This window comes from Mobula birostris, chromosome 20 (genome assembly GCF_030028105.1).
Source record: "Mobula birostris isolate sMobBir1 chromosome 20, sMobBir1.hap1, whole genome shotgun sequence".
Classification (NCBI taxonomy): Eukaryota; Metazoa; Chordata; class Chondrichthyes; order Myliobatiformes; family Myliobatidae; genus Mobula; species Mobula birostris.
The window spans coordinates 56,978,784-57,050,872 of record NC_092389.1 but is presented as its reverse complement, the minus strand read 5'-3'; the positions used below and the strand labels follow the sequence as shown (position 1 = coordinate 57,050,872).

At 46.4% G+C, this 72,089-nt stretch overlaps 2 protein-coding genes and 1 pseudogene across 2 annotated transcripts; 1 reads left to right on the top strand and 2 right to left on the bottom strand.

Annotated features, from left to right (window-relative positions):
* The first annotated feature begins 19,771 nt into the window (after positions 1 to 19,771).
* On the top strand, positions 19,772 to 22,269 carry LOC140185241 (probable G-protein coupled receptor 139; annotated as a pseudogene).
* A 9,557-nt stretch (positions 22,270 to 31,826) lies between these two features.
* On the bottom strand, positions 31,827 to 36,593 carry LOC140184998 (uncharacterized). Its single transcript, XM_072238228.1, has 3 exons — positions 36,517 to 36,593; positions 36,255 to 36,369; positions 31,827 to 32,990 (listed from the first exon to the last, which is right to left on the bottom strand). Exons 1-3 carry the CDS (start codon positions 36,591 to 36,593, stop codon positions 31,827 to 31,829), a joined length of 1,356 nt encoding a protein of 451 aa, XP_072094329.1.
* A 6,526-nt stretch (positions 36,594 to 43,119) lies between these two features.
* Positions 43,120 to 61,822, bottom strand: LOC140184997 (uncharacterized). The gene is given in 3 exon segments (XM_072238227.1): positions 43,120 to 48,477; positions 51,977 to 52,078; positions 61,195 to 61,822. Coding segments are annotated over 3 exon segments (2,232 nt in total). The 5' UTR covers positions 61,777 to 61,822; the 3' UTR covers positions 43,120 to 46,929.
* Positions 61,823 to 72,089: the final 10,267 nt, after the last annotated feature.

The window sequence follows — 72,089 nt, the reverse complement described above, 5'->3', positions numbered from 1 at the left end:
CTCTTTCATCAAATTTCCTTTTTTATTAGCCTCTCGTTCGGCTATTTCCGCTTTAAATCTTCCAAACTTCATCTGTTCAAGATGTAGCTCAATTTCCAGATTGTTCATTGGAAACCTATCTAACACATCATCATCACACGTTTTCAAACTAATATAATGCTCAGCGATTTTTCTGTGAATTAAAGCCTTTGTGGTATTCTTCGTAATTCCCTTAATATCCAACTCCCTCGCCATTTCCAGTACAACAGGTTTTCTCGCAATCTCTAAAAACACCGGGTAAGGCGTCTCCATAATGTCGTCAACATTCATTGCTGCTGAATACCACTCACATACCGATCAAACTTAAAAAAAAACCGGATATTTCCCTTTTCCAAATCAGAATGGCAATTAACAGCACTTAAACTCAAAAATTTTGGAACAAGATCCCGGACGAGCCCCCACAAATTATGTTACGTAACCGGCAACAATGAATATCAATCGAGTCAGGTTATATAAAAACAGCTAAACATTTATTAAAAACGGATAAACAATAAAATACAAACGAAAACCTTAACCGGAAGTTAACCATTATGCGGCCGTTCAACGACTCATCACTCGGAACTGATTCTTAAAAAGATAAATGCAAAAGCAGTTCTTAAAGCGGTAAAGTCAAATACAATTCTTAGAATGGTAAATTCGGAGGTCTAACAGATTTATACATTCATTTGGGAGAGACTTCTCTGGAGAAGGATTTCTTCATAGACGCGACTTCCCTGCTGGTTCTGTCCAAAGGATTCACGATGAAGGAAAAAGAAAAAACGGCTTTTAACAACTGACCCTCATTTCTAGAGAGCACCTTCCATGAACTTCCTTTCTCTTTTGGCAAGAGTTAAATTCGATACAGGTCGCTACTTCTTCAAGGAAGACTCAAGAATGTCGATTCTTTATTAAGCTGCCAAATATCCCCGACTTCTCTTAATCCTTCATATCCTGTACTTCGATGAAGTCTTCACTCTCCAATGTTACTGAAAAGATACATTAACAAACCTAGCAGCGATTGTCAAACTGCTGGTTCAGACTTCTATTTCTTATGTTAGAACATAAAACTCCGTTTTAAATCAACACTGCGTCGTACTGCAAATACACAGCTGAGCCGAGTATCTCATTGACGTTCTAACTGGAAAACTAAAAAAAAATAATAACTAACTGCGTCATCTGAGGTCTTCTCTTTTATACCCGTGGTGAACATGTCATCACGTGACCTCACATCGGCGGGAAAATTACATCAGGTGATCTCCAAAAGACCATTACATCATTCTCACAAGAAAGTCACAAGATCTCCTTGAGCTATGTAACACAACATAGCAGATACTCCCTCTGTCCAGTGATCTGTCCTCCTGTGGTACAGGAAATCTCTATGAATAAAATGTCGAGGTACACATGCCTGGGGTTTTAATACCATTTAGCAACTCCACAGGGACAGATTTCAACAGATTTAAAAATAGAAGTGTTTAAATTATTTACCAATTGATTACATCAGACAGGTGGCATGCAAAGGTTTGGGCACCCCAAGAGATTTGAGCTCTCAGATAACGTTTAACAAGGTCTCAGACCTTAACTGCCTTGCTAGGGCTACGGTTGTTCACAATAATCGTTAGGAAAAGCCAAGTTATACAAATTTCAAAGCTTTACAAATACCCTGACTCCTCAAACCTTGTCCCAACTATCAGCAGCCATGGGTTCCTCTAAGCAGCTGCCCGGCAGTCTGAAAATTAAAATATTGATGCCCACAAAGCAGGAGAAAGCTAAAAGAAGATAGCAAAGCGTTTTCAGGTAGCCGTTCCTCAGTTCATAATGTAATTAAGAAATGGGAGTTAACAGGGACGGTGGAGGTCAAGTTGAGGATTCGAAGACCAAGAAAACTTTCCGAGAGAACTGCTCGTAGAATTGCTGGAATGGCAGATCAAAACCTCCGTTTGACTGCAAAAGACCTTCAGGAAGATTTAGCAGACTCTGGAGTGGTGGTGCACTGTTCTGCTGTACAACGACACCTGCACAATTATGACCTTCATGGAAGAGTCATCAGAAGAAAACCTCTTCTGCGTCCTCATCACAAAATTCAGCGTCAGAAGCTTGCAAATAAACATCTAAACAAGCCTAATGCATTTTGGAAACAACTCCTGTGGACTGATGAAGTTAAAATAGAACTTTTTGGCCGCAATGAGCAAAGGTATGTTTGGATAAATAGGGTGCACAAATTTCACGAAAAGAACACCTCTCCAACTGTTAAACACGCGGATGGATTGATCATGCTTTGGGCTTGTGCTGCAGCCAGTGGCATGGGGAATACTTCACTGGTAGAGGGAATAATACATTCAATTAAATACCAGAAAATTCTGGAGGCAAATATCACACCGTCTGTAAAACAGCTGAAGATGAAAAGGGGATGGATTCTACAATAGGATAATAATCCCAAATACACCTAAAAATCATAGAATTCGAAGTCTTTTGCAAGGAAGAAGGGACGAAAATCCCCCAAACAAGAATTGAAAGACTATTAGCTGACTTAGCAAAAACGTTTACAAGCTGTGATATTTGCCAAAGTGGGGGTTACTAAGTACTGACCACGCGGGATGTCCAAACTTTTGCTTCGGGTCCAATTTCCTTTTTTTTTGTTATTTTGAAAATGTGAATGATCGAAATATAATAAGTAATCTTGCTGAAAATATTAAATAAACATGTCATTTTAACTTTATGCTGTTGGAAATCAGGTCATCCTTTACTCACTTAGATATTCACAGTTACAGAAATTTTGACCAGAGTTGCCAAAACTTTTGCGTGCCTCTGTTACTATCCGTCCTGGTCCTCTTACACTTGTAGATTCTTAACTCAACCCGTAAGGATTCAACATCTTCTGCTCGCTTTCTAACGACTTGATGTCATTGTTTACCAGGAGAATCAATAAATGAAAACAACCTTGAGATCTGACACACCTCCAAATTGGCAGAAGCCCTCAAGTCCCTGTATACGTCGGTGTAAAAACCCAAATTCGCGTACATACCACAAGCTCTGTGCACATCCCTCAGTCCGTGCACACCCCAAAACCACTAACCCTCTCATGCACATCACATTATCCCAGACCAAGAATTATTCCAAACAATTCACCAAGTAGCTGCCTCCACTTTAGAAAATTAGTAAGAATAAAGTTCCCTGAGAGTGCATGTATTATCAAAGTATCTATAAATGAAATAACTTTGAAATTTGACACTACTGCAAATCCACCGACACCCCCAAATATGTGTGCACCCAACGATACGCACCCCATATTCGACAACGCACTGCCACATTCCAAAAGGCCTTGCGTACCTCCAAATCGCCGCGCAAAAACAGATGTGGACTAAACCAAGATCATTTCAAACTTGACAAAAGGGTTTCCGCCTTCTTAAGAAAATGCCGTATTGAAAGTAGAGCAGTAGATGTAGCCAATACGGATTTCAGCTGGGCATTTGACAAGGTACCTCATGCAGGGCTTATTGAGAAAATAAGGGGATATGGGATCCAAGGGGACCTTCCCTTGTGAATCCAGAACTGGCTTGCCCACAGACGGCAAAGACTGCTTGTCGATGGATCAGATTCGCATGGAGGTCGGTCACCAGTGGGGTGTCTCAGGGGTCTGTTCTGGGATCCCTGCTCTTCGTGATTTTTATATATGACCTGGATGAAGAAATCGAGGAATGGGTTAGTAAATTTACTAATGACACTAAGGTTGGGGGTGTTGTGGATTGTGTGGAGGGCTGTCAGAGTTTACAACGGGACATTGATAGGATGCAAAACTAGGCTGAGAGGTGGCAGATGGAGTTCAACACAGATAAGTGTGAGGTGGTTCGTTTTGGAAGGTCACATATGATGGCAGAATATAGGATTAATGGTAAAACTCTTGGCAGTGTGGAGGATCAGAGAGATCTTTGGGTCCGAGTCCATAGGACACTCAAAGCTGCTGCGCAGGTTGTCTCTGTGGTTAAGAAAGCATACACTGTATTGGCCTTGATCAATCCTGGCATTGGTTTGAGCAGCCATGAGGTACTTTTGTAACTATATCGGACCCTGGTCAGACCCCACTTGGAGTTCTGCGTTCAGTTCTGGTCACCTCACTATTGGGGAGCATGCCTTATGAGAATAGATTGACTGAACTTGGCCTTTTCATAGTCATAGCCTTGGAGCGAAGAGGATGAGAGGTGACCTGGTAGATGTGTTTAAGATGATGAGAGGCATTGAGCGTGTGCATAGACAGAGGCTTTTTTTTCCCCAAGGGCTGAAATGGCTAGCACAACAGGGCATAGTTTTAGGTGCTCAGAAATAGGTACAGAGGAGATGTCAGGAGAATTTTCTTTTTACGCAGAGAGTGGTTAGTGCGTGAAATGGGCTGCGGGAACAGTGATGGAGGCTGATACGATTGGGCCTTTTAAGAAAATCCTGGACAGGTACACGGAGCTGAGAAAAATGAAGGGCTATGGGTAACCCTAGGTAATTTCTAATGTGAGGACATGTTCGGCACAATTTTGTGGGCCGAAGGGCCTGTATGTGCTGTAGGTTTTCTGTGTTTCTATGTTTCGAGTGCCGATTAGATATATTTTTCGAGCAGCTCGTGGTTAAGCTCACTGGGCGATCTGATATTCTGGATTGAGTTTATTGCAGTGAACCCGATTTGATTAGCGAGGTTAAGGGAAAGGAACTCTAAGTTAAAAGGTCGTGGCTCAGGGGTCCTTCGGATTCAGTCCATTTGAGCTCGTGTGTGGTCACGCTGTGAGAGGGTCTTTGAAACGAATGGGAGAGAAATATCTGGGTGACGAACCTTCTCCTGCTAACCTTTTAGATTATCTGTCCACGTACGCTTTAAGCGTAGTGGGGCATATAAACTGGCAAGGGAAAGTTTGAAGGCAGCTCAGGTAAAGATAATATACTAGGTGTGATCGGAATGCTAACCGCAGAGTGCTTTCTCCAGGAGGCCAAATGCTTGTCCTGCCTCCATTATTGGTTCCGTGTGGTGCAGTAATGCAACTTAGTAAAGACTCCAAATCATAACTGTAAGACCCGTCATTGTCATATTAACCTTTTGATACTTTAAAATTGGTTATAAACGCTCTGTGCCGCACAGTGGAGCTCCATCTGCCGCCTCTCAGCCCAGTGTTGAGGTCTCCATCTGCTGGTGATGAGAGAAATGTGCTTCCATTTCTAAACTGATTATTCGTGGTATATTATGAAATTCCAAAATACCTGCTGATTTGGTCACTCAGCTCTCTTAACTGAACCCTCAAAAGCGCTCTGGCGTCTTAAAGGGAATCATCAGAATTCGGCCCTCTTCCCTGATATTCCATCCTGTACTAATGTGCTTCAGCATAATATTGCTGTGGGTAACATCTGCACAGGGTAAACCACATTAAGCGCCACTGGGTGAACCCTATTAAGCGCCATCTCCCATGAAAGGAAGTAAGATGAATGCAAAAACTAAGCTTGACTCCTGTCATAGTCCTCGTCTAGACGATTGTATTGACTAGGCAACCCAAGTGCCATTAACACAGCGGCCATGAGATTTCTGCTTTTCCGAATCCTGGTGATTTTTGCCAGAACAAAGTCATGGCTTTTGGAATGAATCCCAGCTGGAAGAGGTGTTCAGTTGGTGAACGGTGCGGAATTAATACTGATGCTCTCCAAGTGTGAATTTGAGCAGACTACAGTTACCTACCTGGGTAAAGTTGCACATCATGTCAAGTTTGCTTTATCGGGGCTGAGGTGGAAGTCGTTGCCAGCATCATAGAGAAGGCATTGTTGAGTTTTGCTCCCTCTGTAGCAACTCCTGATTTCAGCCGGTCCTTTGTTGCTTATGCTAGGGATGTTTGTGCTCCTCTCAGTTGATTTAATAGGGGTGGAGCATCCTGTGTGCTATTTCTATAAGAAACTTGAGGTCTGTATGAAACACTACTACGCAAAAGAGAGGGAGGCGTTAGCCCTTATTCTTGCCCTGAATCATTTGATGTCTATATTTCTTCCAATTCTCCACTCATTGAGTATGCACTCATTAACCTCTGGTCTCTCTCTGCAGAAACAGGAATACGAATCAGCGGTTAATGCGGTGGAGTTTATTCCTGCAGGGTTGTGATCCACCTTTTTGCCAAATTTGTGGAAGGAACAATGTGCTTGCAGAAGCTCTTCCGAGGACGAAGGTGTACCTGGCGTTCTATGTTTTTTATTCAACATATTGCATGCATTATTGGGGTAGCTTTAGGTTGCCGCAGAACAAACTTTCTGATGGGGGGTGTTATGACCTGCAAAATTCCTGGTATGTGTTTTATCTTTAACCCGTCTGGCAGTTCCCTGGGACACCTGCAATTCCCGTTCCATTGTTGGAACATGCCGGAAACTGCTTAAAAACAAAGCCATACCCATCATATTCCCCCTCCCCCCGCCAAATATCACCTATTCTTCAGCCAGCACTACCACACTAAACACCACAATTTTTCCCATTACCCTTATCTTAGTAAGTACCATTTGTTTGTAATTCCTGTTGTGGTACTTCCTGAGAGCGGAGATTTTAACAACGATTTTGGCCATAAATAGAAGGATCAGGTGTTAGAGTAAGCATTACTCCAGTCATCTTCCATAAGGAATTAAGAGTGGCCTAAACTCTAAATATGATTCAAAATGTTAATATTTTACAAGGAGTGTTGTCATATGTCTAATCATACAGAAAAAGACGGGCGCGCGCACACACACACACACACACACACACGCACACACACACATACATATAAAGACTTACACACACACACACACACAAAGACACACACACACAGACGCACACACACTTACATATAAAGACTTACACACACACACACACACACACACACACACACACACATGAAGAAATAGCAAGCAGGGTAGACAATGGAGAAGCGGTAGTGCTCTTAGATTATAGCATGCCTTTTTCAAGGTGCCACGCATAAAGCCAGGAACTCGTGGTATTACAGGAAATATCTTTGCATGGATAAAGCAGTGACTGATTTGTAGGAGGTAAAGAGTGCGAATGAGGGGAGCCTTTTCTGGTTGACTTCCGGTGAGTAGTGGAGTTCCACAAGGGTCTGTGTTGCGACCGATCATTTTTATTTTATTTGTCCATAACTTGAATGATGGAATTCATGGTTTTGTTGCAATGCTTGCCGACGATATGAAGATAAGTGGAGGGGCAGGTAGTTTTGCGGAAATGTAGAGGCTACCCAAGGACACAGGTTCATTGAATTGGCAAATAAATGGCAGATGGACCTCCGTGCCGGAATGTGAACGGTCTTGCACTTCGATGGAGGACATTAAAGTGTTGTCTAGTTTATGAATGGAGAGAAGACAAACAAAAAACAAAAAACGAGGAACAAGGGGACTTAAGGGGACTTGAGAGTCCTTGTGCAGGATTGCATAATAACTCATTTAAATGTCGAGTCTGTGGTGAGAAGGCAAATGCAATATTGGCATTCATTTCAGGAGGACTAGAGTATAAAACGAAAGGGTGAAATACTGAAAATGTATAAAGCACGTGTGCGGCCTCACTTGGAGTACTGTGAGCAGTTTGGGCCTTTATCTTTGGGAGGAGATAGTGAAACTGGAGAAGATTGAAAGTGGGTTCAGGAAAATGAGACCAGGATTGAATGGCTGGTCACATCAGAAACATAAATTATAAAGTATAAACATATGTTGGCTCTGGGCCTGTATTCACTGGAATTCAGAGGAATGAGGCGTACCTCATTGAAATTTATCGAATAGTAGATGGCTTCGATAGAGTGAATGTGGAGAGGATATTTTATATGCCTAAGCGTCCCAATTTTGCTGCTTTATGGGATGGTCTTCTGAGCTTATGGTCTTATTTACAACCACAAACAGGCATTTTGTTGAAGACCCTCTCAGTAGGGTCCCCTAAACTACAACGACATATTTTACTTCAATCAGTTGTGTTCGACTACTGGTTTATTTGAAGTGCATATTTGCATTGGACGCACATATAATTTATGTGACACTTCTGAAGGTACACAGAGCTTTGTAGGACAAGTTAACTATCACAAATGGTCTAAGATCTTCTGAAATCTGAGAACTCTAATTACCGTTGTGAGGGTTGACACATGGACTGCAAGGAGTGCAGGACGACGCATCTTGTGTCGGTTCCATTGAATGTGGTGTCATGGTTGGCTCGGACACTGTGGGCTGGAGGGTCTGTTCCTGCGCTTTACCTTTCCCTGTTCTATGTGGCTGACAGACAAACAGAGGGCAGCGAATTTTATTTTCTGAGACCATATGTGTATCTCAATGGACGTTGACATATTTTTGACCCAGTGACAAGTTTGGTACGTCTTACACGAACAAGCTGATGATAGTTGCTGGTAATCAGACGTGAGAGATAAGGTTGCAGTGAGATGAGCTGCGATCACAATTGGTGCAGCATAAGATTGGAGCACCGTTTAACACTCAGATGATCGCATAAACCGATGGATGAAAGCTGTACCGACAGAAGATGAAGTGGAGAGCTGGGTCAAATGGCGATTGAAGCAATGTCCTCTATGCTGGATGAATGCTACTCATAATTTACAGCCATCAGTCACATCACAATGTTCATTGTCCGTAGTTTCACAAATAATTCGCTAAATTAGTCATAAGCTGTCACACTGGGACCTGTTTGACATACTGTAATCGGTTTGTAAATAATTTAAAAATCTTTATTCTTAACTGTGTTGAAATCAGTCCCTGTGGAGTCGTTAAATGGTATTAAAAACCCCAGACATGTGCTGCCTCAACATTTTATTCCGAGAGATCGCCTATAGTACAGGGGACAAATAACTAGACAGAGAAAATGTCTCCAATGTTTGATAGGTACCTGAGTGTGCAACGATCATTGTACGTGTTCATTGCCGTCGTTGGAGTTCTCGGTGAGTGACCAGAGAATTTATGTTTTGTATTCTGTGTGTTAACTTGGGTGAACATGTGTGAGATTATTTTATCAGCTTCCAACTTGATGCTCATTGGACCAATATACTTCAGTGATAACGATCCCGTCAATTGAACATCTTTATTTTTCACATTAATGTTAAATGAAGCTATATTTATACCTCAGCTCTCACACTATAAGACCGTAACTCAAGGGATCGACTCCGACGTTGTTCTTTCCTGAAACGACGCGTTGCATGGAGTGGTACCAGTGCTGCGGCGTGCAACCCTCCGGCAATGTGTGACTGGGAGAGTTTTACATCGTGTGTTTGACTGTTTCTGAGTTATTGATCAGAGTAAACACGTGACCTTTAATCTGCCCTTTTCCAGAGTTTACCTGTACCGGGAAAGGGTAGCTCTTTGGGACGGTGTGCCTGGGGTGGGGGTGGGGGTGTGGAATTCAGTGGGACTTTGCCCGGAGTTGTATCAGTGTTTGGGACAGGCGGTGCTCTGGGAAGGCCTGATGGGGAGGATTTTAATAGCATCTTGTCCAAATTTGTACCAGTGCTAGGGATAGGTGGCTGTCCGGGAGCGTGTTACTGGGAGAGTTTCACATTGTGCCACTAGTTCTGAGTTGTTGATCGGTGTGAACCTGCTCCTGCTTCTGTACTAACGTCTCCCTGTAGGGTCTCAGAGTCAATAATTGTGTCCGATCAACTGAAATAGGGTCAATGGATTGAACTGTGTCATCGATTGTACTGAGCTGTAGAGTTAATCCATTAAATATACCTTTTGTTACTAAGATGTCTCAACATTCACTATGAGACTCGTCGTAAACGGAGCCACCACTTCACCCTGAAGAAGGGTTTCGGCTCGAAAAGCTGAGTGTGTTAAAGTTTACGAATGCTGCCTGACCCGCTGAGGTCCGACAGCATTTTGTGAGCTTTGCTCCCCTCTGTATCCCTTCTCGGCCAACTCAGATGCTGACTTTCCAGAGGCCTGGCCAGTCACTGTTAAATCAATGAAACCGGCCCCATCAGCGACTGGAATTGGGTTAGAAACAATTGTTGGTGCTCATGTAGTAATCTCCGATGATTCGGCACAATTCGTCTATTCCTAACACTGAAGAAGACTACAGCGTGACCAGTGATTTTAGAGCGGAAGCCGTTCAGCGACTCTAGCACTACCGACATTTATCTGAAACCCGAACCTGTGTTAATTCCCGGAGAACGTGTTCACTAATGCCGTATGTCTTCTCTCTCTCTCTCTCTCTCTCTGTCTGTCTGTCTCTCTCTCTCTCTCTCTCTCTCTCTCTCTCTGTCTATCTGTCTGTCTCTCTCTCTCTCTCTCTCTCTCTTCAGTGAATTCAGCGGCGATTGTGATCCTGTCCCGGGGAAAGTGCGGCCTCTCTACCTGCACCACTCGCTACTTGGTGGCGATGGCAGCGGCCGATCTCCTGACCATTGTCACCGAGGTCATTTTTCTTCAAATCAAACTGTATTACTTGATGTGGAGTTTTCTGAATATTACCCCTGTCTGCACGGTTATCGAAGTCCTGAGGTTCACAGCCGCAGACTGTTCTGTCTGGTTCACCGTCACTTTCACCTTTGATCGGTTTGCCGCCATTTGCTGTCAGAAGCTGAAAACAAAATATTGCACCGGGAAAACTGCGGCTGTGGTTCTGACAACAACCGGCGTAGTGTTCTGTCTGAAAAACGTGCCACGGTACTTCACGTTAGAATCCAGAGAGATCATCGACAATGTACCGTGGTTCTGTGCATACAGGGACCGTGTCTTCACTGACCCAGGGTGGGTGGGATACGATCGGCTAGATACGGTTTTAACTCCATTCCTCCCTTTCGGCATAATTCTGCTGTTGAACGCTCTGACAGTCAGACACATTTTAGTGGCCAGTCGGGTCCGTAAGGGGCTGAAGGGTCAGAGCAAGGGGGAGAACCGCAGTGACCCGGAGATGGAGAGCAGGAGGAGGTCTGTGGTTTTACTCTTCACCCTCTCCGGCACCTTCATCTTCCTGTGGATGACGTACGTTGTAAATGTCATATATTATCAGCTCTCAGGAAGAGGATTCGATTTTACTGATTCTGAATGGATCTTTCACTACGTGGGGTTTTTGCTGAGGAATTTCAGCTGCTGCACAAACACGTTTATTTACGCGGTGACGCAGTCGAAATTCAGGGAGCAGGTGATCAGCGCAGTAAAATATCCGGTCACTTATGTGCTTTATTTAATTAATAAAGTCGCGTCCTGAGCACAAGCCATTTCTGCCTCCAGCTACTCTCATTCACCGCAGAATCTCCCAGGTGCTTTTCCCGCGCGTTTTGTTCCAGCGGCTGGCAGCTCTGCGACATTAGGAGCAGCCAAGATATGGACAAGCTGGGAGTTTGTGCTGTATGTGTGTGTGCGTGGCGGGGTGGGGGGGCGCAGAAGTGTGCGTGTATGTATTTGTTTGTCTGTGTTTGTGGTTGTTTGTGTGAAGGAGAGAGACACGTGTTTAAACTGGAAAGAGTTTTGACAGGATGTTGCCAAGACAAGTGGCCTGGGTTACGCAAAAAGTCTGGCCTGGCAGGGACTTTACTGCTTGCAACTTTTGTAGAATGAGAGGCACCCAAATCGAAACGATTAAGATTCGGAGAAGTTGCGATAAACTGGACGGTAACATTTCGTTCACGGGGACAACTGGAGTATTTCATATAGTTCCATGGAGCGATTCACCGCATGGTCTCCCAGTAGTCATTCCCGCTGACTATTGGAGCATATAGTAGAGTACCTTTGAGTGCCCTGCTTCTACGTTCTGCCCATATGGCCTCACAGGACGTTATCGCCAAAATGTCATTTCTAAATGCTGATATTACACCTCTCTCGCTCGGCTGAACCTCTATCCTAGTGACACAACTGTAGTACCTATATCGCTGAATAGTCATCTCTCGGTCCTGCCCTTCGCTCAGTCGTGTTTCTGTCACGGCGGTAACATCCCAGTCCTCACAGCTATTCCAGGTGAGTTCATCCGCCTGATCTGTTCAACACCGACCATGAAATGTGCTTTGTAAATGAGTATACCCGATATGATTTTTTTTTTTAGATTATGAGAACACTCAGTCCTCTTTTATTGTCATTTAGAAATCCATACATAGATTAAGAAATGATATAATGTTTCTCTGGAGTGATCTCACAGAAAACAGGACAGACCAAGACTAACACTAACAGAACCACATAATTATAACATATAGTTACAGCAGTGCAAAGCAATACCATAATTTGATGAAAAAAGTCCATGGGCACAGTAAAAAAAAAGTCTCAAAGTCCCGAGTCGATCGACTCCCTAGTCCCCGATAACAGGAGGCAAAAGGGAGAAACTCCCTGCCATAAACCTCCAGGCACCGTCAACTTGCCGATACTTTGGAAGCAGCCGACCACAGCCGACACTGAGTTCATCCGTCCGAAAACTCCGAGCTTCCGACCAGACTCTCCGATACAGCCTCCCGAGCGCGATCCTCTGCCGACGCCTTCAACCTCACCCCGGCTGCTGAAACACACAAAGCCGAGGATTTCGGGGCCTTCAGCTCCGGAGATTCCGGTTACCACACATTAGCAGCGGCAGCGAAGCGGGCATTTCAGAAGTTTTCCAGATGTTCCTCCGTACGCTCACGTCTGTCTCCATCAAATCAGGATTGTGCACCATCCCCTACTTGTCAGATAACAGGCATCATCACCACAGTGGCCACGCGCGCTGCTGTGGCGCTGCCATCCTCTCCCCTTTCCGGGAGGATTTATATTAAGCTTTTCGGTACAACAGAGACAAAACACCTCAGAAGGATATTGATACTCTGCAACGGCAATATTGGAATTAACTCTCAGATTATAACATAGTCCTCGCCTTTATATTTCGCAAGTATGTGGATAACCCCACGCTCTATTTTATCAACCCTGTACCATAGCCAGAACAACCAGATCCACAAATCCCTCTCATCGTCTCCATTACTAATCCACTCAGTTCGCCTCTGCAACCTCTCCAATGCAATCTCATCCTCAAACGTCCCTGCACTATCTCCAGTACAATCATATCCCACATCCGCTCTGCACTATCTCAAATACAATCACATCCAATCCCCTCTGAACTCTCTGAAATACAATCACAGACAATCCCCTCTGCACTATCTCAAATACAATCACAGACAATCACCTTTGCATTCTTTAAAATACAGACACACCTCAATACCTTCGGCACCCTCCAATATAATCACATCCAAAATCCCCTCAACAACCTCTCTACAATACTGACACTCCCGATACGATACCCTCTGCACTTTGTCCTGGACAATCACATTCCAATTCTTTCTCCAACTTCTCCAGTACAATCACATCCCCATCCATTCTACCCTCTCCCATAGAACCACTTCATTAATGCCCTCTTTATCGTCTGCAGTGCAATCACACCCACAATCCCCTCGGCGTCCTCTCCAACGTAATCTCACGATCAGTCCCCTTTTGCGCTTTGTGCAATACAATCACATCCCAAACACCGCTGCATCCACTCCATTACAACAACACCCTATCTCTTCCATACCCTCTCCAATATTATCACATCCCAATAACCTGAGCATGCTCTTCAATTAAATTACTCTCCTAATCACCTCTGCCCTCTCTCCAATGTCGTCACACCCGCAATCCTCTCTGCATTCTCTCCAAACCAAGGGGTGATTGATAAGATGGTGGCCTATGGTAGAAGAAGACGTCATTAACGTCCTTTCTGCATTTTTACTCATAGAGTTGAACTGCAGGTGCATGTAAGGAGAGCCGCACCTTAGGCCACGAACCTGTCCATCAGCCCTGCTGCGGACCACTCGTGCAAAGAAGAGACCCGTGTGCTGCACGACAGCAGGACTATGTGAGTACATGTAGGAGGGGACTATGTTAAACACAAATGTGCTTGGTTTCCTAAAATTTACTCCTTCTACCTTAGACCACAAACTTATCAATCACAACCTCAGTATCCTCTGGACCCTAACCCATACAACGACAACCAAATTCTCCTCGGCACCTTCTGCAACATAATCACGCACTCAATGCGCTCTACACTGTTTACCATGCAACAACACCCCAATCGCCTCTGTACTTTGTCCTATGCAATTACATTCCAATATCCCTATGTACTCTCTGCTGTACAATCACAAACAATCCCTCATGCACCCTCGCCAGTACAATCACAAACCCCATCCCTTCTGGAACCTAACTGATAAACCCACACTCCTAATACCCCCGTCTCTACTCTCTGCGAAAGGCTGAGAAAAATCCATCTCTCTCTCCCCATCCTCGCCACATTCTGTAGAGGTTGTATTGAGAGCATCGTGGGCAGCTGCATCACTGCCTGGTTGTGAAATTGCACCATCTCTGGTCGGAAGACCCTGCAACGGATAGAGATGTCAGCTGAGAAGATCTCTTCCCACCATTAGAGACATTTACACCACACGCTGCATCCGTAAAGCAAACAGTATTATGAAGGACCCCACGCACCCCTCATATAAACTCTTTTCCCTTCTGCCATCTGGAAAAAGGCACCGAAGTATTCGGGCTCTCACGACCAGACTATGTAACTGTTTCTTCCCCCAAGCCATCAGACTCCTCAGTACCCAGAGCCTGGACTGACGCCAGCCTACCGCCCTCTACTGTACCCACTGTCCTGTTTATTATTTATTATTATTTACTGTAGTGCCTGCACTGTTTTGTGCACTTAATGCGGTCCTTGAGAGGTCTGTAGCCTAGTGTAGTTTTTGTGTTTCTTCTTACGTAGATCTGTGTAATTTGTGTATTGTTTCATGTAGCACCATGGTCCTGGAAAATGTGGTCTCGTTTTTACTATGCCCTGTTCCAGCAGTTATGGTTGAAATGAGAATAAAAAGTGAACTGACTTGACTTGACAAATCACGCAGGATCAACCCAAACAGGGGGTCTCGGGTGAGCTCACACCTCAATCTCACACGTTTGTGGGGCCAGAGATGGTCTTCCCCAGACTTAGGTAGCCGAACAGAAACTGGGTATTTCACCGTTATCTACCTATTGCAGCGAGCTCACTCTGACCGGGATGATGGTGGTGGCATTCTGGGAATCACATTTTTTTAAAAAAATTCTCCAGTGCTTTCAATTCAATCCAGCCACGTCATCTGCGCAAGACGCTGCAAAGGATGGGCGCAGACAAATTCACTATCTCCTGGATTACTGGCTTCCTGACTGATATACCCCAGTTTGTACCGCTGGGTGGTTCTCTGCCTGAGGTGAAGGTGAGTGACACTGGAGCCCCACAAGGGACTGTCCTGTCTCCCTTTCTGTTCACACTGAACACCTCAGACTTTCAGTGCGACTCTGAGTCTGGCCACTCGCAGAAGTTCTCTGATGACTCTGCGGTAGCTGGATGCATCAGAGATGGACAGATCGTTAAGAGCACCAAATTTCTTAGTGTTCATCTGGCAGAGAATCTCACCCGGTCCCTCAACACCAGCTCCATAGCAAAGAAAACCCAGCAGCGTCTTTACTTTCTGTGAAGGCTGAGAAAAGTCCATCTCCCAACCCCGATCCTCACCACATTCTACAGAGGTTGTATTGAGAGCATCCTGAGCAGCTGCATCACTGCCTGGTTCGGAAATTGAACCATCTCGGATCGCAAGACCCTGCAGCGGATAGTGAAGTCAGCTGAGAAGATCATCGGGGTCTCTCTTCCCGCTATTACAGACATTTACACCACACGCTGCATCCGTAAAGCAAACAGCATTATGAAGGACCCCTCACACCCCTCATACAAACTCTTCTCCCTCCTGCCATCTGGAGAAAGGCACCAAAGCATTCAGGCTGTCACGACTAGACTATGTAACAGTTTCTTCCCCCAAGCCATCAGACTCCTCAATAACCAGAGCCTGGACTGACACCCACGTACTGCCCTCTACTGTGCATATAGTCTTGTTTATTATTTACTGTAATGCCTGCACCGTTTTGTGCACTTTATGCGGTCCTGGGCAGGTCTGTAGTCAAGTGTAGTTTTGTGTTTTTTTTTGTAGTTCAGTGTAATTTTTGTATTGTTCATGTAGCACCATGGTCCTGAAAAACATTGTCTCGTTTTTACTGTGTACTGTACCAGCAGTTATGGTCTAAATGACAATAAAACGTGACTTGACTTGACTTGATGTTCTCCAGTATAATCACACGCCTGATCCCCTCTGCACTGTGTACAAGACAATCGCATCCCAATCACTTTGTCCTATACAATCACATTCCAATTCCCTCTGCACCTTCTCCAGTACAATCACATCCAAAACCATTCTGCAGCCTCTCCCATACAACCACCTCCCTAATCTCCACTGCATCCTCTCCAAGTTCCTTTAATTAATTAAATTAACTTAGGAGTAGGTAATGGTGACAGCAGTTAGGACAATCGAGTGCTCCATATGCAGTATGTGGGAAGTCAGTGACAGCCCAAAATTCCCTGATGACTACACCTGTAAAAAATGCACCCAGCTGCAGCTCCTGACAATCCGAATCAGGGAATTGGAACTGGAGCTGGATGAACTTCGGGTCATTCGTGAGGTAGAGGAAGAAATAGACAGGAATTTAAGGGAAATAAACACCCCTAAAAGTCAGGAGGCAGGACGCTGGGTGACTGTCAGGAAAGGGAAGAGGAGTAGACAGAATGAGCAGAGCACCCCTGTGACCGTTCCCATCAATAATAAGTATGCAGTTTGGATACTGTTGGTGGGGATGACCCACCAGGGACATGTAGTGGTCAAGTCTCTGGCACCGAGACTGGACCCTCAGCTCAGAAAGGAAGGAGGGAAAAGAGGAGAGCAGTAGTGATAGGGGATTCCATAGTTAGGGGGACAGATAAGCGGTTCTGTGGGAGAGATCGAGAATCCCGGATGGTCTGTTGCATCCCTGGTGCCAGGGTCCGCGATATTTCGTATCGCGATCTCAGTACCCTCAGGAGGGAGGGTGAGCAGCCAGATGTCGTGGTCCATGTAGTGAGCAATGACGTGGATAGGCAGGAGGATGAGGTCTTGCAAAGAGAGTACAGTGTAGGGAGCTAGGTGCAAAGTTGAAGGTTAGGACCTCCAGGGTTGCAAACTCATGATTGCTACCCGTGCCACGTGCTAGTGAGGTTAGAAATAGGAAGATAATGCAGCTAAATACGTGGCTAAGGAGATGGTGCAGGAGGGAGAGCTTCATGTTTGCAGACAATTGGACTTTGTCCCAGGGATGGTGAGACCTGTTACGACGGGACGGTTTGCACCTGAACTGGAGGGGGCCAAACATCCTTGCGGGTAGGTTTGCTAGTTCTGCTCAGAGGGGTTTAAACTAGATTTGTAGGGGAAGGGTGTTGGAGCAGATAGTGTTAGAGCAGATAGTGAGGTGGAGGAGGATAAAGGTCATGCGAGGACTGCATATATAGACAGTATTCAAAGGTTTGTACATGATAGAAGTGCTCTCAGGAGCATCTATTTTAATGTAAGGAGTATTGTAGGTAAAGCAGATTAGTTTAGGGCGTGGATTGACACGTGGGATTACGACATTATTGCCATTAGTGAGACATGGTCGCAAGAGGGGCAGGACTAATAGCTTAATGCTCCGGGGTTCCGTTGTTTCAGAGGTGACAGAGGGGGAGGGATGAAAGGGGGAGGAGTGGCATTACTAGTCAGGGAGAATATCACAGCTGTGCATATACAGGACAGCCCGGAGGGCTTGTCTACAGAGGCCATATGGGTGGAGCTGAGGAACGGAAAAGGTGTGACCACACTAATAGGGTTGTATTATAGACCGCCCAATAGTCAGAGAGAATTGGAGGAGCAAATCTGTAGAGAGATAGCAGACCGATGTAAGAAACAGAAGGTTGTAATAGTAGGGGATTTTAACTTTCCACATATTGACTGGGATTCCCATACTGCGAAAGGGTTAGATGGCGTGGTGTTTGTCAAATGTGTTCAGGAAAGTTTTCTAAATCAATATATAGAGTTACCAACAAGAGAGGATGCAATGCTTGATCTCCTATTAGGGAACTAGACAGGTCAGAAGTATGTGTAGGCAAAAATTTTGGGTCTAGTGACCATAATGTCATTAGTTTCAAGTTAATTATGATAAGGATAAGCCTGGTTCACGAGTTAAGGTTCTAAACTGGAAAGGGGCTAAATTTGAGGAGTTGAGAACAGATCTAGGAAGAGTGGATTGGGATAAAGCTGTTTTATGGCAAGGATGTGTTTAGTATTTATTCTAGGCATTCAAAGGCGAAATTTTGGGATTGCAGAGTTTGCATGTTCCTGCCAGGATTAAAGACAAAGTTAACAGACATAGGGAATCTTAGTTTTCAAGGGATGTTGTCGATCTGGTTAAGTAAAAGAGAGAGGTGTATAGCAGGTATTGGCAACAAGGAACAACCAGGATTTGGGGATGTGCGAATATTTCGGAGTTTGCCAGCGAATGTGTGAGTACACAGGTATTTTGGGGGTGTCAGTTGCTTTGGGGTGCACACTCATTTGAAAGTTGAATGAGGGTTTTCCGGTGAGCAGAGATTTATGGGTGTACACTGATTTGCAGATATATGGAGAGTTGGGTGTGTTGACGGATTCGGGGGTGAACAATGACTTTGAGGAGCTGTTGGATTTGGAGGTGTTTCGAATCTCCAGGTTGTTTCGTTTATAGTTAAACGCGATACGAACTTTACCATCTGTACTTTTTAAAATGGAAGCAGCCATTCTGTGAACTGTTTGAAATGATTCATTGCTGGGATAGGCTAATGTGCATGTGGGAGAATCAGTGGGTTTGGATGCGCAAAGGATTCGGGGGTGCAGACGGATTTGAGAATATGCGCTCATTTAGGAGTGTTTTGGAGAATATGGGGGATGTACATGGATTTGGGAATGTGGACAGGAATGGGTGTTTGCCAGCTAATGTTGGGGGTGCATGCGGATTGGGGGCAAACATTAACTCAGATGCACACGGATTTCGGAGCACATTTGAGTGTGTGGAGAGATTTGGGAATGTCGGCGGATTTCAGGGTGCATACGGATTTTGGGGGTTCGGTGGTTTTGGAGCGTACATTCGGGGTGTGTATGTATTTCAGGGTTCTGAGGATTTGGAGGTGTGACGACTATCAGACTTGTTTTGTTTAGAGATAATACTAATAAATGCATTTTGAACGTTGAAGTTTGTTCTTGCTATTTTCTAAGATGGAGACGGCCGTTTTGTGAACTATTTGAAATGATTTTGCTCTGAGGTGATCCAATATGCAAGTGTGTCTGCTGATTTGGAGCTCTGACGAATCTCAAGGTTGTTTCATTTGTACATAGATTAATAATGAATGCAATTTGAATTTTGACCTCTGTTCTTGATTTTTATGGTTCAGGCAGCCATTTTGTGAAGTGTTTGAAACGAGAGGTCGGGAGCATGTGCAGTTTACGGAGACAGAGGGGAAGGGACTGAACCGAGGAGATAAATTGAACTCGAGGTCTATGGATACGTGTAGAGTCAGGCCGGGTCAGGCAGAAACAATGGGTTGATCCACACAGAGACACAGAAACACGCTACACAGAACGGCAGTTCCTTATCCGCCTCTCCAGCGCTCCGCCGTGTTCCTTAACACACAGGTGGTGATATGATTAAAACAGACTCAACCCCCTACTAGACTGCTGAGCTTTATGGCCATGTATTAGGGTTAAGGGTGGGTCCTGGACGAGCACCGAAATGTTCTGACTGTGACTGAGTCACTGACGATGTTGGAGGGTTTTGTGGATATGAAAGTGTTTATGCACCATCACAAACAGATCCCTTCCTTAGAGTCCCCCAAGCACAAATTATTCCACGAGTTTATAGTCTCAAGGTGAATAGTAACAGTAGGTGATTCAATACAATTTCACAAGCTATTAATACATAATTTACTTCAATATTCTGTGTCTCTCAAATGGCTCTATTACAGTACATACCTACTGTGGAAGCACATTTAATTGATAAGGCATCACGGAAGGTTCAGTCACATTTTGGCACAAACTAATGCACACGAATTGTACAAACATTATATCAGTTAATTCTTTAATCGCAATCTGTCACCACAGAGATTGCACCTGCCTGACGAAATTGGTTTGTAAATAATTTAAAAACAGTTATTTTTAACTCTGTTGAAATGTGTTCCTGAGGAGTCGCTAAGTGGTATTAAAAACCCCAGGTATGTGCTGGCTTAGCATTTCATTCCGAGAGATCGCCTGTAGCACAGGGAGACAAATCACTGGACAGAGAAAATGTCTGCAATGTTGAATAGTTACTACAGTGTGCAGAAAATATTGTACGTGTCCATTGCCGTCATTGGAGCTCCTGGTGAGTGAGCAGAACAATTCATGTTTGGTATTTCTGTGCGTTAACCCATGTGAATCTGTTTATAATCATTTGACAAGCTTCTAACTTGATGATAATTATACAAATATCCGTCAGAGATATTGATCCTGTCAGTTCAACACTCTGACATTTCATATTTAATGACAAGCGGAACTAAACTCCTGTCTGTCATCTAACTCACGGGATCGACTCGGACGTTGCTCTTGCCTTCAATGCCACCTTATCCGGAGTTGTGTCGGTGTGGGGACAGGAAGCTCTCCCGTAAGCTGTGACTGGGATGGGTTTACATTGTGAAGTTCACTGTTTCTGAGTTATTGATCAGAGAGAACCCCTGGTCCTGTATTTCATGTCTCCCTGTGGAGTCTGTCACAGTCGGATCTCACTGCCTGTCGGTCAATAATTGGGTCTGATCACCTGAACCACTGTCCACGGATCTGCTGACGATAGTTATCGAATTGAACTGCGCTGCGGAATTAATCCATTAACGGAGCCACTCAGTCTCAGGTTACTAAGTTGTTCCTGCTTTCCCTCTGAGACACGTCGTAAACTGGGGCACCGCTTCGTCCTGTAGAACAGTCTCGGCACAACACCAAAGCTTGTTCAATTCCATGTTTGCTGCCTGACCTACTGAGCCCTCCAGTATTTTGTCTGTGTTGCTCCCCTGTGTCTCCCTTCTCGGCCCCATCAGATGCTGAGTTTCCGGAGACCTGGTCAGTCACGGTTAAATCAGTGAAACCGGCCCCGTCAGCGACTGGAATCGGGATCAGCACCGATCGTTGTTGTTCATGCAGATCGATTTTATCCCCGACGATTCTGCACACATTGTCTTATCTCCGCACTGAAGAGGGCAGGTCAGAGACAGTGTGACCCGTGTTTGATGTTAGATTAGCAGCCGTTCACAGACTCCAGCACTCCTGATCTTTAGCTGAAACCCTATTCCTTGAGGAACGTGTTCAGTAATGCTCAGTGTCTCTCTCTCCCTCCCCCGTCCCCGTCTTTCACCCCCTCTCCCGTCCCTCCCGCCTCCCCCACACACAGTGAATTTAGTGCCGATTGTGATCCTGCCCCGGGGAAAGTGCGGCCTCTCTACCTGCACCACTCGCTACCTGGTGGCCATGGCAGCGGCCGATCTACTGACCATCGTCACCGAGGTCATTTTGTCTCAAATCAATGAGTATTACTTCCCGATGAATTTTCTGGACATCACGCCTGTGTGCAGTGTTATCGATGTACTGAAGTGCACAGCCACAGATTGTTCTGTCTGGTTCACCGTCACTTTCACCTTTGATCGGTTTGTCGCCATTTGCTGCCAGAAACTGAAAACAAAATATTGCACCGGGAAAACTGCGACAGTGGTTCTAACAACAACCGGCGTACTTTTTTGTCTGAAAAAACATCCCCCGGTTCTTCACACGGGAACCCAGCGTGATAATCGACAACATACCTTGGTTCTGTGTACTCATGGACAGGTATTTCGCTGACCCCGGGTGGGTAGTATATGACTGGCTTGATACAGTTTTAAATCCATTCCTTCCTTTCGCTGGGATCCTGCTGCTCAACGCTCTGACAGTCAGGCACATTTTAGTGGCCAGTCGGGTCCGTAAGGGGCTGAAGGGTCAGAGCAAGGGGGAGAACCGCAGTGACCCGCAGATGGAGAGCAGGAGGAGGTCTGTGATTTTACTCTTCACTCTCTCCGGCAACTTCATCCTCCTGTGGATGACAGTGGTGGTAAATGTCATGTATTATCAGGTCTTAGGGAAAAGATTCAATTTCAATGATTCTGAATGGATCTTTAACTACGTCGGGATTTTGCTGAGTGATTTCAGCTGCTGCACAAACACATTTATTTACGCGGTGACTCGGTCAAAATTCAGGGAGCAGGTAATTAGTGCGGTGAAATATTCTGTCCCCTCCGTGCTTCAATTCATGAATAAAACCGCGTCCTGAGCACAAGACGGAGGTGGCCACAATTTCTGCAGTCGGGACGCCAGCTCCTCATATTCACTGCCTGATCTCCGAGTTGTTATTCCGGGACTGACTGTCCCATCGTCTGGCAAGTCTGGAACATTAGGATAGTGTGTTACTGGGGAGGGTCAAAACACTGCCCTGGACTCGTCAGATATCAGTCAACGAACTACACTGGAATGCCACCAACTGATTGGTCTATGGATATGCCCATCTATCCCCAATCCCGCCCACCAACCTCACAGTCCGACTTTACCACAAGACAGCGGGAGTTCTAGTCTTATGCTGGTTGGCTAATCCAATGTCAAACACACCAGTTTCCGCCTAGCTTTTAAATGATTGTCTAACATGAATGAGTGGGGCAGGCTTTGGATACATGTCGGTTGACGCTGCGACTTAATGCGCGTTCCCGCCACTAACTGGACTGGAATATGGTGCAGAGAAATGGGAAATAAAACCCTCGTACTTATTTTTTTTCTAATGAAAGCTAAATTACACCCCCCCCCCAAAAAAATCCTATAGATTGTACAAAATGAAATCCAATAGAGTGAATCGAGTTAAACTCATTCCCACAACTAAAATGAAAGATATCCACCCTCAACGATTGTAATTAAATCTGCATTTGATTTCCATCTACTTGATCAGCTTCACCCTGAAACAGTGTGTGTTGAAATGCTTCATAATGACAAAATCTACACAGCCCAGTATGAAGTTTTCAAACACAACGTAGGGAATAATTCTTTATAGTATGGCCAATTCAGGTCGTATCACTATAATTCCTTCCCTTCTTGTTTGTAGCCACTTCTCCCATGAACCCAACACTGTTCGATATCTGTAAAGGTGCCTCCCCTTGTGCCCAGTGTCCCACTAGATTTCCCATAAACCCCTCATTCTTAACCCTGCAAACCCTGAAACAGGTTCTGATTTGCAACGTGGAAGGTCTTTATCCACAGTCGAACTCTTAACAGCTTTTGTGACTAAACAGTCAACCCGCTCATTCCCCTCAGTACCTCCATGTGTGGAGACCCCTCAGAAGAAAATGTATAATCCAATACTTTGCGTATGAAATAATGTTTGATGAGTTTCCAACAGTAACTGTGACCGACTGCTAGTGTCCAGCTAGTCCCAGACTGACCAATCCGTTTTAAAATTCATCAAAACCGAAGACAACATCTGAACAAATTACAACTTTACATGGACGAATTTCCTCCAAACACTATAGGTCTAGAATGATGGCCACATATTCTGCAGTTTTTACAGATAAATGGTCGGTAAGCATATATTTACAGATATATGGCCCTTGTGGCTACGGGGGTCGGGGGTATGGAGGGAAGGCTGGGGCGGGGTTCTGAGTTGGATGATCAGCCATGATCATAATAAATGGCGGTGCAGGCTCGAAGGGCCGAATGGCCTACTCCTGCAACTATTTTCTATGTTTCTATGTTTCTAAGCTGTTTCTTTATCGTCACCTTCAATTCGGGCACAACAAACACCATCATCCCCAGTTAAATTGCCTTTTGATTCCTCTGCAACAATGGTTAACATATCAAAATAATTGTCTTTAATATATTGATGAAGCAGCAGATCCTCAGGCATAACAGAGTCCTTGTACTTTATTAAAATGTGAGACCTAAAATCAAGTAGTCACAGACAGAACAAAGTGGCGTTTCAGAGAACGTGACAGTGCGGTATATTGCATAATCCAACAATCCCATCTTCCCAGCCTGATTAGATCCCAGCCACCTAAACAGGAAAACACTTTGCGTATAATGTTCCCAATAGTCCTCGAACACAACTTTAACCGGAAGATCATTTCTCTGCCTCCTCAAATTAATCCTATGCTAGCGTAACTGCAATATCTGCAATTCTGATGATAGTTCTGCCATTTCAGCCAGTAAAACCGAAACAGGAGACGACCTTACTGCACCACCATACAATCTTAAAGCCTGTTTTTCTGTCACATTCAAGTATTTTAGAGTTGAAAATGAAGCCCCACAGCTATAATAAAGAACAAATCTAATGAAACCAATTTAATTCCCTGGTTCATATTTTCACTGTTATACTGTATGTATTTCATTCAGCAGTTCGGTAAGAACAGTCTGTTTTGCTTTCAGCCTGTCTGGGTTATTGCTGAAGATAAGGGATGATGAGAAATGTGTGGCATCCAATTAGGATGGGAGGACTTTGGGGACGTTTTCCTTTCTGTTGAACACTGAGATCGGGCCTGGGGCTTTTTTCGGGGGGAGATGGAGAAAGAAGACGCTGGATAGAACAGGTCGTAGGATTTGACCCAGTGTGGGACCGGGATTCGACGAAGCCAGGGGCCGAGATCGATTTATAATCAGTGAATATGGTGAAACTTTGAGCTCCAACTTGTGTACATTTCTATTTGTTTTTCTTTACTAACCCTTTAGTTAAGTTCAGATTCATAAATATACTTCCTTTAATCGTATGCAGGGTACTGTCCGTCATTTCGTGGCACTAATTTGTGACGGGTAGCAAATTACACACATCCACACAAACTGGGGTCCGGGGCTGGAAGTCATCTCGGTCTCGCGAGTCTGGCGCTACTTATTCTAGTCCAGTGTCTTCCCCGGACTTTCGTAGCCGACGAAACCAGAGTGTTTCATCGTCGGGGTCTCGTCGGGGATCGATTTCGTTGGATGTTGTGCGATAGCCCTGAGCATTGATCCAGTGGGTTGTGTGTTTAAGTCTGTGCTAAACTACTGTCCGGTAAAGTGATTACGGTGTGAGGCTGTGGATGCTGCAGGGGTTGATCAGTGGTGCGAATCCACAGGGTTACCGGTACCGAATACGTGAGTATTGACTGGGGGAAACATTCGTACCCGGACGAGTTGTTAATTCGAACTTTAAACACCGTTAGAGCAGCAGAGCCTCGCTATCAAAAGCCGAGAATGTTCTCAGGAGCGAGGCCCACACTCAAGGGGGAAGAGAAGTATCGGACTCGGGCAGAGCGGACCGCTCAGATGCTGGGTGAGTGGCAGTGCCGTGATGACGTAGAAAGACAGCGATTGGTTGAAAGTTTGAGGGGGCCGGCTGCTGACGTGGTGAGATCTGTAAACACACTGAGCCCGTTAGCCACTTCTACGCGCTACATTTAAGCGCTATAGAAAATGTGTTTGGCACAACGGGAAGCCCGATGGAACTTAGGAACTTAGAAAATGTTTCAGGATAAGGGAGAGAAACTTTCCGTCTATATTTTTCGACTTGAGATACAGCTGGGTTGCTTGTGGCGCAGACGGACCATTCAAAACAGCGGAGGTGAATCAGTTAAGATGGGCTCAAATAGCGAAAGGCGCACAGTCACAGGACACAAACGCTAGTGGTCTCCGGCTCTCTGGTAAGTCGCTCCCCACTCCGTTGCTTGTTGAGCTGATCATAGAAGTCAGAGAGGAGGATAATGCTTCGGAGCCATGGTGGTGTTGGGGTGGAGCTGTACCGTCCTCGGTCGTAGTCCCCTGCGCTGAAGTGACCATTGATAGCCTACCCCGGGGAGGGGTAAGGGACCACATGGCAGAGTTGAGAATTCAGATGTCCCAGTTGTCATCTGTGGGTGCGCTTCCCCCCCTCCAAACGATAGAGCTGATAGCGAGGTTGACCACCTTAAGGGACGGACTATGCAGAGCGCTGCTGGTGGCCGGAGTCCCCCGAGGACAGCCGCCGGTATTTTCTGTTTTAACTGTGGTGGAGGGACACTGGGTCAACCCGCACCTCTTGTCCCAGGGGCAGTAGGTGGTTCCGATGGAGAATCTTGACGGGCCCCTTCCCGTCCTCTGGTCTCACCCGGAAAACTTGTAGGTTTGGCATTTGACTCTCCACCACATAGGGTGTGGCCACCCAGCGGTCATCCAACTTGTGCTTATGAAGACTCTGTCTGCCGGCAGGAGTTGGGAGAACTTCACTTTTTGATCATACCTCCTCTTATTTCCTCAATACTGCTTGGCAGCCGCGACCCCGGCTAATTCATAAGCCCTTTTCAGCTCTCTCCTATAATCAGACACATACTTCAGAAAAGTCTTCGGTGATAATTCATCCTCGTCAGTCCCAAAACAAAGGTCAATGAGCAACGTCGCCTCAGGCCCAAACATCAGATAATATGGCGAGTACCCAGTAACTTCATTTCGTGTACAGTTGTAACAATGAACCGGATGCATAATATGTTGACTCCACCTGCTCTTCTTGCTGATCTCCAGAGTACCGAGCATGTCAAACAAGATCTGATTAAACCCCTCAGGCTGGGGATCGCCCTGCGAATGATGGGGCGTGGTCCTCGACTTCTCAACTCCAAGCATGCGCAGTGACTCATAGATGAGTCTGCTCTCGAAGTCCCGTCCCTGGTCACTATGTATCCGCCTGGGAAGGCCATAATGAACGAAATGCTTCTCCCATAACACTTTTGCCACCGTAGTCGCCCTCTGGTCCTCGGTAGGAAAAGTCTGAGCATATCTGGTGTAGTGGTCGGTGATGAATAAGACATTCGCCGTGTTGCTGGCATCGGGTTCTATGGACAGGAAATCCACACACACCAGGTCCAGGGGCCCTGCACTCTGTAAGTGGGACAAAGGAGCTGCCCGCGTAGGCAGTGTCTTCCGGCGTATGCAGCGAATGCACGACTTGCAGTATTCTTCAACCTCCGACTTCATTCGGGGCCAGTAAAACCGGTCGCTGAGCAATCCATAGGTCTTCTTCACCCCCAGATATTCAGAATCATCATGAAGTGACTTCAAAGCAATCCTCCGATACTTCTCGGGCAGAACCAGCTGGCAACGCCGGGTCGGACCGGTCACGACGTGACCCGGGATAAGATCTGGCTCTTCAACTCCAGTCGAGGCCACTCTTTCAGTAATGGAGGCACCGAAGCTTGTTTTCTCTTCTCTGTCTGAGCCGTGTCTCAATTTTCTACCGCAGACCAAATAGTGCCACTGCCCGGGCCATCCCGCTGAGCAGCCGCCACTTCCCCAGAACTCAATTCCGGCAGCAGTGAGGTCACAGTGAACCTGGGGAATGACGTCATCGGAAGCCGCCCATTGATCCGCTGCTCGATCCGGCCGCTCCTTTTCCTCTGCCTTCACGGTGATGGCAAACTGACACAGGGCCGTCACCCCAGGGGCAGGAGCGCTCTCCCCCTCCTCGTCCCTGTCCAGTCCCTCATGCACCTGTCACCCCAGGGGCAGGAGCGCTCTCCCACTCCTCGTCCCTGTCCAGTCCCTCATGTACCTGTCGGGACAAAGCATCCGCATCAATGTTCCGGCTCCCCGGCCGGTGCTTCAGGCTGAAATCATCCACCTCTGTCCAAAAGTCTCTGACGGGTTTAGATATTCTCCACCCTCCTGTCCCTCCTCCCCTCCTTTTCTTCCCCAGGGGAGGGTAACCACACAGAAGCTGATTCAAGGGGTGACTCACTTTGGCGTGGCCCGTCAGGAATCTCCGATAATAACCACAGAACCCCAGGAACGAGCGCAGGGCGCTCACAGTCTGGGGCCTTGGCCAAGTGATCACGCTTCTATCTTAGCCGGGTCTGTAGCTACTCCATCAGGAATCTCCGATAATAACCACAGAACCCTGGGGCCTTGGTCAGGTGGACACCGCTTCTATCTTAGCCGGGTTGCAGCTACTCCATTTGTGAGATTATGTGTCCGACTTAGATAACAGACAGGGAAAGTTTTAACCCTGCAGCTTTCAGGCAGCCGAGCACCTTCAGTAGCCTCGCTTCGTGTTCTTCCAAGGTGGATCCAAATACTGTGAGGTCATCCAAATTCATGAACACCTCAAGCAAGTTCATATACCCAACCGTCTTCTCCATGACCCTCTGGAAGTTCGTAGGGGTTCCCGATATGCCCTGGGGCATCCTTTCGAACTGGAAGAATACCAGGGGACATATAAGTGCCATCTTCTATTTGTCGGCCTCACTCATGCGGATCTGGTACTATCCACTCCGCAAATCCAGCACACTAAACCACTTCGCACCACTCAGAGAGGCCAGCGCGTCTTCGAGCCTCGGGACCGTATACTGGTCAGGGACGGTGCGCCTGTGCAGAGTCCTATAGTCCACACACATGCGTACCTTCCCGTTCTTCTTCCAGGCCACGACTATTGGGGACGCACAGGGGCTTTGGGACTCAGTGATGATCCCAGCTTCCTTCAACTTACACAAATGCTACCGCACGTCTTCCATGTCTACTATTCGCCGCGATCTCTCTCTAAACGGGGTGTCCTCGGTCACCCGGATAATGTGACGCGTTGCTCTTGGAACAACCCACATCAAACTCGACAATGGAAAATACGCCTTCCAATTTCAACATCTTCTCTACCAGCCTCCACTTCCAACCCGGCGGCACCGGGGAGTCCCCGAAGTTGAATGACTCAGCGGTCAACTTCCCCCGCTTTTCCAATAGTTTCTCCCCGGCGTGCCTCACGGGGGCGCTAAACATTACCGTCACCGGGAACAAATGCGCCAGGGGCATCCCCCGCTTTAAGGTGACCTCCCTCTTCGTAGTGTTCCTGACGATTACTGCCATTCTGCTCGGCTGTACAACTGAGGGCTTCTGCAATTCGGGCATCACCAGTAGCCCAGCCGGAAATCCCCACTCCCCCTCGTGGTCTTCCGGAGCGTCCACTAAGAGGGTTTCTCCCTCAGGCATTCCGGGAAATATGGTGGGTCTCCATCACTCTCGCTACCTCCCCGGGCCATACCACCATTGGTTTCGACTGGGTGAACCACACGGTCCCTTGTTTAAATTTGGTATCCAGCCCAATGCTGCCACGCACTTCCTCAAGATCATCTTGATACACTGGGAGCACGGACAGGGTCCCCAAAAATCTCTCACCCGCCTTCTCCTTACAGGCCCCCATGAGCCTCCTCACCAGAGGGATGTTGGTCCCCACCAGAATTGAAACGCAGCTCTTCTCAACAGGGAAACCAGCACCTCTATATCAAGACCCTCAGACACTCCCACATCGGCCTCCGAGAACTCCAGTTTCACTGACAAATAACCGTCGTATGGATAATCACCAGCACTGAGACCCCAAATCTCCAGTGCACTGAATGGTGTCAAGGGTAAATGCTTCAGATACCGGTTGTAAAACGAATGGTACAGTAACGTGACCTGCGATTCCGTGTCGAATATGGCTTTAGCGTAAATACTCTCTATCCGCAGCGACACACTGGAGTGTGGTCCCACTAAGCCTTCAGGAATAGGGTCTTTTACTTTCGGGAGTACCTTGGTACATTGCTGGGAACGTGTTCCCCCAGAGACACCAGGCCGTTCCCTCACTGGGTCCCCTCTAGGTTTCCCCAACGACTCTCCTTGCTCAGGTACCCGGGAGCTCACTCTCCTTCTGGCGAGACACCTGCTGCCAGCAGCCCTCCGCACTGTTCATCCCCTTGGGGAATCTGCAGCGCCCCCCCCCGCCCACAACAGCCCCAACATATGGGGGGGGTCACACCCGCTGATAACAACCGACGTATCTCCGTTCTCAACTCTGCCACAATCTCTTCTACCACTCCCCGGGGTAGGCTATTAGTGGTCACTTCACCGCAGGGGACACTACCGAGGACTGTACCCTGCTGACTGAGTCCTCCCGTGCTTCCGCCGCGTTCTCCTCTTCCCGTACCTCTCTGATCAGCTTAACAAAAGATGGAGGGGACGCGTCTTACGAGACTGTCAGAGGCCCCACACAATCGGGTCATGGCTATCTGGTCCATTCTTAACCGATCCACCTCAGCCGCCTGAATGACCCCTCTGTGCCGCAAGCAATTTAGCTGCCTCTCTAGCCGTAAAATAAAAGCAGAAACCTTCTCCCCCTGCTCCTGACGCATGCTTTGAAACGCCACCAGGAGCTCCGCTGGGCTTCCAGTCGGATCAAAATCATTGCCCAGTGCTTGTTGATAACTGACAGCTGTCGCTACGGGATAATGTAACCTGACAGCTCCCTCGTCAACGGCCCGCCCATTCAAACTTTCAACCAATCGCTGTCGCTTTTCATCATCCGAGCACTGCCACTCATCTAACAACTGAGAGGTCCGTTCCGCCCACGTCTCATACTCCTCCTCCCCTTTAGGTGTGGGTGTTATTCCAGATAATAGGTGGAGCCTGCCATAGCTGCGACTTGGAATCTGATTTTTCCATTTATTCGCCAGAGAAGTAAGGGCGGCTACTACCTCAGAATTCTCACTCTCCACCGGGGGACGTGGACTAATTAGATCTTCCAACTCCGACCACTCTTTCCCCTCACTCCACAGAAATGATAGAAACCTGTCTTTGAAATCTCCGCCTCCAGCTCCCTCAGCGCTGGTCTGCATGAGAACAACAGCAGCATCCGCCATTTTATCAAGTCTCCGCTCACAATCACAACTTCAACAGAACCTAACAGTGGAATTAACAATTCATCCGGAGTACAAATATCTGCCCCACTGGTTCATTTCTCAGGGTAATTACACAGCATCCAACAGAATCAATCCCGAACGTAGCCCCCACAATTGTAATTCTCGCTTTGCCTAGCGGCTTAATCTAGGGGGTGATAACCCCCTGCCCGGCCAAACTGAAGAAATGTCGTTTGGATGGATGCTGCCCGATGTGTCCCCTGTTACAAATTAGTGCCCAGAAATAAGAAACAGAACACACTTTGCGATTAAATGATTAAGCTTTATAACTCTTACTTTGACTGTATGGTTAGTAGAGAAACAAAATTGAATAAAGGGTGCGATCTTATTAAACAGTCTGTGCGCAAAAGTGGAGCTCACTGATAGGCCGATCGGTCCCCATCGGCCTCCTCCGATCGTTACTGCCCTTCGGACCCGCGCTCCGAGTCCACCCTCTCCGGCAGTCTAGCAAATCTCTCCATTCGCGTCTTCTCTCTCCATCTCTCTCTCTGACAAAATCAACGCTCCTAGATTCACGAAACAGAGCAACAAAATCCTGATTGGCTGACATGCATCCCACAGTCCTGTTATCGCCAGCCATAACACGAACATTGCTGCTGCAGAGAAACTGTTACTTCAGCAGTGAACATTACAAAGAAGCCATTACATTAGCAGTGAAACCTTACAGCGCGTTACACATAACAGAAGCATCTGGCTTCCCTTGGGCTGTATTCCCTGGAGTTCAGGAGAATGGGGGCTGGGGTCGTGAGGGGAATCTCATTTAAACATTCTGAATTTTAAAAGCTCTGAACAGATTAGATATGCGAAAGTTATTTTCCATGGTAGGTGAATCTAGGACAAGAGAGCACAACTTCAGGATCGAAGGTCATCCATTTAGAAAAGAGATGAGGAGAACTTACTTTAGTCAGAGGGTGGTAAATTTGTGGAATTTGTTGCCACATGCAATTGCGGAGGGCAAGTCATTGGGTGCACTTAAGACAGAGAGAGATGGGTTCTTGATTAGCCAGGGGATCAAAGGGTATGGGGAGAAGACAGGGGAGTGGGGATGACTGGAGAATTGGATCAGCCCATGACTGAATGGCGGAGAAGCCTCGAAAGGCCGAATAGCCGACCTCTGCTCCTATATCTTATAGTCTTAATTGAGTTGACTGAGTGAATCCTTTCCCACATTCAGAACAGGAGAGTGGCATCCCCCAGTGTGAATTCGCTGATGTATTTTAAACTCAGACAACCGAGTGAATTCCTTCCCACAATCTGAGCAGGTGAACAGTTTCTTCCCAGTGTGAATTCGGTAGTGGCTCACAAGTTTGGATGACTGAATGAATCCCTTCCCACATTCAGAGCAGCTGAAAGGTTTCTCCCCAGTGTGAACTCGCTGATGCACCTTCAGTCGAGATGACCAAGTGAATCCCTTCCGACATTCAGAGCAGGTGAATGGCCACTCCCCAGTGTGAAGTCGCTGATGTTCCTTCAGTTGAGCGGAATGGGTGAATCTCTTCCCACATTCTGAGCAGGTGAATGGTTTCTCCCCAGTGTGGTCTAACTGGTGTGTCAGTAGTCGAGAATGCCGAGTGAATCCTTTCCCACAGTCTGAGCAGGTGAATGGCCTCTCCACAGTGTGAACAAACTGATGATCTTTCAGCTGAGCTGCATCGGTGAATCCCTTCCCACATTCTGAGCAGAGGAATGGTTTCACTCCAGAGTGGATTTGCTGGTGTCTCAAGAGCTGAGATGACCGAGCAAATACCTTTCCACATTCAGAGCAAGTGAACGGCTTCTCCCCAGTGTGAACTCGCTGATGCTCCTTCAGTGCAGATGACCGAGCAAATACCTTTCCACATTTAGAGCAGGTGAATGGCCTCTCCCCAGTGTGAACTCGCTGGTGTGTCAGTAGGTCAGATGACTGAAGGAATCTCTTCCCACAGTCTGAACAAGTGAATGGTCTCTCCCCAGTGTGAACTAGCTGATGTTGTAGCAGGTGATTTGACTGAATGAATCTTTTCCCACAGTCTGAGCAGGTGAATGGCTCCTCCCCAGTGTGAACTCGCTGGTGGGTCTGTAGGTTGGACGACTGAGTGAATCCCTTCCCACAGTCTGAGCAGGTGAATGCCTTCTCCCCGGTGTGAACTCGCTGGTGTCTCTGTAGTTTGGAGGAGTGAGTGAATCCCTTCCCACAGTCTGAGCAGGTGAACGGCATCTTTTCAGTGTGAACGAGCTGGTGTTCATTCAGTTGAGATGATTGAGTGAACCCTTTCCCACATTCAGAGCAGGTGAATGGCTTCTCCCCAGTGTGAACTCGCTGGTGTCACTGTGTTGTGGTTGAGTGTGTGAATGTCTTCCCACCGTCTGAGCAGGTCAATGTCCTCTCACTGGTGAATTTTCTGATATACCTTTAGCATCAATAACAGAATGGCTTCCCACTTGCAGAACATGTGGAGCATCTCACTATGGTGTGAATTTGCTGATGTATCTTCATTACTGGATGACTGAGTGGTTCCCCTCCCTCACACAGAGCGGGTGAATGGCCTCTCCCCACTGTCAACTCACTGGCGTGTCTGCGCGTAGCCTGTGAGTGAATCTCTTCCCACACTGAGAGAAGAAGAATGATATCTCAATGCGATCAATTCTCTGGCAATTCAGAAAGTCAGACGTTTGAATGCCTTGTACAATCAATGCAGTTGAGAACTGATCTCCAGTGAACAAATGCTGGTGTGTTCTCAGCTCACGGTTCCAGTGAATTTCACAGAGTAAAAAGAGAAAACTTCATTTCAGAGACAGAATACATTTACCAGCTGGGATGAGATACTTCTTCATCTCCAAGGATCGACAACAGATGTGTTGGCGTTGCAAAGAAAATATTTGGTCACTCCTTAAATATCCAGACAGAGACAGAAAAACTGATGTTTTGTTGTGTTGAAGATTCCCGTACACAAGTGCTCTGCAATTTCAAACCTGTAAAAATATTTGCAAAAGACATCAATGGCTGAAGAACAATATTTCAGGAGAGGTTTTCATCTGTGGTGAGAACATCAGAACAAAAGAAATAGGAGCAGGAGTTGGCCATCTGGCCCTTTGAGCCTGATCTGCCATTGAATAAGATCATGGCTGATCTGGCCATGGACTCATCTCCACCGACTGCCTTCTCCCCATAACCCTTAATTCCCCAACTATGCAAAAATCTATCCAATCTTGTCTTAAATATATTTACTGAGGAAGCCTCTACTCCGTCATTGGGCAGAGAAATCCACAGATCCACCACTCTCTGGAAAAAGCAGTTCCTCCTCATCTCCATCCCAATTTACCCGAATTTTGAGGCAATGTCTCATCTACCAGTGGAAACAAATTTCCTGCCTTTATCTTCTCTATTCCTTCCATAATTTTACATGTTTCTGTATGATTTCCTCTGAATGTGAGCTCTGGCGTCACATTTTACCAATTTCAACACAAGTTGGGGGTACTCAACTTGAGATATACCCCAGGATACTGTGGGAAGTGAGGGAGGAAATTGCTGAGCCTCTGGAGATGATCTTTGCATATCAATAGGGAGAGGAAAAGTACCAGAGGGTTCGAAGACATTTTTCCCTTTTCAAAAAAGGGAGCAGAGATCAGCCAGAAAATTACAGACCAGTGGTTCTGACTTCAGTGGAGGGCAAGTTGTTGGAGAAGCTCCTGAGAGGCAGGATTTATGAGCATTTGCAGAAGCATAATCTGACGTGGGATAGTCAGCATGGCTCTGTCTAGGGCAGATCGTGCCTTATGAACCTGATTGAATTCTTTGAGGATGTAACAAAACACACTGATGAATGTAGAGCATTGGATGTAGTGTACATGGCTTTCAGTAAGACTTTTGATAAGATTCCTCATGTGAGGCTCATTCAGAAAGTAATGAGGCAAGGATCCAAGTAGACCTTGCTTTGTGGATCCAGAATTGGCTTGCCCACAGAAGCCAAAGGTGGTTGTAGATGGTTTGTATACTGCATGGAGGACGGTGACCAGTGGTGTTCCACAGGGATGTGTTCTGAGACTCCTTCTCTTTGTGATGTTTTAAATGATCTTGATGAGGAAGGAGAAGGGTGCTGATGACACAAAAGTTGAGGGTGTTGTGAAGAGTCTGGACAGTTCTCCAGAGGTTACAGCAGGATGCAGATAGGATGCAGAACTGGCAGATGGAGTTCAACCCAGATAAGTGTGCTGTGGTTTATTTCGGTACATCAAATTTGAAGACAGAACACAATATTATGTTGGGACTATTGGCAATGTGGAGGATCAGCGAGATCTCGTGGTCCATGTCAATTTTACACTCAAAGCTGCAGTGCTGATTGACAATGTTGTTAAGAAGGCCTCCATCAACCATGGAACTGAGTTCAAGATCGGTGAGGTACTGTTACAGCTATATAAGACCTTCTTTAAACTCACTGAGAGTCTTGAGTTCAGTTACCTCATTACAGGAAGGATGTGGATACCATAGAAAGACTGCAGAGGAGATTTACAAGGATGTTGCATGGAATGGAGAACATGCCTTATGAGAATAGGTTGAGTGAACTTTGGAGTGACAGAGGATGAGAGGTGACCTGACAGATGTGTATAAGATGATGAAAGGCATTGATCGTGTGGATAGCCAGAGACTTTTTTCCTAGGGCTGAATTGGTGTAGTTTTAAGGTGTTGGAAGTAGGGTTAAAGGGGATGTCAGAGGTAGGTTTTTCACACAGAGAGTAGTAGGTGCATGGAATGCACTGCCAGCGATGATGGTAGAGGCAGATACCATGGAGACTTTTGAGAGACTGTTAGATATGTACGTGGAGCTCAGGAAAACAGAGTGCAATGCGGTTGGGAAATCCGAGGCAGTTTCTAGAATAGGTTACATGGACGGCACAACACTGTGGGCCGAAGGGCCTGTAATATATTGTAGATTTCTATGTTTCTATATGCACTCATCTTCGAACAAGGCACGGATCAGACATTCTGACTGACCATCAAATTCTCTGACTGTATTCCTGTCTGTGTGAGAATGTGCTATTTCTGACTTCAATCAACCTAAGACTTGGCTCAATTTGTCTCTGTCCTTTGGTATTATTTCAAGTTCTAGTCATGTTCCACAAGACTACAAAGAGCACTTGTTTTTACATGTATCATCCTGGAGATTTACTAATTACTCGGATACCCTCCACCAGCTGATTGACAGTGATAAACCCATCGATGGCAATGCCAATGAATATAAAGTGGAGGGCAGTGGCTATTCTCAATGGACTGCGGCACTTTTGTGATGTAAAAGCCACAAGCCACTTGTCATCGAGGCAAAGATGTTTCTTATCGTTATTCACTCAGAGAGAACTAAATCTGACGGAAGGTTTTATTTCCATACAGCTCTAATTGACATTTTCACTGACTGGAAGGTAAACTCTTCCACCGAGATCAACTGGGAACTATATTTTTGTTCCGAGTTACTAATCCTCGGATTTACATAGCTGAAACACGGCAGTGTTTGGGAGATACATTCGCTCCCATTTCCTTCGACTGTAGGGGAACAACGCTTGGTAGTGTCCTCCATGGCTGCCTCTTTACCCAGAAGGGCCTGCGAACCAGAAACCTGTCTGCCAGCCACCGAACAATAAAGCGATGCGCATGCGCCGCAGAAAAGGCGGCGGCCCACCGCTCATTAGCCGAAAGCCTGGCGGCACTGGATACGGATCGTGGGGCTGAGAAAGAGGGAACGGACCGGGACTGTGCTGGGGTGCAGGACCAGTGCGGCAGGAGCTGACAGTAATAGCCCGTCAATCACGTTTCAGACGCCGCTGATTAATTCCCCACCGGAGACCCCTCCTACCTGCGGCCGGTCTTTGTGAGCCTCTCCTCTACTGAGCGCATGCGCGATATTTGGGATGACCTCATACCTCTGCGCATGCGCGTGTGAGCAAACAGAAGGAAATCTGCAGATGCCGAAATCCCAAACAACAGACGGAAAATGCTGGAGGAAAGTCAGGGAGGCAGACAGCAACTATGGAGAGAAGTGAACAGTCGGCGTTTCAGACCCAGACCCTTCTTCAGGACTGGAGAGGAAGGGAGGGAGTCAGCATGTGGGGCAGGTGAGGTGATAGGGTAAACCGGGAGAGGGGAAGGAGTGAAGTGAAGAGCTGGGAAGTTGTTTGGATAAAGGGCTGGAGAATAATAATAATCATAATAATAAGTACTCTATTAATTCCGAGTGGGAAATTCATTCGTTCCAGCAGCAACATCTAAAAGCACAGCAAGCAGCGGGCAGACTTTACTGCAAATAAAGTACAGAATAATAATGTACACAATAACACTGTATCAGTGTGCAATAATAATGTAAAAACAACAATGCAGAGGCTATTGAACTATGATGTGTGTTCACCTGTCGCAGAAGATTTTTGTTACGATCCTTGTGAGGGCGGAGCTGAGTGAATTTGTTGAAAAGGGGTCGGGGGCTTTGCTGCCTGTTCAGTAGGTCATGGAGAGGATATTCCGGATTGTCCATAATCGATAACAGTTTGATCAGTGACATCCACTCCACCACTCACTCGAAAGAGTCCGGGTTGTGGCCAAGGATGGATCCAACCTTTCTGATGAGTTTATTTAGTCTTTCCCAACGTAAAGCAGCGAAGAAGACTGCACTCGCTACAACAGACTGGTAAAAGATCTGCGAAATCCTGCCTCACGTGTTCAAGGATCTCGGCTTCCTCAGAAAATAGAGTCTGCTCATCCCCTTCTTTTAAACAGTCTTGGTGTTGGTTTTCCAGTCGCGTCTCTTGCCGAGGCGAACACCCAAGTATTTGTCCTCCTTCACCATCGCAACTTCTTCTCCCAGAATGTATACAGGACTCATCACAGTCCTCTCCCTCCTAAAATCTATCACCATTTCTCTGGTTTTGACCATGTTCAGGAGCAGTTGATTCTTCCCTCACTATTCCACAATCCTGTTAAACCAGCCCTCTGTACCCCGAGTCCTGCCCATCTCTGATGCACCCAACTACGGCAGAGTCATCAGAGAACATCTTTAAGTGGCCAGACTCAGAGTTGCACTGAAAGTCTGAGGTGTTCAGTGTGAACAGAAACGGAGACAGGACAGTCCCTTGTGGGGCTCCAGTGTCACTCATCTCCACCTCAGGCAGAGAACCACCCAGCGGTACAAACTGGGGTCTATCTGTCAGAAAGGCAGTAATCCAGGAGATAGTGAATTTGTCTACGGCCACCCTTGCTCAGACAACGTGGCTGGATTGTATTGAAGGCATTAAAGAAATCAAAAACAGTGACTCTCACAATGCCAGCAGCATCATCCCGGTGGGAGTGAGCTCGCTGCAACAGGGAGATGATGGTATCATCCGCTCCCTCATGAGGTTGGTAGGGAAACTGTAGAGGGTCCGAGGTAAGTCTGGACCGGCCTCTGCATCACCTTCATCACATGAGGGCAATTGGTCTGTTGTCATTAAGTCCAGATGGAGTCACCGTATTGGGTAAAGGAACCAAGCAGGAAGTCTTCCCCAACACCGTTATCTTTTCCTGACTCAGTCTCAGATTGTAATGGTGCTGCAAAATACCAGAGAACAGGATCGTACAGGCCTTCAGTACCCTGGGGCTGATGCCGACAGGGTCAGCAGATGTAGTCTCTCCCCCTGTCTCCTACCCTGACCTGCAGTCACTGTCAGACGGGACAGCAGAAGTAGTCTCTCCCCCTGTCTCCTACCCTGACCTACAGTCACTGTCAGATGGGACAGCAGATGTAGTCTCTCCCCCTGTCTCCTACCCTGACCTACAGTCACTGTCAGATGGGACAGCAGATGTAGTCTCTCCCCCTGTCTCCCACCCTGACCTACAGTCACTGTCAGACGGGACAGCAGATGTAGTCTCTCCCCCTGTCTCCTACCCTGACCTACAGTCACTGTCAGATGGGACAGCAGATGTAGTCTCTCCCCCTGTCTCCCACCCTGACCCGCAGTCACTGTCAGACGGGTCAGCAGATGTAGTCTCTGCCCCTGTCTCCTACCCTGACCTGCAGTCACTGTCAGACGGGACAGCAGATGTAGTCTCTCCCCCTGTCTCCTACCCTGAACTACAGTCACTGTCAGACGGGACAGCAGATGTAGTCTCTGCCCCTGTCTCCCACCCTGACCCGCAGTCACTGTCAGACGGGACAGCAGATGTAGTCTCTCCCCCTGTCTCCTACCGTGACCTACAGTCACTGTCAGACGGGACAGCAGATGTAGTCTCTCCCCCTGTCTCCCACCCTGACCCGCAGTCACTGTCAGATGGGTCAGCAGATGTAGTCTCTCCCCCTGTCTCCTACCCTGACCTACAGTCACTGTCAGACGGGACAGCAGATGTAGTCTCTCCCCCTGTCTCCTACCCTGACCTACAGTCACTGTCAGACGGGTCAGCAGATGTAGTCTCTGCCCCTGTCTCCCACCCTGACCCGCAGTCACTGTCAGACGGGACAGCAGATGTAGTCTCTCCCCCTGTCTCCTACCCTGATCTGCAGTCACTGTCAGATGGGTCAGCAGATGTAGTCTCTGCCCCTGTCTCCTACCCTGACCTACAGTCACTGTCAGACGGGTCAGCAGATGTAGTCTCTCCCCCTGTCTCCTACCCTGACCTACAGTCACTGTCAGACGGGACAGCAGATGTATTCTCTCCCCTGTCTCCTACCCTGACCTGCAGTCACTGTCAGATGGTAACTAAATCTAGTTGCGAGTTGACGAGGGACTGTTAATGTCAGATTCTGCAGATATTGCAGCAGTTCATCACACTCAGGACTGAACCCTGGTCACTCAGCATTGCAGGGGTTTGTTAGACCAGAACTCCACATGATACAGCACAATCAGGCCATTCGGCCCATCGAGTGTGCTCTGCGATTTCATCAGCACTCAGTTCTGGTTCATCGCTCAACACACAATCCAGAATAGCTGATCCCCAACGTGTTCAACTGACATCTCGTTGGCATTTTACAAATTTCCCCCTCTGTAATCAACACTAAGCTGATTTTCCTAATTGTAATCCCCCATGACTATCGTAACATAGCCCTTTTGGCAGGCATTTTCTCTCCAATTGTAATTCGTAGACCACATCCTTACAACGGTTGGAGGTCTGCATATAAATCATCGCAGGGTCTTGTTACACTTAATGATTCTTCGCTCTACCTACAGAGATTTTACATCTTCTGATCCTTTGCCGCCCTTTTTTTGTAATGATTTGATTTCATATTTACCAGCAGAGGCACCCACCCCTTTGCCTACTTACCTGTCCTTTAGATACAACGTGTCTGCTTGGACGTTAAGCTCTGGGTTGTAATCTTCTTTCAGCCACGACACGGAGATGTACTCAAATCACACTGTGCTACAAGTTCACCTTTGTTACTCTGTACACTGCGCACGTTCCTTCAGTCCTGCATTCATCACCCTTATAGATGTTGTCTCACTTTAACGGTGCAACTCATTCCGTTGACTGCAATTTTCACCTGATATCAGCCTCTGCATTTTTTGTTTATTACGTGTGATCGTGAACAATAGCTAGATCAGAAATGCTGATCAAGTCAACTAGTTCCCAAAGAGAACTCTGACAGGCCAATCAGATGGTTCACTGCTGCTCAGCGATAGAACACAAGAAAATCATATGTACAATTAAGAAACATTTAAAAAAATAGTAGAAATACTGGAGTCATGATGAAGTCTGCTGGAGAGAGACATTTATACACCTGCTGTCCTCCATTATTCAAAGAGATTGAAGAATAAGGTTGCAGGGTGACAAAACGTGACAGGAGCACTTGGAACTAAAAACTAATCACGACTGGGAGAAAACAGCATCTGTTCTTTACGCACTGTTCTCTAGCAGTTTAAGGACTAAGTCCAGCCGGAACATAACTCAAAGTGCTCTTGAAAGTCAGGTATTAACCCTACCTGCCAACAGCCAAGCATTGCCATCCCGGTCCCCTTCATCATATCTTATGAAGAAGCATGTGCCTTCCCTCCCAGAGATGATAGGTGTTTGTGCACTCGACTCTTGAAGGCTTGGAACCCATCGTCGCTGATCTTTCCAACCACAGCATCTGGAAGGCTGTTCCAAATTCTGATAGCACAGTGAAGGAAGCTTCTATTCAGTGTGTAGGTTCTCGTATCAGGCATAGACACAGCATGAGCAGGCACAGATAAAGCTGATCGTGTGGTGTGCCGTCTCTCATAACATGAGGGCAGCATGGCGCTTGCTAGTACTCTCACTGCACGCTACCTCTGTTGCCAACCAGCTACCTCATCCCCAGCACTCACACTCTGGTTCCCATCCCCCTGACAAGTTATTTTAAACACAAGCTGTAACAAACCTGCCCACGAGCATACTGGACCCCGCCAGGTTCAGATGCGACCCGTCCCTGTTGTACAGATCATTCCATCCCCAGGAGAGATCCCAATGACCCAGAGATCTGATGCAATGCCCCTGCACCAGTTCCTCAGCCACACATTCATCTGCCGAATCATCCTATTCTTACCCGATTTTGAAATGTTGTCTCACCTGGAAGGACTGTTTCTGAGCCAGAATGGAGCTGAGGGAGGAAGTAAATGGGAGCGTATAGAACTTCCCTCGCTGGCAAGGATATGTTTCAGGACGGAGATCAGTGGGGGGACCGGGGTAAGGTAAAGATAGGAAGGTAGGAAGCGGTTTAGACAAGATAACCATGCAAATTGGTCGGGTTATAAAAAATGTCAGCTGGTGTGAGTGTGTTTTGTGAGCCCTGCTACCTGCCACGGTCGGTGTCCTTCTCAGGTCAGCTGTCAGCTATTGCGCCAGTGTGGATGGTGGAGGCTTTACAGGGATGGTAAATGGTGTAGGGGTCAGGCGGGGTTACAAAATGACGATGAGTGTAGGGTAAGAAGGGTTTTCACAGAGGGTGATGGCCGCAAGGATCGGAGGTGTGAACAGAAATGGGGACTGATGTAAGGGTTTTCACAGAGGGCGAGGGCCACGAGGATCGGAGGTGTTAACGGAAATGGGGAGTGACGTAAGTGTTTTCACAGAGGGTGAGGTGTGAAGGATCGGAGGTGTGAACAGACATGGGGAGTGATGTAAGGGTTTTCACAGAGGGTGAGGTGTGAAGGATCGGAGTGTGAACAGACATGGGGAGTGATGTAAGGGTTTTCACAGAGGGTGAAGGCCGCAAGGATCGGAGGTGTGAACAGAAATGACGTAAAGGGATGTGAAGGAATGCTTCTCCACCACTGGGGAAACGTACTTCACTTGTTGTACCAAAATGGCATTTCTTTCTGTAACAAAATGGAACCTGTATTGCATCGGAGTGCTTTGCTAATAATCTTGGTGCAACATGATGCTGATGGTACCTGAGCACTTGAGAGCAGAACCGCAGCTGTGCGACTGGAAGAATGCCAAACGTTGATTCAGCAGACAACAGAATGCACCCTGTCCTTGAACTTGTGTCCAAAGGGGTGATGGTATTGTCTCTTTTTGATAAAGCTATTACCAGCACCTGGGCAGTGCTAGTTTTCCCTTGCTGCAAATAAACATAAAGGGACTTATGATTGATCCACTCTGAGTTAATTGTTGTTGGTTACCAGATGTGGTGAAAAGGTGCTTAACACCATCTCCTACCTGGACACTCACTCTTACCTGCACCCACACCTTACTCCCCACCGCTTCGCCATCTCAACACTATACAACAATTCAGTAGAAACTGAAATACCCATTCCATCCATTGAGCCTTCTCCACCATTCGATCACGGCTATTGGATGTCCCCTCTGAACCCCACGCTGCTGCCTTCTACCAGTCACCTTTGACACCCTTATTAATCAACAATCCACCATTTACTTCGTTAAAATCCATTACGCCACTGGTGTTTGGGGCAGCAATGAGGAGATTGCAGAAGAGGTTCACCAGGATGTTGTGTGGATTGGAATCATGAGCTACTGTGTGAGGAGAGTTCAGATAAACCTGAGCTGTTTTCTCTGGAGTGGAGGAGCTCAGGGTGACCTGATAGAAGTTGATCAGATAACAAAAGATCTCGATAGAGCAGATAACTGCCACTTTTAATCTTCTGGGTCACAATGTCAAATACCAGAGAGCATGCATTTAGACAGATGAGGGACCTGTGAAATTCATTGCCACGGACGGCTCAGAGGCCAAGTCATCCTGTTTAGATAAAACATACATTGATTAGTAAAGTCATCAAAGGTTAAAGGGTGAAGGCAGGAGAATGAGGTTGTGAAGGAAAATAAAAGACACTGGGACAGGTACAGCAAAAGGAAACTTTAGAGGGAGGCGTGTCAAGCACAGACAGATGGGACAGACTCAGATAGGGGTTCTTGTCTGGCATGGAGCAGTGGGGCTGAACACCAGTTCATTTTCCACTCCTGGACCTTCACAGAGATCATTTCTCATCAGTACAAGTTTTAAAAACAATACGTTTCAATGTTCAAGTTCAACGTAAATTTATTACCGAAGTATGTCAACCAGATGCTATCAACAATTCAGTTTCTTGTTGGCAAGGCAACTCAATGCTCACCCGCAGCCTGGGCTAGGGAATGGGACCAATTCCAGAGGGGGACGGTTTGGTGAGTCTGAGACTTTGTGAATGAGCCCTAACACCATCCTCCTCATTCCCCTTATCCCTCCTCACTCCCCTCCCTCACACTCCACTGCATATGTTTGTGTGTGTCTGAGAGAGAGAGAGAGACCTGTCCGCCCACTTCACCCTCCAGCAACCATGTCCCCTCCAACCCAATGCAAACTCCTGTACATACAGTAATCCTTGCGGGCTCAAATGATCCAATAACATTATGCCCTCCCTCCTGCACCAAATCCTTAGACACATGTTAAACTGTATAATCTTCCTATTCTTGGCATGTGGCACAGATAACAGACCTGTGGTCACAGCCCTGGATGAGCTGCCCTTTAACTTAGCACCTCACTCCCTGCAGAACCTCGTTACTCTACCAGCCCATATCATTGGTCCCCACATGGATCACGACCTTCACTGTTCACCCTCCTGAGCAAAACTGAGTGCTCGGCCGGAGATAACCCAGACCTGGAGCACACAGGAAGCTACATACCATCCTGGAATCTCATTCTCACCCACAGAACATCCAGTACGTTCCCTTAGCTAATGATTCACCAATGACCACAGCACGCCTCTTCTCCACCCTCCCCTTCTCAGTTTTAGAACCAGACTAAGCGCCAGAGACCCTCCTGCTGTAACCTTCCTTTGCCAGGTTATCCCACCAGCTCCAGTTCCAGCTCCCACTCCTTAATGTGGATTATTCGGAGCTGAAGCTGGATGCCCTTCTCACAGGTGTAGTTATCAGGGACACAGGAGGGTCTCCTGCCTTCCCACATCCCGCAAGAGGAGCTTTCCACTATCCTGCCTGGCATCTTGACTGTTCTAACTGAGCAAATGTGAGGAAGGGGGCAAAAACACTTCCACCTCCAGTATAATGTTGCCTTCTCTGTGCGAAGGCTGTCCTGACTGAACCCTCAAAGAGGTAAAGCCTCAAAGTCTCTACTCCAACTCTGCTCAGTCCAGCACCGGCCACTCCATTTGCTGCTGCCTAACGTTGGCATCTTCTTGATAATCAATCCTGACTGTTGACTGGCCCCTGGTGAAAGCTCAAAAATAACCTGCCCTGAAACCACTGCCTTTAATGCTCAATTGGCGAACTTGAGTGAATTCCGTCCTCTCAAGCTTCTGATCTCTCCGATTAACGATGGGTCAAAGCCCGGCAGGGTGACACAAGGATGAGTGACTGATTGAAACCCATCCCACACTCAGAGCAGGTGACCACCCTCACCACAGTGTGAACCCGCCACTGTCTCTGCAGTGTGGATGAGTGTGTGAATGCCTTCCCACAGTCTGAGCAGGACAACGTCCTCTCACTGCTGAAAACAGTCTGGTGTGCAGACAGGCGAGATGAAAGTGTGAATTAATTCCAAGTTGGAACAGGTGAACGGCTTCTACTCAGTGTGAACTCGCTGATGTTCATTCAGTTGAGATGACTGAGTGAATTCCTTCCCGCAGTCTCAGCAGTTGTACAGTTTCTCCCCTGTGTATACGTGCGGAGTTCATTCAATACCGGATGACCGGCGAGACCTCTCTCAGAAAGGGGTATCCTTGGTCGCTCCAATAGTGTTGTAAGTAATCCTGGAGTAACAAACATCAGCCTCATCGGTCCAAAATGCACTTTCATGTCCCAACATCTTCTCAGTTAAGTTTCATTTCCATTCCTCAGACTTTCCGGCAAGTTCAGGGGTTCCTGTCCTCCAAAACATAGCATGACAGGTTTGGAGAGGGGGCACCACACAGAGCTCTATTTGAGTGCTCGCAGCATAAGAAATAAAGTGGATGGTCTTGAAATTCAGCTAGATTGGCAATATGACGTTGTGGCCAAATCTGAAACTTGGCTAAAGGATGGCTGCCACTGGGAAAAGAGAGTTGAGAATAGAGATACGACCAATAGAAAATGATACGGGAGATATTGTGATGGGAGACACAGAGATGGCAGAGGAACTGAATGCGTATTTTGCATGATTCTTCACGGTGGAAGGCATCTGCAGTACTGAATATCGGACATTCAAGAGTGTCAGGAAAGTGAAGCACATGCAGTGAAAGTTACAACTGAGAAGGTGCTCAGGAAGGTTAAAGGTCTGAGGGTGGATAAATCTCCTGGACCTGATGGAATGCACCTTCGGGTTCTGAAGGAAATAGCTGGAGAGATTTCGTCGGCATTACTAAAGATCTTTCAAGAATCGATAGATTCTGGCATAGTACCTGATGACTGGAACATTACAAATGTTACTCCACTATTTAAGAAGGGTGGAAGGCAGCAGAAAAGAAACTACAGACCTGAAAGCCTGGCTTCAGTGGTTGGGAAGTTGCTGGAATCGATCGTTATGGATGAGATTACGGAGTACTAGGAGGCACATGACAGGATAGGCCAAAGCCTGCGTGGTTTCCTGAAAGGAAAATCCTGCCTTAATAACCTACTGCAATTCTTTGCGGAAATTACAAGTTGGGTGGACAAAGGAGATGTGGTAGATGTGGTATACTTGGATTTTCAGGGGCCTTTGAAAGGTGCTGCACATGAGGCTGCTAAGCAAGATAAATCTCATGGAATTAGAGGGAATTTACTACCATGGTTGGAGCATTGGCTGATCAACAGAAAACAGAGTGGGAATAAAGGGATCCTGTTCTGGCTGGCTGCTGGTTACCAATGGAGTTCCACTGTGGTCGGTGTTGAGACCACTGCTTTTTATGATGTATGTCAATGACTTGGACTGTTGGATTAATGGATTTGTGGAAAAATTTGCCAATGATACAAAGATAGGTGGAGGAGCGGGTAGTGCTGAGGAAACAGAGTGCTGGCAGAGAGATTTAGATAGATTCAGGGAATGGGCCAAGAAGTAGTTAATGAAATACAATGTTGGAAAGTGTATGGTCATGCATATTGGTGAAAGAAATAAACAGGCAGATGATTATTTAGATTGGGAGAGAATTCAAAATGCAGAGATGCAAAGGAACTTGGAAGTCCTTGTGCAGGATACCTTAAAGGTTAACCTCCAGGCTGAGTCGGTGGTGAAGAAGGTGAATGCAATGTTGGCATTCATTTCTCGAGGTACAGAATATAAGGGCAGGGATGTGATGTTGAGGCTCTATAAGGCTCTCATGAGACCACACTTGGAGTATTCTGAGCAGTTTTGAGCTCCTTATTTTAGAGAGGATAAACTGACATTGGAGAGGGTTCAGAGAAGAGTCACAAGAATGATTCCAGGAATGAAAGGGTTACCACACGAGAAGCATCTGTCTTCTCTTGGGCTGTATTCCCTGGAGTTCAGGAGAATGGGGGGGGGGGGTCGGGAGGGGGAATCTCATGCAATCATATCGAATGTTAAAAGCTCTGAACAGAGTAGATATGGGAAAGTTATTCTATGACAAGACAGCACGATTTCAGGATTGAAGGACATCCATTTAGAACAGAGATGAGGAGAACTTACTTTACTCAGGGGGTGGTAAATTTGTGGAATTTGTGGCCATAAGCAACTGTGGAGGCCAAGTCATTTGGTGTGTTTAAGGCAGAGAGAGATAGGTTCTGGATTAGCCAGGCCATCAAAGGGTATGGAGAGAAGGCAGGGGAGTGGGGATGACTGGAAGAATTGGATCAGCCCATGACTGAATGGCGGAGCAGACTTGAAAGGGCAAATGGCCGACTTCTGCTCCTATATCTTATAGTCTTAATTGGGATGTCTGAGTGAATCCTTCCCCACATTCAGAACAGGTGAGTGGCATCCCCCAGTGTGAATTCGCTGATGTATTTTAAACTCAGAAGACCGAGTGAATTCCTTCCCACAATCTGAGCAGGTGAACGGTTTCTCCCCAGTGTGAATTCGCTGGTGTGCCTTCAGTTGAGATGACCGGGAGAAACTCTTCCGACATTCAGAGCAGATGAACGGCTTCTCCCCAGTGTGAATTTGGTTGTGCCTCAAAAGATGGGATGACCAAGTGAATCTCTTCCCACATTCAGAGCAGCTGAAAGGTTTCTCCCTAGTGTGAACTCGCTGATGAACCTTCAGTTGAGATGGCTGAATGAAGCCCTTCCCACATTCAGAGCATCTGAATGGCCTCTCCGTAGTGTGAAGTTTCTGATGTACCTGAAGTTGAGATGTCCGAGCAAATCCCTTACCGCATTCAGAGCAGATGAACGGCCTCTCCCCAGTGTGAAGTCGCTGATGCACCTTCAGTCGAGATGGCCGAGTGAAGCCCTTCCCACATTCAGAGCAGGTGAATGGCCATTCCCCAGTGTGAAATCGCTGATGATCCCTCAGTTGAGCTGAATGGGTGAATCCCTTCCCACATTCAGAGCAGATGAATGGTTTCTCCCCAGTGTGATCTAACTGGTGTGTCAGTAGTTGAGAATGCCGAATGAATCCTTTCCCACAGTCTGAGCAGGTGAACGGCCTCTCCGCAGTGTGAACAAACTGATGTTCTTTCAGCTGAGCTGAACAGGTGAATCCCTTCCCACATTCTGAGCAGGTGAACGGCCTCTCCCCAGTGTGAATTTGCTGGTGTTTCAAGAGATGAGATGAAAGACTGAATCCTTTCCCACATTCAGAGCAGGTGAACGGTCTCTCCACAGTGTGAACAAACTGATGTTGTCTCAGATGAGCTGAATATGTGAATCCCTTCCCACATTCTGAGCAGATGAATGGTTTCTCCCCAGTGTGAATTTGCTGGTGTCTTAAGAGCCGAGATGAAAGAATGAATCTTTTCCCACATTCAGAGCAGCTGAACGGCCTCTCCCCAGTGTGAACTCGCTGATGTGCCTGAAGTTGAGATGACCGAGCAAATCCCTTCCCACATTCAGAACAGATGTACGGCCTCTCCCCAGTGTGAATTTGCTGATGTATCTTCAGTCGACATGGCCGAGTGAATCCCTTACCACAGTCTGAGCAGGTAAACCGTCTCTCCCCAGTGTGAATGAACTGATGTTGTAGCAGGTGATTTGACTGAATGAATCCTTTCCCACAGTCTGAGCAGGTGAATGGCCTCTCCCCAGTGTGAACTCGCTGGTGTCTATGTAGTGTGGACGATTGAGTGAATCCCTTCCCACAGTCTGAGCAGGTGAACGGCATCTTTTCTGTGTGAACTCGCTGGTGTTCATTCAGTTGAGATGATTGAGTGAATCCTTTCCCACATTCAGAGCAGGTGAATGACTTCTGCCCAGTGTGAACTCACTGGTGTCACTGTGGCGTGATTGACTGTGTGAATGCCTTCCCACCGTCCGAGCAGGTCAATGTCCTCTCACTGGTGAATTTTCTGATATACCTTTAGCATCAATAACAGAATGGCTTCCCGCTTGCAGAACAGGTGGAGCATCTCACTATGGTGTGAACTTGCTGATGTATCTTCAGACTGGATGACTGAGTGGTTCCCCTCCCTCACACAGAGCGGGTGAATGGCCTCTCCCCACTGTGAACTCACTGGCGTGTCTGTGGGTAGCCTGTGAGTGAATCTCTTCCCACACTGAGAGAAGGAGAATGATATCTCTATGCGATCAATTCTCTGGCAACTCAGAAAGTCAGACGTTTGAATCACTTGTACAATCAAAGCAGTTGAGAACTGATCTCCAGTGAACAAATGCTGGTGTGTTCTCAGCTCCCGGTTCCAGTGAATTTTACAGAGTAAAAACAGAAAACTTCATCTCAAAGACAGAATACATTACCAGCTGGGATGAAACACTTCTTCATCTCCAAGGATCGACAACAGATGTGTTGGTGCAGCAAAGAAAATATTTGGTCACTCCTTAAATATCCAGACAGCAAAACTGATATGTTGTTGTGTTTGAGATTCCCGTACACAAGTGTTCTGCCATTTCAAACCTGTAAAAATATTGGCAATCGACATCAATGGGTGAAGGACAATATTTCAAGAGAGGTTTTAGTCTGTGGTGAGAACATAAGAACGTAAGAAATAGGAGCAGGAGTTGGCCATCTGGCCCTTTGAGCCTGATCCGCCATTGAATAAGATCATGGCTGATCTGGCCATGGACTCATCTCCACCTACCTGCCTTTTCCCCATAAACCTTAATTCCCCAACTATGCAAAAATCTATACAATCTTGACTTAAATACATTTACTGATGTAGCCTCCACTCCTTCATTGGTCAGAGAAATCCACAGATTCACTATCCTCTGGGAAAAGCAGTTCCTCCTCATCTCAATCTCCCACCGAACCTTGCGGCAATGTCCTCTAGTTCTGGTCTCATCTACCAGTGGAAACAACTTTCCTGCCTCTATCTTATCTGTTCCTTCCAGAATTTTACATGTTTCTTTCTGATCTCTAAATGTGAGCTCTGGCATCACAATTTTAGCAATTTCAACACAAGTTGGGGGTACTCAACTTCAGATATACCCCAGGATACTGTGTGAAGTGAGGAAGGAAATTGCTGAGCCTCTGGCGATGATCTTTGCACATCAATAGAGAGAGGAAAAGTACTAGAGGATGAGGAGATATTGTACCCTTTTCAAGAAAGGGAGTAGAGATAAGCCAGGAAATTACAGACCAGTGGTTCTTACTTCAGTGGAGGGCAAGTTGTTGGAGAAGCTCCTGAGAGACGGTCTTCTATTGGCTCTCCTCCATTATGTCCCGTTTAAGTTTAGAGACAATAAGAAGTGGGACATTTGATACATCCTTTAAATTTGAGCAAATCTGGTGACCTTTTATCCAATATTTTCATTTAATTTGATTTATTACTCTTTCATTTTTTTCTGACATTTTAGATTTGATCAGGAAGTCTTTCTTTCTTCTTTTTTGGTCGTACCCTCTAAATGGACTGCCCAGTCCCTCTTTTTTTGTTTTTTTCTTCTATAGTGTAGTGGATTTTTTTTCTGTTCACTTATAAAAATATAACAATTACAGCAAGGAAACAGGCCATCTCGGCCCTTCTAGTCCGTGCCGAACGCTTACTCTCACCTAGTCCCATCTCCCTGCACTCAGCCCATAACCCTTCATTCCTTTCCTGTCCATATAACCACCCAATTTTTTTTAAGTGAGAAAATCGAGCCTGCCTCTACTACTTCTACTGGAAGCTCGTTCCACACAGCTACCACTCTCCGAGTCAAGAAGTTCCCCCTCGTGTTACCCCTAAACTTTTGCCCCTTAGCTCTCAACTCATGTCCTCTTGCTTGAATCTCCCCTACACTCAATGGAAAAAGTCTATCCACGTCAACTCTATCTATCCCCCTCATAATTTTAAATACCTCTATCAAGTCTCCCCTCAACCTTCTACGCTCCAAAGAATAAAGACCTAACTTGTTCAACCTTTCTCTGTAACTTAGGTGCTGGAACCCAGGTAACATTCTAGTAAATCTTCTCTGCCCTCTCTCAATTTTGTTGACATCGTTCCTATAATTCGGTGACCAGAACTGTACACAATACTCGAAATTTGGCATTACCAATGGCTTGTACAATTTTAACATTACATTCCAGCGACGGAAGACGAGAGGTGCCCTTACAGATGTGTATAAGATGATGAAAGGCATTGATCGTGTGGGTAGCCAGAGGCTTTTTCCTGGGGCTGAACTGGCAAACACGAGGGGCGTAGTTTTAAGGTGCTTGGAAGTTGGGTCAAAGGGGATGTCAGAGGTAGGTTTTTCACACAGAGAGTAGTAGGTGCATGGAATGCACTGCCAGCGATGATGGTAGGGGCAGATACCATGGAGTCTTTTGAGAGACTGTTAGATATGTACGTGGAGCTCAGGAAAACGGAGTGCAATGCGGTTGGGAAATCCGAGGCAGTTTCTAGAATAGGTTACATGGACGGCACAACACTGTGGGCCGAAGGGCCTGTAATATATTGTAGATTTCTATGTTTCTATATGCACTCATCTTCGAACAAGGCACAGATCAGACATTCTGACTGACCATCAAATTCTCTGACTGTATTCCTGTCTGTGTGAGAATGGGCTATTTCTGACTTCAATCAACCTGTGACTTGGCTGAATTCGTCTCTGTCCTTTGGTATTATTTCAAGTTCTAGTCATGTTCCACAAGACTACAAAGAGCACTTGTTTCTACATGTATGATCCTGGAGATTTACTAATTACTCGGATACCCTCCCACCAGCTGATTGACAGTGAGGAACCCATCGATGGCAATGCCAATGAATATAAAGTGGAGGGCAGTGGCTATTCTCACTGGACTGCGGCACTTTTGTGATGTGAAAGCCACAAGTCACTTGTCATCGAGGCAAAGGTGTTTCATATCGTTATTCACTCAGAGAGAACTAAATCTGACGGAAAGTTTTATTTCCATACAGCACTAATTGACATTTTCACCGACTGGAAGGTAAACTCTTCAACCGAGATTAACTGGGAACTATATTTTTGTTCGGAGTTCATAATCTCTCGGATTTACATAGCTGGAGCTCGGCAGTGTTTGGGAGATACATCCGCTCGCCCTTCCTTTGACTGTACGGGACAACGCCGGTACGATCGCCCATGGCTGCCACTTTACCCAGAAGCCCTAACGATGAGAAACCTCCCTGTCCACCATCGAAATACAGGAATGCGCATGTGCGGCAAAACTGGCGGCGGAGACGCCCGCGGCCTACGAGTCGAAAGCTCTCTTGGGCCCGGGTACGGATCGTGGGGCTGAGAAAGAGGGAAAGGACTAGGACTGTCGTGGGTTGCAGCACCAGTGTGGCTGGAAATCACAGTAATTGTCCTTCGGTCGCGTTTCAGACGCCGGTGATTACTTTTTACCGCCCGGAGCTCGCTCTTACCTGCCACCGATCACTGTGAGCTTCTCGTCTACACAGCGCATGCGCGATATCCGCATTGGTCCCGACGACCACGCATGCGCATTGGTTTAAATTGGAGACAATCTGCAGATGCGGAAACCAAAGCAACTCACACAAAGTGCTGGAGGAACTCGGGGAGGCGGCAGCAACTATGGAGAGGAGTGAACAGTCGGCGTTTCAGACCGAGACCTTTCAAATCTCTTACTATCTCTTCTTTCAGTTAGTCCTGACGAAGGATCTCGGCCCGATACATCGACTGCTCATCTTTCTATAGATGGTGCCCGGCCGACTGCGTTCACCAGCAACTTTTGAGTGTTGCCCGTCTTCAGGACTGGAAAGGAAGGGAGGGTGTCAAAATGTGGGGGGAGATGAGGTGATAGGTGAAACCGGGACATAACAAACAACTGGCTAGTTTACGATGTTAAATGTCCGTTACGTCGCTTCTTTTTTCGAGTTCTGTGCCTGAAGATCGCAAAGATCCCGGGTCTTCAGACACACCGCAGATATTCCGACACCCCCGACGACAAACGGGTCTCCTGTCGTGACACCTACCCTCGATCCGCCCGTCTCGACAACCCCGAAATCCTAGGCTTCCGAATTCGAGCCGAACTCTTGGGCCGAGCCTTTTGCGTGCCGAACAACGGCCAGTAATGGAACCCCGACAGCGGGTCGCATTTCGGCAAAGAACTGTAATCAGCGTCTAACCCCAGGTAAGAGTTTTAAAAAGAACCATGAAATGGAAAAATAGAGATATTAAAGATGGAAATAGAGCTTTTTTCCGAAGATGCAAGCAAAGGAGTCGCCGCTAGGCCCCATTAACCTTTCTAAGCTTCGTCTTCATTGCCTAATCCGATGTCTAATTTACACACATGCCTGTGCCTAAACCCAAATGATCTCTAACACGCCCACGTGCTTCTTCCTAAACCCAAACTGATCTCTAACTCGCCCACATGCTTGTTCCTAAACCCAAATAATCTCTAACTCACCCAAATGCTTGTCCCGAAACTCAGACTGATCTCTAAAACCCAGACCCCTGTCCCCAAGCCTAAATCTGTCCTCCCACAACATGGCATCCCAGCCACTGAATCCTAATCTGCATTGTAACTCCTCACATCCCTGTCTCTGAACTTATTCTGATCTCGAACACCCCACATCACAGTCGCTAAACCCTAATGCATCCTGGAATCTAACACCCCACCTCTGTCCCTAAACCCTCATGTAATCTGATATCTAACAAACCTAAACTGATATCGAGCACCCCACATTATTGTCCCTAAACCCTAATGCAGTCTGGTATCTCACACCCCACAAGTCTGTACTTAAACCTAATCTGATGCCTAAGACTCCACACCACTGTCTCTAATCCCTAATGTAATCTGATGTCTATCACCCCACATCTGTCCCCAAAACTAATCTCTTCTGATCACTGACACCCCACTTCCCAGACCCTGAAGCATAATTTGAACCTTGCCTGTCCCTAAACCCTGACCTGACTTCTACGCACCCCCCACCATATCTCTGTCCCCAAACGGAAATGGAGCCTCTCACAACGTCTCATCCCTGCACCTTACTGTCATATGAACACTAATTTCCTGACATCCCTTTCTTGAAATCTTAAACCGAACACAGAACCCCCTCCTCCCTGTTCCTAAAGGTTAGTCTGACCTCTCACACCCCACCCTCCTGTCCCTAAACGTTAACCAACCTAACCCACCACAACCATGTCCCTAAACGCCAATCTATACCTCTCCACATCCCTCATCCGAGACCCTAATCTCACCTCTCAATCTCCAGACCACTGTCCCTGAAGCTTAATTTGACCTCAAACACCCCACATCCCTAAATCTAAACTCTCATCTAATTTGACGTCCAATACCCCACATCCCTGAAACTGGACACTGTCCTGACCTCAATCCCACCATAACCATGTCCCCAAATGCTAGTCTGACCTCTAACTTCCCACATATTGATCCAAAATATAACCTGAACTCTATATCTCCACATCCGTGTCCCTAAATCCTGATCGGAGCAAACTCTAATGCATGGGCCACACAAAAGTCGCACGGCTCCTTGATACTGAATCTCGGTGAAGAGATCAGAAGCACAAGACGGGCTGTTTTCCCAATCACAAGTTATCCTAACAGTGGCACACTTCTCATTTTCCCGGTACACGAAATGCCAATGAAAATGACGTGGTATCAAGCAAGGCAGGGAACCAGTAAGTTAAACCCAAGCTGGGAGCACAGAAAACGGTTCAGCACAAAACCAAAGTGACAGGGTGGAATGACACTGAATCTCCAGCAAACCTTGTTAACTTAACCCACGCAATTCTCTGTTCCCAGATTTAGAATAAAGATCAGTGTAGATCAAAAGCAGGGAAGTTACATCTCACTTACTTTGAGATGAGGCGTTATAAATACACCTTAAAACATTCTACTCTCCAAAATGTCAAACAGAACCAAATAACGAGAACTAAAACACCTGAACCGTCAAAATGACACGGCTTTCATTATCTTGGTACGTGGGATGTGGACAGGCTGGGCCTGATCAACCTCGGCTGAGTCACCGAGGAAAGGGCGTCTGGTAATGTCACCAGGTTCGGGTACGGCTCAAGTGCGGAGTGAGAGACACTGAAGCAGGTCGGTATTTCACAGATGTTAATACGAACAGTGCTAAATGGAAAATAAAACAATAAACGCAAGGCCAAACAGGGCCGGTAACTAACACTCTCAAAAGGAAAATGAAGCCGACACTGCGGCTGAAAAGAACATCTGATCATTAAACGAAAACCGCTAGTCTTCGGGATCAGTTGATTTGAAAGACCAACATCTCAGGGAAGGCCGAATGAAAAACAGCAGCGAAGAGCTGTCATGTTCTGTTTCAAATCTCGACAAGCACTACGATGACAGGAATGGAGTTAACTCATGTATTTCTTTCGGGTGTCAGACGTGGGAATCCTGGGAGACTATCAGCCTCCCTGATGGCCACATCTGCCCCAGGTGCACCAAGATGCATCTCCTCAGAGACCGTGCTAGGGATCTGGAGCTGCGGCTTCATAACCGACAACTTATTAGGAAAAGTGAAGAGGTAATAAACAGGAGCTACAGGGAGGTAGTCATCGCTGGGCTACAGGGGTCAGAAAACTGCGTGACTGTCAGGAGAGGGAAGGAAAATGCTCGGATAGTGGAGAGCACCGCTGTGGCTGCCCCCTGGGCAACAAGTATCTCGTTTTGGATGCTGTTGAGGGGGATGACCTGACAGAGTACAGCCACGGTGACCGGGTCCCTGGCACTGAGCCTGGCGCTGTTGTGCAGGAGGGAAGGAGAGAGAAGAGGAATGCGGTAGTCATAGGGGATTCTATAGCCTGATAGAGATACCGGCATGGTGTGTTGCCTCCCAGGTGCCAGGGTACGGGATGTCTCGGATCGGGTCCTGAATATTCTGAAGGGGGAGGGTGAGCAGCCTGTTGTCTTGGTACATGTTGGTACCAATGATGTAGATAGGACAAAGGAGGAGGTCCTGAAGAGAGATTTCCAGGAGTTAGGAAGGAAGCTGAGAAGCAGGACCTCCAGGGTAGTAATCTCGGGATTGCTACCTGTGCCACGTGCTAGTGAGGGCAAGAATAGTAGGATCAGGCAGATGAATGCGTGGCTGAGACACTGGTGCAGGGGGCAGGGCTTCAGATTCTTGGATCATTGGGATCTCTTCTGGGGGAAGTATGACCTGTTCAAAAAGGACAGGTTACACCCGAACCCGAAGGGGACCAATATCCTGGCGGGAAAGTTTAATACAGCCGTTAGGGAGGGTTTAAAATAATTTGGCAGGGGGGTGGGAACTGGAATGACAGAGCGGAGGAAGGGGAAAACAGAATTAAATCTAAGATAGTGAGCAGTAAAGATGTCAGGAAAGACAGGCAGGTGATGGGGCAAATTTGTAGTCATTGGAATAAGTTGCAGTGCAATAAAGTTGCAGTGAAATCAAAGCGAAAAGTACCAAATACTGGTCTTAAGGTGTTATACTTAAATGCACGCAACATAAGGAATAAGGTGGATGATCTTGTCGTACAGCTACAGATTGGCAGGTATGATATTGTGGCCATCACTGAGATGTGGCTAAAGGATGCATCTCCCTGGGAGCTGAACGGCCAAGGATACACGGTGTATCGGAAGGATAGGAAGGTAGGCAGAGGGGGAGGCGTGGCTTTATTGGTAAGAAATGATATTAAATCATTAGAAAGAGGTGATATAGGATTGGAAGGTGCAGAATCTTTAAGGGTTGAGCTAAGAAATTGCAAGGGTAAAAGGACCCTGATGGCAGTTACTTATAGGGCTCCAAACAGCTGCAGGGTTGTGGACCTCAAATTACAACAGGAAATAGAAAAGGCTTGTCAGAAGGGCAGTGTTATGATAATTGTGGGGAATTTAACATGCGAGTGGATTGGGAAAAACAGGTCAGCACTGGATCTCAAGAGAGAGAATTTGTGGAATGTCTGTGAGATGGCTTTTTAGAACAGCTTGTTGTTGAGCCCACTAGGGGATCGGCTGTACTGGATTGGGTATTGTGTAATGAACTGGAGGTGATTAGAGAGATTGAGGTGAAGGGACCCTTAGGAGGCAGTGATCATAACATGATTGAGTTCACTGTGACATTTGAAAAAGAGAAGCTGAAATCTGATGTGTCGGTATTTCAGTGGAGTAAAGGAAATCACGGTGGCATGAGAGAGGAAGTGGCCAAAGTTGACTGGAAAGAGACACTGGCGGGAAAGACAGCAGAGCAGCAGTAGCTGGAGTTTATGCGAGAAGTGAGGAAGGTGCAAGACAGGTATATTCCAGAAAAGAAGAAATTTTCAAATGGAAAAATGATGCAACCGTGGTTGACAAGAGAAGTCAAAGCCAAAGTTAAAGCAAAGGAGAGGCCATACAAGGAAGCAAAAATTAGTTCGAACACAGAGGATTGGGAAGTTTTTAAAACCTTACAAAAGGAAACTAAGAAGGTCATTAAGAGAGAAAAGATTAACTATGAAAGGAAACTAGCAAATAATATCACTTTGGATACTAAAAGCTTTTTCAAGTATATAAAGTGTAAAAGACAGGTGTGAGTAGATATAGGACGGATAGAAAATGATGCTGGAGAAATTGTAATGGGAGATAAGGAGATGGCAGAGGAACTGAACGAGTATTTTGCATCAGTCTTCACTGAGGAAGACATCAGCAGTATACCGGACACTCAGTATACCGGAGCAGGGAAGAGAAGTGTGCGCAGTCACAATTACGACAGAGAAAGTACACAGGAAGCTGAATAGTCTAAAGGTAGATAAATCTCCTGGACCAGATGGAATGCACCCTCGTGTTCTGAAGGAAGTAGCTGTGGAGAAAACGGAGGCATTAGCGATGATCTTTCAAAAGTCGATAGATTCTGGCATGGTTCCGGAGGACTGGAAGATTGCAAATGTCACTCTGCTATTTAAGAAGGGGGCAAGGAAGCAAAAAGGAAATTATAGACTTGTTAGCTTGACATCGGCGGTTGGGAAGTTGTTAGAGTCGATCGTCAAGGATGAGGTTACAGAGTACCTGGAGGCATATGACAAGATAGGCAGAACTCAGCATGGATTCCTTAAAGGAAAATCCTGCCTGACAAACCTATTACAATTTTTTGAGGAAATTACCAGTAGGCTAGACAAGGGAGATGCAGTGGATGTTGTATATTTGGATGTTCCTTCCCGCAGTCTGAGCAGTTGAACAGTTTCTCCCCAGTGTTTACTCGCTGATGTTCATTCAATACTGGACTGAAAGTGATAATATTAGAATGCACACAACATAAGAATTAAAATCGATGATCCTGAAATTCAGCTACAGATTGGCAAGTATGATGTTGTGGCTACCCCTGAAACTTCACAAGAGTATGGCTGCCATTGGGAGCTGAACATCCAAGGATATACGGTGTATCGGAAAGAGAGGTCAGTAGGCAGAGGGGGTGGTGTGGCCTTGTGTATAAGAAATGATATTAAATCATCAGAAAGGGATGACACAGGATCAGAAGGTGTAGAGTCTCTATGGTTGGAGGTAAGAAATGGCAAGGGTAAATGGACCCTAATGGCAGTTCTATACAGGCCTCCAAACAGCAGTCGGGATGTGGATTACAAATTACCGCAGGAGATAGAAAAGGCATATCAGAAGGGCAATGTCATGATAATTATTGGTGATTTTAACATGAAAATGGATTGGGAGAAACAGGCCAGTATTGGACCTCAAGTGAGCGCATTTGCGAAATACCTGAGGGATCGCTTTTTAGAACAGCTTGTTGTTGAGCCCACTAGGTCATTGGCTGTGCTGGATTGGGTGTTGTGCAATGATCCGGCGGTGATAAGTGAGATTAAGGTTGAGGAACCCTTGGGGTCAGTGATCAAAATATGATTGAGTCCACTTTGAAATTTGAGAAGGAGAAACTAAATTCCAATGTGTTGGTATTTCAGTGGAATAAAGGAAATTACAATTGCATGAGAGGGGAACTGGCCAAAGTTGACTGGAAAGGGACTCGAGCAGGAAGGACAGCAAGGCAGCAATGGCTGGAATTCCTGCAAAAAATGAAGGAAGTGCAAGACGGATATATTCTTAACAAGAAGGAATTTTCAAATGGAAGAAGGACGCTACCGTGGTTGACAAGTGAAGTCAGAGCCAAAGTAAAAGCAAAAGACAAGGAAGAAAAAGTTAGTGAAAGATAGAGGATTGGGAAGCTTTTAAAAACTTGCAGAAGAAAACTAAGAAGGTCATGAGGAAGGGAAAGATGAATTGCGAAAGGAAGCTGGTGACTAATATCAAGAGGATGCGAAAAGCATTTTTGAAGTGCAACACGCTGTAAGGTTTCACTGCTGATGTAATGGCTTCACTGTAATGTTCCACTGCTGAGGTAATGGTTTCTCTGTGGCATCAATGTTTGGGTTACGGCGAGAGATAATGGGGCATGCTAGCCAATGAGCAGGATGTTGTTCTTTCTTGCGTGTCTGGGAGCCGGGAATTCACGGGTCGTTTGCCGGGGAGAAATGAGCAGAGGAGACGCGAATGGAGAGAGTTGGTAGACCTCGGATGGAGTGGACTTGTAGTGAGGGTCCGAAGGTCAGCGAGGATCAGAGGTCGATGGTGGACAAACAGCTTATCAGTGAGCTCCAACATTGTACAATAGACTGTTTCATGAGAATGGGCCCTTTTTCTTTTTTGTTTTCTTCACGAACCATATCATTAAATTAGGAGTTATAAAGCTCAATCGTTTAATCACATACTGTGCACTGTTTGTTATTTCGTACTGATTTGTAACAGGGGACACCACACAACATCCACTCAAATAAGATTTCTTAAGTTTGTCCGGGCCAGGGGCTATCATCCCCTATGTTAAGCCACTAGACGAAGCGAGAGTTAGGGTAGAAAGGGTAAGAGAGTTGAGGATACATATAGGACAAACAGAAAATGACGCAGGAGATATTGTAATGGGAGACACAGAGATGGCAGAAGAGCTAAATGCATACATTGCATCATTCTTCACATTGTAAGACATCTGCAGTACTGAATATCGGACATTCAAGAGTGTCAGGGAAGTGAAGTACATGCAGTGAAAATTACGACTGAGAAGGTGCTCAGGAAGTTTAATGGTCTGAGGGTGGATAAATCTCCTGGACCTGATGGAATGCATCTTTGGGTTCTGAAGGAAATAGCTGGAGCGATTGCACAGGTATTAGTAACGAACTTTCAGGAATCGATAGATTCTGGCATAGTACCTGATGACTGGAAAATTACAAATGTTACTCCACTGTTTAAGAAGGGTGGGGGGCAGCAGAAAAGAAACTACAGACCTGAAAGCCTGACTTCAGTGGTTGGAAAGTTGCTGGAATCGATTGTTACGGATGAGATTACGGAGTACGGGGAGGCACATGACAGGATAGGCCAAAGCCTGCGTGGTTTCCTGAAAGGAAAATCCTGCCTTACTAACCTACTGCAATTCTTTGAGAAAATTACAAGTTGGGTAGACAAAGGAGATGTAGTAGATGTGGTGTATTTGGATTTTCAGTGGGCCTTCAAAAGGTACTGCACATGTGGCTGCTTAGCAAGATAAATCCCGTGGAATTACAGGGAAGTTACTAGCATGGGTGGGGCATTGGCTGATCAACAGAAAACAGAGTGGGAATAAAGGGATCCTATTCTGGCTGGTGCCGGTTACCAATGGAGTTCCACTGTGGTCGGTGTTGAGATCACTGCTTTTTACAATGTATGTCAATGACTTGGGCTATTGGATTAATGGACTTGCGGCTAAATTTGCCAATGATACAAAGATAGGTGGAGGAACAGGTAATGCTGAGGAAACAGAGTGCTAGCAGAGAGATTTAAATAGTTTCAGGGAACGGGCCAAGAAGTAGTCAATGAAATACAATGTTGGAAAGTGTATGGTCGTGCATATTGGTGAAATAAATAAACAGGCAGACAATTACTTAGATTGGGAGAGAATTCAAAATGCGGAAATGGAAAGGAACTTGGAAGTTCTTGTGTAGGATATCCTAAAGGTTAACCTCCAGGCTGAGTCGGTGGTGAAGAAGGTGAATGCAATGGTTGCATTCATTTCTAGAGGTACAGAATATAAGAGCAGGGATGTGATGTTGAGGCTCTATAAGGCTCTCATGAGACCACACTTGGAGTATTGTAAGCAGTTTTGGGCTCCTTATTTTAGAATGGATATACTGACATTGGAGAGGGTTCAGAGAAGATTCACAAGAATGATTCCAGGAATGAAAAGGTTACCATACGAGAAGCATCTGGCTTCTCTTGGGCTGTATTCCCTGGAGTTCAGCAGAATGGTGGGGGGGGGAAGATGGGGGGGGGGGAATCTCATTGGAACATTCTGAATGTTAAAAGCTCTGAACAGATTAGATATGGGAAAATTATTTCCCATGGTAGGGGAGTCTATGACAACAGGGCACGATTTCAGGATTGAAGGACATCCATTTAGAATGGAGATGAGGAGAACTTACTTTACTCAGAGGGTGGTAAATTTGTGGAATTGTTGCCACAACCAACTGTGGAGGGCAAGTCATTTGGTGTGTTTAAGGCAGAGAAAGATGGGTTCTTGATTAGCCAGGCCATCAAAGGGTATGGGGAGAAGGCAGGGGAGTGGGGATGACTGGAAGAATTGGATCAGCCCATGACTGAATGGCCGACTTCTGCTCCTATATCTTCTAGTCTTAATTGGGATGTCTGAGTGAATCCCTTCCCACATTCTGAGCAGATGAATGGTTTCTCCCCAGTGTGAATTTGCTGGTGTCTTAAGTGCCCCGATGAAAGAATGAATCCTTTCCCACATTCAGAGCAGCTGAACGGCCTCTCCCCAGTGTGAACTCGCTGATGTGCCTGAAGTTGAGATGACCGAGCAAATCCCTTCCCACATTCAGAGCAGATGTACGGCCTCTCCCCAGTGTGAATTTGCTGATGTAACTTCAGTCGAGATGGCCGTGTGAATCCCTTACCACAGTCTGAGCAGGTAAACCGTCTCTCCCCAGTGTGAACTCGCTGGTGTCTATGTAGTGTGGGCGATTGAGTGAATCCCTTCCCACAGTCTGAGCAGGTGAACGGCATCTTTTCTGTGTGAACGAGCTGGTGTTCATTCAGTTGAGATGATTGAGTGAATCCTTTCTCATATTCAGAGCAGGTGAATGGCTTCTCCCCGGTGTGAACTCGCTGGTGTCTCTGTAGTTTGGAGGAGTGAGTGAATCCCTTCCCACAGTCTGAGCAGGTGAACGGCATCTTTTCAGTGTGAACGAGCTGGTGTTCATTCAGTTGAGATGATTGAGTGAACCCTTTCCCACATTCAGAGCAGGTGAATGGCTTCTCCTCGGTGTGAACTCGCTGGTGTCACTGTGTTGTGGTTGAGTGTGTGAATGCCTTCCCACCGTCCGAGCAGGTCAATATTCTCTCACTGGTGAATTTTCTGATATACCTTTAGCATCAATAACAGAATGGCTTCCCACTGTCAGAACAGGTGGAGCATCTCACTATGGTGTGAACTTGCTGATGTATCTTGAGACTGGATGACTGAGTGGTTCCCCTCCCTCACACAGAGCGGGTGAATGGCCTCTCCCCACTGTGAACTCTGGCATATCTGCAGGTAGCCTGTGAGTGAATCTCTTCCCACACTGAGAGAAGCAGAATGACATCTCACTACGATTAATTCTCTGGCAACTCAGAAAGTCAGACGTTTGAATCACTTGTACAATCAATGCAGTTGAAGAACTGATCTCCAGTGAACAAATGCTGGTGTGTTCTCAGCTCCCGGTTCCAGTGAATTTCACAGAGTTAAAACAGAAAACTTCATCTCAGAGACAGAATAAATTACCAGCTGGGATGAGATACTTCATCTCCAAGGATCGACAACAGATGTGTTGGTGTTGCAAAGAAAATATTTGGTTGCTTCTTAAATATCCAGACAGAGTCCGCTAAACTGATGTGTTGTTGTGTTTGAGATTTCCATACACAAGTATTCTGCAATTTCAAACCTGTAAGAATATTTGCAAAAGACATCAATGGGTGAAGGACAATATTTCAGGAGAGATTTCAGTCTGTGGTGAGAACATAAGAAATAGGAGCAGGAGTCGGCCATTTGGCCCTTTGAGCCTGATCTGCTATTGAATAAGATCATGGCTGATCTGGCCATGGACTCATCTCCACCGACCTGCCTTTTCCTCAGAACCCTTAATTCCCCTACCATCCCAAAATCTATCCAACCTTGTCTTGAATATATTTACTGAGGTAGCCTCCACTCCTTCACTGGGCAGAGAAATCGACAGATTCACCACTCTCTGGAAAAAGCAGTTCCTCCTCATCTCCATCCCAAATTCCCCCAAATCTTGAGGCAATGTCCTCTAGTTCTAGTCTCATCTACCAGTGGAAACAACTTTCCTGCCTCTATCTTATCTATTCCTTCAATAATTTTACATGTTTCTATGTGATCTCCTCTGAATGTGAGCTCTGGCGTCACAATTTTACCAACTTCAACACAAGCTGGGGGTTGTCTACTTGAGATATACCTCAGGATACTGTGGGAAGTGACAGAGGAAATTGCTGAGCCTCTGGCGAAGACCTTCGCACATCAATAGAGAGAGGAAAAGTACTAGAGGATGAGGAGATATTGTTCCCTTTTGAAGAAAGGGAGTAGAGATAAGCCAGGAAATTACAGACCAGTGGTTCTTACCTCAGTGGAGGGCAAGTTGTTGGAGAAGCTCCAGAAAGGCAGGATGTATGAGCATTTGGAGAAGCATAATCTGATGTGGGGTAGTCAGCATGGCTCTGTCTAGGGCAGATCGTGCCTTACAAACCTGATTGAATTCTTTGAGGAGGTAACAAAACACACTGATGAATGTAGAGCATTGGATGTAGAGTACATGGCTTTCAGTAAGACTTCTGATAAGATTCCTCATGTGAGGATCATTCAGAAAGTAATGAGGCCAGGATCCAAGTAGACCTTGCTTTGTGGATCCAGAATTGGCTTGCCCACAGAAGCCAAAAGGTGGTTGTAGATGGTGTGTATACTGCATGGAGGACGGTGACCAGTGGTGTTCCACAGGGATGTGTTATAGAGAACAGACAATAGGTGCAAGAGTAGGCCGTTCAGCCCTTCGAGCCAGCACCTCCATTCACTGTGATCATGGCTGATCATCCACTATCAGTATCCAGTTCCTGCCTTATCCCCATAACCTATGATTCCACTATCTTTAAGAGCTCTATCCATCTCTTTTTCGAAAGCATCCTGGGACAGGCTGGATGAGTGCGCAGAGACTAGGCCTCCACAGCCTTCTGGGGCAGAGCATTCCATATCTCCACCACTCTCTGGGTGAAAAAGTTTTTCCTCAACTCTGTTCTAAATGGCCTACCCCTAATTCTTAAACTGTGGCCTCTGGTTCTGGACTCACCCATCAGCAGGAACGTGCTTCCTGCCTGCAGCGTGTCCAATCCCTTAATAATCTTATATGTTTCAATAAGATCCCCTCTCAGCCTTCTAAATTCCAGAGTATACAAGCCCAGTCACTCCAATCTTTCGACATCTGACACTCCTGCCATCCCGGGAATTAACCTTGTGAACCTGCGCTGCACTCCCTCAATAGCAAGAATGTCGTTCCTCAAATTTGGAGAGCAAAACTGCAAACAGTACTCCAGGTGTGGTCTCACCAGGGCCCTGTACAGCTGCAGAAGGACCTCTTTGCTCTTATACTCAATTCCCCTTGTTATGAAGGCCAGCATGCCATTAGCTTTCTTCACTGCCTGCTGTACTTGCATGCTTGCTTTCAGTGACTGATGTACAAGAACACTTAGATCTCGTTGTACTTCCCCTTTCCTAACTTGACTCCATTTAGATAATAATCTGCCTTCCCGTTCTTACCACCAATGTGGATAACCTCACATTTATCCACATTAAACTGCATCTGCGCACTCACCCAGCCTGTCCCAGGAGCACAGGAGTACATTCAGCCAGAGACTCATTCCTCCAAGATGCAGCACAGAGCGTCATAGGATGTCATTCCTGCCTGTGGCCATCAAACTTTACAACTCCTCCCTAGGAGGGTCAGACACCCCGTGCTGATAGGCTGGTCCTGGACATTTCATAATTTACTGGCATAATTTACATATTACTATTTAACTATTTATGGTTCTATGACTATTTATTATTTATGGTGCAACTGTAACAAAAACCAATTTCCCCCTGGGATCAATAAAGTATGACTATGACTATGACTGTCCAAGTCACCCTGCATTCTCATAACATCCTCCTCACATTTCACACTGCCACCCAGCTTTGTGTCATCGGCAAATTTGCTAATGTTACTTTTAATTCCCTGATTTAAATCATTAATATACCTTGTAAACAGCTGCGGTCCCAGCACTGAACCCTGCGGTACCCCACTGGTCACCACCTGCCATTCCGAAAGGGACCCGTTAATCGCTACTCTTTGTTTTCTGTCAGCCAGGCAATTTTCAATACATATCGGTACTCTGCCCCCAAAACCATGTGCCCTAATTTTGCCCACTAATCTCCTATGTGGGACTTTATCAAAGGCTTTCTGAAAGTCCGGATACACTACATCCACTGGCCCTCCCTTGTCCATTTTCATAGTTGCATCCTCAAAAAATTCCAGAAGATTAGTCAAGCACAATTTCCCCTTCGTCAATCCATGCTGACTCGGACCGATCCTGTTACTGCTATCCAGATGTGTCATAATTTCATTTTTATAATTGACTCCAGCATCTTTCCCACCACCGACGTCAGGCTAACCGGTCTATAATTCCCTGTTTTCGCTCTTCCTCCCTTCTTGAAGAGAGGGACAACATTAGCCACCCTCCAATCCACAGGAACTGATCCTGAATCTATAGAACATTGGAAAATGATTACCAATGCATCCACGATTTCTGAAGCCACCTCCTTAAGTACCCTGGGATGCAGACCATCAGGTCCCGGGGACTTATCAGCCTTCAGATCCAACAACCTATCCACAACCATTTCCTGCCTAATATAAATTTCCTTCAGTTCATCCATTACCCTAGGTCCTTTGGCCACTATTACATCTGGGAGATTGTTTGTGTCTTCCCTAGTGAAGACAGATCCAAAGTACCTGTTCAACTCGTCTGCCATTTCCTCGTTCCCCATAATAAATTCACCCACTTCTGGCTTCAAGGGCCCAATTTTGGTCTTAACTATTTTTTTTTTCCTTTTCATATACCTAAAGAAGCTTTTACTATCCTCCTTTATATTCTTGGCAAGTTTACCTTCGCACCTCATTTTTTCTCCGCGTATTCCCTTTTTAGTTACCTTCTGTTGCTCTTTAAAAGTTACCCATTCCTCCGTCCTTCCACTCGTCTTTGCTATGTTATACTTCTTCTCTTATATTTTTATACTGTCCATTACTTCCCTTGACAGCCACGGCTTCCCCTTACTCCCCTTAGAGTTCTGAGACTCCTTCTCTGTGTGATGTTTATAAATGATCTTGATGAGGAAGGAGAAGGGTGCTGATGACACAAAAGTTGAGGGTGTTGTGAAGAGTCTGGACAGTTCTCCAGAGGTTACAGCAGGATGCAGATAGGATGCAGAACTGGCAGATGGAGTTCAATCCAGATAAGTGTGCTGTGGTTTATTTCGGTACATCAAAATTGAAGACAGAATACAACATTATGTTAGGACACTTGGCAGTGTGGAGGATCAGTGAGATCTTGGGGTCCATGTCAATTTTACACTCAAAGCACAGCGCTGATTAACATTGTTATTAAAAAGGCCTTCATCAACCATGGAACTGTGGTCAAGAGTGGTGAGGTAATGTTACAGCTGCATAAAAGCTTATTTATACCCCACTTAGAATATTGTCTTCAGTTACCTCATTACAGGAAGGATGTGGATACTATAGAAAACTTTGGAGCGACGGAAGATGAGAGGTGACCTGACAGATGCGTATAAAATGATGAAAGGCATTGATCGTGTGGATAGCCAGAGACTTTTTTCCTCGGGCTGAATTGGCAAACACGAGGGGCATAGTTTTAAGGTGCTTGGAAGTAGGGTCAAAGGGGATGTCAGAGGTAGGATTTTCACACAGAGAGTAGTAGGTGCATGGAATGCACTGCCAGCGATGATGGTAGAGGCAGATACCATAAGAATCTTTTGAGAGACTGTTAGATATGTACATGGAGCTCTGAAAAACACAGTGCGATGCGGTTGGGAAATCCGAGGCAGTTTCTAGAATAGGTTTCTAGAATCTATATTCTAGATTTCTGTTTCTATATGCACTCATCTTCTAACAAGGCACATCAGACATTCTGACTGACCATCAAATTCTGACCATTCCTGCCTGTGTGAGAATGTGCTATTTCTGACTTCAATCAACCGATGACTTGGCTCAATTTGTCTCTGTCCTTTGGTATTATTTCAAGTTCTGGTCGTGTTCCACAACACTACAAAGAGCACTTGTTTCTACATGCATGATACTGGAGATTTACTAATTACTTGGATTGCCTCCCACCAGCTGATTGACAGTGAGAAACCCATCGATGGCAATGCAAATGAATATAAAGTGGAGGGCAGTGGTTATTCTCATTAGAGTGCAGCACTTTTGTGATGTGAAAGCCAGAAGTCACTTGTCATCGAGGCAAAGGTGTTTTATATCGTTATTTACCCAGAGAGAAGTAAATCTGACGGAAGGTTTTATTTCCATACAGCACTAATTGACATTTTCACTGACTGGAAGCTAAATTCTTCAACCGAGATTAACTGGGAACTATATTTTTGTTCGGAGTTCATAATCTCTCGGATTTACATAGCTGGAGCTCGGCAGTGTTTGGCAGGTACATCCGCTCGCCCTTCCTTTGACTGTACGGGACAACGCCGGTACGATCGCACATGGCTGCCACTTTACCCAGAAGCCCTCACGAGGAGAAACCTCCCTGTCAGCCATTGAAATACAGGAATGCGCATGTGCGGCAAAACTGGCGGCGGAGACACCCGCGGCCTATGAGTCGAAAGCTTTCTTGGGCCCGGGTACGGATCGTGGGGCTGAGAAAGAGGGAAAGGACTAGGACTGTCGTGGGTTGCAGCACCAGTGTGGCTGGAAATCACAGTAATTGTCCTTTGGTCGCGTTTCAGACGCCGGTGATTACTTTTTACCGCCCGGGGCTCGCTCTTACCTGCCACCGATCGCTGCTAGCCTCTCGTCTACACAGCGCATGCGCGATATCCAGCATTGGTCCCGACGACCACGCATGCGCATTGGTTTAAATTGGAGACAATCTGCAGATGCGGAAATCCAAAGCGACTCACACAAAATGCTGGAGGAACTCGGGGAGGCGGCAGCAACTATGGAGAGGAGTGAACAGTCGGCGTTTCAGACCGAGACCTTTCAAAGCTCTTACTATCTCTTCTTTCAGTTAGTCCTGACGAAGAGTCTCGGCCCGATACGTCGACTGCACCTCTTCCTATAAATGGTGCCCGGCCGGCTGCGTTCACCAGCAACTTTTATGTGTGTTGCCCGTCTTCAGGACTGGAAAGGAAGGGAGGGAGTCAGAATGTGGGGGGTGATGAGGTGACAGGTGAAACCGGGAGAGGAGAAGGAGTAAAGTCAAGAGCTGTGAAGTGGATTGGTGAAAGAGATAAAGGGCTGGAGAATAATAATAATAATAATAAATACTTTATTGATCCCGAGTGGGAAATTCTATCGTTATAGCAGCAGTAGTTAAAATCACACTTAGCAGTGTGCAGACTTTACTAAATATAAAGTAGAGAATGATAGTATACACAATAATACTGTACCAATGTGCAATAATAATGTATGAAACAATATTGCAGTCTATTGGACTATGATCTGTCACAGAAAGATGTATTGAATTGACTTTATTCCACCATCATCCAGGTTGGAGTGAGCTCGCTGCAATAGGTACATGACGGTGAAACACCCAGTTTCAGTTCGGCTACCTAAGTCTGGGGAAGACCACCTCTGGCCCCGCCAAACGTGTGAGATTGAGGTGTGAGCTCACCCGAGACCCCCTGTTTGGGTGGAGGCTGCGTGATTTGTTTCCCTGATACAAGTCAATACCATGAAATAACAGACTGGACACCATACACAATTGAACGATTGAGCTTTACAATTCTCAATTTGACAATAGGGTTGGGACAGAAAAAAAGAGAAAGGGCCCAAGTCCAATGTGCACAAGTTGGAGATCACAGTTTCCCCTTCGCTGCTCCTCCTTCAATCACCCCGGGCTCTGTCGGACAGTATCCCATTCAGGGACGGGGCAGGTATAATCTCTCCTTCAGTCGCTCCGCGTCGCCACAGAATCCTCTTACTTGGTGCCGGCTCCAGGGCGGGCTCTGGGTCAACCTGCACCTCTTGTCCCAGAGGCAGAAGGTGGTTCCGATGTGGAATCTTGACAGGCCCGTTCCCATCCTCTGGTTTCACCCTGAAAACTGGTCCGTTTAGCATCTGACTCTCCACTACATCGGGCGTAGCCACCCAGTGTTCAGCCAACTTATGCTTCCCAGGCAGCCCCAAATCCCTTGTGAGGACTCTGTCTCCCGGCAGGAGTTGGGAGAACCTTACGTTTTGATCATAGCTCCTCTTACTTCCTTGATTCTGCCAGTTCATAAGACTTTTATCAGCTCCCTTCTCATATCAGACACATACTTCAGATAAGTCTTCGATGGTCGGTCTTTCTCCTCAGTCCCAAAATAAAGGTCGCTGGGCGACATTGCCTCGCGCCCAAACATGAGATAATTTGGCGAGTACCCGGTAGCTTCTCTTCATCTGCAGTTGTAGCAGTGGAACAGATCTCCAATACGTTGACTCCAATTGTTCTTCTTGCTCATTTCCAAGTTTCCGAGCACGTCTGGTGAGGTCCGGTGAAACATCTCCGGCGGGGGATCACCCAGCGAGTGACAAGGCGTAGTCCACGACTCCTCGACCCCAAGCGGGCTCAGTACATCATGTATTTATGTATGACCCTTCTCTCGAAATCCTGTCCCTGATCACTATGTACCCGCCTGGGGAGGTCATAATAAATTAAATATTTCTCCCATAAAACTTTGGCCACCGTGGACGCCCTCTGATCGTTGGTAGGGAAAGCCTGCGCATGTCTGGTGTAGTGAACCGTGATGACTGAGACATTCATCGTGTTTCTGGTATCGGGTTCTATTGACAGGAAATCCATACACACCAGGTCAAGAGGCCTCGCACATTTCTCTGACATTAAATGTACCTTTGAATTAAAATTGGGGGCCGTTTGGACAATCCTGCTTTTTTAGGCGGCTGGAGCGGTAGTACTCGGTGACGCGGTCTCCCAGTCTACGTCAGGTCTCACCAGTATACAAGAAGTCACAGCACAGTCATAGTCATAGTCATATTCATACTCATACTTTATTGATCCCGGGGGATACGATGAAATAGATACGATAGATAACCCCAACCGACTCACAGTTGAAGTGTCGCCTCACCTGGAAGGACTGTTTGGAGACCTGAATGGTCGTGACGGAGGAGGTGAAGCAGCAGATGTATCACTTGTTCCACTTGCAAGGATAAGTGCCAGAATGGAGATCAGTCGGGAGGGGAGAATGGACAAGGGAGTCACGTGGGGAGCAATCTCTGCGGAAAGTAAAACGTGTTGAGGGGGAGGAAAGATGTGCTTGGTGCTGGGATGCTGCCGGAGATGGCGGATGTTGCAGAGAATTATGTGCTGGACACAGACGATGGTGGGGTGGTCGGTGAGGACAAGAGGAATTCTCTCTCTATATTCCTGGTGGGGTTGTAGGAGGATGGGGTGAGGGCAGATGTGTGCAAAATGGGAGAGATGCGGTTGAGGGCAGCGTTGACGGTGGAGGAAGGGAAGCCCCTCTCTTTGAGGAAGGAGGACATCGCCTTCGTTCTGTAATGAAAAGCAGCATCCTGAGAGCGGCTGCGGCAGAGACAGGGGAATTGAGAGAAAGGGACGACATTTTTATAAGTAACAACTTGTAAAAGAGATAGAGTCCAGTTCAGTCGGTTTGTGATAGACATCAATGCATAAACTGTCACCAGAGCTAGAGACAGTGAAATCGAAAAGGGGAAGGGAGTAATGGGCAAGGTGAATTTGAGAGCAGGGTGAAATAATTTACAGGCAACATTGAGGAAGTCAACTTGCTTCGCTTTGGTGCAGGAGGCAACACCAGTGCAGTCAGAATCAGGTTTATGATCACCGGCATGTGAATTGACATTTGTTAACTTAACAGAAGTAGTTCAATGCAATACATAATCTAGCAGAGTAATAATAATAATAATAATGACAGTAACAATTATATGAAATAAACAGTAAGTAAATTATATATATTGAATAGATTAAAAACACGTGCAAAAACCGAAATAATGTATATTTTAAAAAAATCCAGGGTAGTATCCAAAGATTCAATGTCCATTCAGGAATTGGATTGGATCAGAGGGGAAGAAGCTGTTCCTGAATCGCTGTACTCCCCAATGCTGTACTCCTCCACCACCGCAACGTCTTCTCCCAGAATGTATACAGGACTCGTTGCTGTCCTCTTCCTCCTAAAATCAATCACCTTTTCCCTGGTTTTGGCCATATTCAGGGGCAGGTGATTCCTCCCTCACTATTCCACAAACCTGTCCACCAGTCCTCTGTGCTCCGACTCCTGCCCATCTCTGATACACCAAATACCACAGAGTCATCAGGGAATTTCTGCAAGTGGCCAGACTCAGAATTGTACTGAAAGTCTGAGGTGTCAGCGTGAACAGAAACGGGGACAGGACAGTCCCTTGTGGGGCTCCAGTGTCACTCATCTCCACCTCAGGCAGAGAACCACCCAGCGGTTACAAACTGGGGTATATCAGTCAGGAAACCAGTAATCCAGGAGATAGTGAATTTGTCCTACGCCCATCCTTCGCAGCGTCTTGCACAGATGACGTGGCTGGATTGAATTGAAAGCACTGGTAATTTTTTTTAAAAAATGTGATTCCCAGAATGCCACCACCATCATCCCGGTGGGAGTGAGCTCGCTGCAATAGGTAGATAACGGTGAAATACCCAGTTTCTGTTCGGCTACCTAAGTCTGGGAAAGACCATCTCTGACCCCACAAACGTATGAGATTGAGGTGTGAGCTCACCCGAGACCCCCTGTTTGGGTCGATCCTGCGTGATTTGTCAAGTCAAGTCAGTTCACTTTTTATTCTCATTTCAACCATAACTGCTGGAACAGGGCATAGTAAAAACGAGACCACATTTTCCAGGACCATGGTGCTACATGAAACAATACAAAAATTACACAGATCTACGTAAGAAGAAACACAAAAACTACACTAGGCTACAGACCTCTCAAGGACTGCATAACGTGCACAAAACAGTGCAGGCACTACAGTAAATAATAATAAATAATAAACAGGACAGTGGGTACAGTAGAGGGCGGTAGGCTGGCGTCAGTCCAGGCTCTGGGTATTGAGGAGTCTGATGGCTTGGGGGAAGAAACAGTTACATAGTCTGGTCGTGAGAGCCCGAATACTTCGGTGCCTTTTTCCAGATGGCAGGAGGGAAAAGAGTTTGTATGAGGG

Excerpts from the sequence above, each read along its gene's own strand:
- LOC140184998 (XM_072238228.1), bottom strand. The coding sequence starts at position 36,593 with ATGCGCAGAGGTATGAGGTCATCCCAAATATCGCGCATGCGCTCAGTA. Across the intron at positions 36,370-36,516 it reads CTCACAAAGACCGGCCGCAG|TGCCGCCAGGCTTTCGGCTA; the intron begins GTAGGAGGGGTC and ends ATCCGTATCCAG. Across the intron at positions 32,991-36,254 it reads TGGTTCGCAGGCCCTTCTGG|CGAGTTCACACTGGGGAGAA; the intron begins GTAAAGAGGCAG and ends CAGTGACACCAG.